The sequence below is a fragment of the Zea mays genome, chromosome 1 (assembly GCF_902167145.1).
Source record: "Zea mays cultivar B73 chromosome 1, Zm-B73-REFERENCE-NAM-5.0, whole genome shotgun sequence".
NCBI lineage: Eukaryota > Viridiplantae > Streptophyta > Magnoliopsida > Poales > Poaceae > Zea > Zea mays.
Window position 1 is genome coordinate 13003738 of NC_050096.1, and position 70650 is coordinate 13074387.

General features: G+C 50.1%; 4 protein-coding genes across 5 annotated transcripts in view; all 4 read left to right on the plus strand.

Annotated features, from left to right (window-relative positions):
* Positions 1-27871: 27871 nt before the first annotated feature.
* On the plus strand, positions 27872-31168 carry LOC103631752 (3-ketoacyl-CoA synthase 19-like). The gene is made up of 2 exons (NM_001323348.1): positions 27872-28765; positions 30137-31168. Exons 1-2 carry the CDS (start codon positions 27998-28000, stop codon positions 30956-30958), a joined length of 1590 nt encoding a protein of 529 aa, NP_001310277.1. The 5' UTR covers positions 27872-27997; the 3' UTR covers positions 30959-31168.
* A 2113-nt stretch (positions 31169-33281) lies between these two features.
* LOC103631753 (pentatricopeptide repeat-containing protein At3g23020) lies at positions 33282-37016 on the plus strand. Its single transcript, XM_008653050.4, has 2 exons — positions 33282-33827; positions 33997-37016. The coding sequence occupies exon 2, from the start codon at positions 34018-34020 to the stop codon at positions 36382-36384; it is 2367 nt and encodes a 788-aa protein (XP_008651272.1). The 5' UTR covers positions 33282-33827; positions 33997-34017; the 3' UTR covers positions 36385-37016.
* Positions 37017-57825: 20809 nt separating this feature from the next.
* Positions 57826-67139, plus strand: LOC103631754 (putative ion channel POLLUX-like 2). Of its 2 annotated transcripts, none has more exons than XM_008653068.4 (24): positions 57826-58150; positions 58247-58344; positions 58450-58541; positions 59171-59436; positions 59622-59693; positions 59824-59899; positions 60046-60144; positions 60234-60388; positions 60508-60612; positions 60793-60879; positions 62508-62592; positions 62670-62817; positions 63768-63844; positions 63933-64013; positions 64638-64832; positions 64915-65028; positions 65161-65253; positions 65334-65460; positions 65573-65652; positions 65963-66010; positions 66097-66166; positions 66232-66305; positions 66395-66505; positions 66713-67139. In XM_008653068.4, exons 1-24 carry the CDS (start codon positions 58068-58070, stop codon positions 66830-66832), a joined length of 2556 nt encoding a protein of 851 aa, XP_008651290.1. In that variant the 5' UTR covers positions 57826-58067; the 3' UTR covers positions 66833-67139. The 2 variants fall into 2 exon arrangements, with proteins under 2 accessions (XP_008651290.1, XP_008651295.1); XM_008653073.4 differs by having other exon boundaries at positions 65576-65652; positions 66713-67134.
* Positions 67140-68195: 1056 nt separating this feature from the next.
* The window catches only part of LOC541986 (glutathione reductase 1), a 6350-nt gene continuing 3895 nt past the window's right edge, over positions 68196-70650 (plus strand). Inside the window, exons 1-4 of the mRNA NM_001305818.1 lie at positions 68196-68685; positions 69908-70133; positions 70241-70519; positions 70615-70650. The exon at positions 70615-70650 is cut by the window's right edge and continues 141 nt beyond it. Coding sequence (NP_001292747.1) covers positions 68327-68685; positions 69908-70133; positions 70241-70519; positions 70615-70650 — 900 coding nt within the window. The 5' untranslated portion in view covers positions 68196-68326. The remainder of the gene's footprint in view (positions 68686-69907; positions 70134-70240; positions 70520-70614) is intronic.

Genomic DNA, 70650 nt, shown 5'->3' on the forward strand with positions numbered 1-70650 from the left:
TATAGCCTTTAGCCACAAGCCTAGCCTTGTACTTTTCAATTGTACCATCAGGCTTGAGCTTCTTTTTAAACACCCACTTACAACCCACAGGTTTGCATCCATAGGGTCGATCAGTGACTTCCCACGTACCATTTGAAAGAATGGAGTCCATCTCAATATGAACTGCTTCTTTCCAATCATCTGCATCTAGAGATGCAAATGCTTCTGCAATGGTAGTAGGAGTATCGTCCACAAGGTACACAATGAAATCATCACCAAAGGATTTTCAACCCTTTGTCTCTTGCTCCTTTTAGGAGCATCATTGTCATCCTCCTCTAGGACAATTTCATGTGGCTGTTCAAAACTCTCAATAGGTGTATTATGTTCAGGAGTTATCTCAGAAGAGTATCTAGATGTCGGCGTTTCGAACCCGGGGGGTCCCTGGACCGACGAGTAAATTGTCGCCGCGTGCCCCAGCCCAGATGGGTCGGCGCGAGACGGAGCGCGAAGGGGGGAAGAAGCCGGAGGGAGGCAGGCGTAAAAGGGGAAACCCGCGGCCTTCGTGTTTGTCCCGCGCCCAGGTCGGGTGCGCTTGCAGTAGGGGGTTACAAGCGTCCACGCGGGAGGGAGCGAGCGGCTTACGCGAGCGCCGTCCCATCCTTCCCCGCGCGACCAACCTTCTGTAAGAGGGCCCTAGACCTTCCTTTTATAGGCGTAAGGAGAGGATTTAGGTGTACAATGGGAGGTGTAGCAGTGTGCTAACGTGTCTAGCGAAGAAGAGCTAGTGCCCTAAGTACATGCCATCGTGGCAGCCGGAGAGGTTTTGGCACCCGGTTCGTGTGGTGTCGTGGCCGTCGGAGGAGCGCTGGAGCCTGGCGGAAGGACAACTGTCGGGGATGTCGAGTCCTTGATGACGTCTCCTTGCTTCCGTAAGGGGGCTGAGAGCCGCCGTCGTCATAGAGCATGCAGGGCGCCATCATTACTTGTTTACCGGGGCGAGCTAGATGGGACGCCGGTCTTGTTCCCTGTAGCCTGAGTTAGCTTGGGGTAGGGTAATGATGGTGCCTCCTATGACGTGGTCGGTCCGAGCCCTGGGTTGGGCGAGGTGGAGGCTCCTCCGAGGTCGAGTCTGTCTTCCGAGGCCGAGGTCGAGTCCGAGCCCGTGGGTCGGGCGAGGCGGAGACCGTCGGCTGAGACCAGGGCTGAGTCCGAGCCCTGGGTTCGGGCGAAGCGGAGTTCATCGTCTTCTGGGTCTGAGCCCGGGTCTGAGCCCTGGGGTCGGGCGAAGCGGAGTTCGTCGTCTTCCAGGGCTGAGCCCGAGTCCGAGCCCTGGGGTCGGGCGAAGCGGAGTTCGTCGTCTTCCGGGGCTGAGCCCGAGTCCGAGCCCTGGGGTCGGGCGAAGCGGAGTTCGTTGTCTTCCGGGGCTGAGCCCGAGTCCGAGCCCTGGGGTCGGGCGAAGCGGAGTTCGTCGTCTTCCAGGGCTGAGCCCGAGTCCGAGCCCTGCGGGCGGTGCGGAGTTTCCTATGGCGCTTGAGGCCGGACTTGGCTGCTGTCAGCCTCACTCTGTCGAGTGGCACAGCAGTCGGAGCGGCGCAGGCGACACTGTCCTCTTGTCAGGCCGGTGAGTGGAGCCGCGAAGTGACTGCGGTCACTTCGGCTCTGTCGACTGGAGGGCGCGCGTCAGGATAAGGTGTCAGGCCACCTTTGCATTAAATGCTCCTGCGATACAGTCGGTCGACGTGGCGACTTGGCCAAGGTTGCTTCTTGGCGAAGACTGGGCCTCGGGCGAGCTGAAGGTGTGTCCGTTGCTGGAGGGGGTCCTCGGGCGAGACGTAAATCCTCCGGGGTCGGCTGCCCTTGCCCGAGGCTGGGCTCGGGCGAGGCGAGATCGTATCCCTTGAGTGGACCGATCCTTGACTTAATCGCACCCATCAGGCCTTTGCAGCTTTGTGCTGATGGGAGTTACCAGCTGAGATTAGGAGTCTTGAGGGTACCCCTAATTATGGTCCCCGACAGTAGCCCCCGAGCCTCGAAGGGAGTGTTAATACTCGCTTGGAGGCTTTTGTCGCACTTTTTTGCAAGGGGACCGGCCTTTCTCGGTTGCGTTTTGTTCCGGTGGGTGCGCGCGAGCGCACCCGCCGGGTGTAGCCCCCGAGGCCTCGGAGGAGTGGTTTGACTCCTTCGAGGTCTTAATGTGTTTTGCGATGCTTCGGTCGGTCTGGTTGTTCCCTCATGCGAGTTGGCCGTAGCCCGGGTGCACGGTCGGGTCCCAAGTTCTCGGGCTGGTATGTTGACGCTGTCAATGGTTTGTCCGGAGCCGGGTTTGCGAGAGTAGCCCCCGAGCCTCCGCACAGAGCGAGAGGACGGTCAAGGACAAACTCGACTTTTTCACATACGCCCTTGCGTCGCCTTTCCGCAAGGAGGAGGGGGGGAAAAGCGCCATGTTGCCCTTGGAGGGCGCCGAACATGGTGTCTTTAGTGAGCTGCTAACGGGTAATCCGAGTGGACGCTCGTGCCCCATTTGTTAGGGGTCGGCTAGAGGCCCGGAGGCGCGCTCCAAAAGTACCTGCGGGTGATCTGCCGGACCCGGTCCCCTTTTGACGGGGTCTGAGGGCTCGATGCTTCCCTCTGATGGGATTCCGTTACAAGATCTTTCCCGCTTGTCTCGGAAATGTCCTAGGGTACCTCGGGAGCGTAGCCCGAGCCTTGGTTATGTATCGAACGTACCCTGGGTCATCCCTCGCTCTGCGTCTGAGGCGGCTGTGAACCCTTCGAGGGCCAGCCTACGAACCCCTGATCAGTAGTGGGCGCGGAGCCCGAGTGGCCTGAGGCGGTCGTTGAACCCTTTTGAGGGGCCGGCCTTTGAACCTCTTACCAGTAGTGGGCGCGGAGCCCGAGCGCTCTGAGGCGGCTGTTGAACCCCTCCGAGGGGTCAGCCTTCGAACCTCTGATCAGTAGGGGGGCTCGGGGCCCGTTTCCTTCGCGGAGAAGGATCCTTTTCGGGGTATCCCCCTTTCTTGGTCCCTGTTGTAAGAGAGAGAAAGAGGAAAAGGATACGAAATCGAATGACGTGACGCACCTTTTTTGACGTGGTCATTATGGCGAAGGCGAAGCGTCGCCCGCTTCTCTTGACAAAGGTGCCGCCTGTCCCGCCGCAGAGTTAATGCGACGGGACGAGTGGTTCACGGGGCAGCCGTTGCGCGCGTGCGAGCCGTTCGAGGAACGGAACACGGGCGCGCCGTCTTCATGCCGTGAGAGAGGGTTCCCTTGCTGTCCCTGCATGGGACGTGAGCTTGGCTGACGACGTGACCGCTGCTTCCGCCCGCCTGCCACCGCCATTACTGCTGTCCCATTTTTGGCCGTATTGACCGTCGCGCCTTCTCCCGCAGCTGACTGACCCGTGACTGATGCGCCTGGCTGGCACTGTTGGGTCATACGCAGGGTTGCCTCGAGTCGCGGTACCGGTTCCGCAGTCGAGGAGGTGCGGTAGTGGCGCGAGTGGCGGTGCAGTTGCTCGCACGTAGCAACCGGAGCGCCGGTTGCATGACGTGTGGGCCTGGGCCTCCATGCTGGGCGCGTTGGAGTCGAAGGGGTGCGCCCACTTGGCGTGGTTGCATGCCGCCTGCATGGCTGTCCGCCCTTTCACCCGCTGGTCTGGGCGAAAGTGGAGGAATGCTTGTAACCGTTGGGCAGTCGCGTGTGAAAGTCGCCTAGAGGGGGGGTGAATAGGGCGAAACTGAAATTCTCAAAAATAATCACAACTACAAGCCGGGTTAGCGTTAGAAATATAATCGAGTCCGCGAGAGAGGGTGCAAAACAAATCGCAAGCGAATAAGGAGTGAGACACGTGGATTTGTTTTACCGAGGTTCGGTTCTCGCAAACCTACTCCCCATTGAGGAGGCCACAAAGGCCGGGTCTTTTACAACCCCTTCCCTCTCTCAAACGGTCCCTCGGACCGAGTGAGCTTTCTCTTCTTAATCACTTGGAACACAAAGTTCCTACAAGGACCACCACAAGATTGGTGTCTCTTGCCTCAATTACAAGTGAGTTTGATCGCAAGAAAGAATCAAGAAAGAAGAAAGCAATCCAAGCGCAAGAGCTCGAAAGAACACAAGCAAATCTCTCTCACTAGTCACTAAAACTTTGTGTGGAATTTGGGAGAGGATTTGATCTCTTGAGTGTGTCTAGAATTGAATGCCTAGCTCTTGTAAGTGGTTGGAAGTGTAAAAACTTGGATACAATGAATGGTGGGTGGTTGGGGGTATTTATAGCCCCAACCACCAAACTAGCCGTTTGGTGGGGCTGACTGTCGTATGGTGCACCGGACAGTCCGGTGCACACCGGACATGTCCGGTGCGCCAGCCACGTCACCAAAGCCGTTGGGTTCCGACCGTTGGAGCTCTGTCTTCTGGGCCCACCTGGATGTCCGGTGGCGCACCGGACATGTACTGTAGAGTGTCCGGTGCGCCAGTATGGGCGTGCCTGACCTCTGCGTGCGCTGGCGCGCACTCAATGCGCTGCAGGTAATCGTTGGCGCCGAAGTATCCGTTGCTTCAATGGCGCACCGGACAGTCCGGTGTACACCGGACATGTCCGGTGAATTATAGAGGACTAGCCGTTGCGAATTCCCGAAGCTGGCAAGTTCCAGAGCCGCTCTTCCTTAGAGCACCGGAAGTTCGGTGAATTATAGCGGAGCGCCTCTGGATTTTCCCGAAGGTGACGAGTTCGACTTGGAGTCCTCTGGTGCACCGGACACTGTCCGGTGGCACACCGGACAGTCCGGTGCGCCAAACCAGAGGTGCCTTCGGTTATCTCTTTGCTCTTTTGTTGAACCCAATACTTGGTCTTTTTATTGGCTAAGTGTGAACCTTTGACACCTGTATAACTTATACACTAGAGCAAACTAGTTAGTCCAATTTTTGTGTTGGGCAATTCAACCACCAAAATCAATTAGGAAAATAGGTGTAAGCCTAATTCCCTTTCAGCGTGCACCGCGCGTGGCGGTTTGGCTTCTTCTGCCCTGGGCCAGCTTGCATGACGCATGGGACCCAGCCCTCGGGTCGTAGGGGGAGGACCTTGGAGCCTTATCGCCCCGCGGGTCCTCCAATGTGGGGGGTTGTTCGTACCCGCGGAGGTTGAACCGGAGTTCCGTTTGTAATGGCACCTTGAGTGCCGGTGTCTTGTTCATTGTGGCTGTCGGGGCCTGAACATGTATGTGTCTTCGGCACAGAGCCGTGTTTTTTCCTCATTTCGAGCACTAAGACTCGCCTGTCGGCTATCTGAACTGCTTCACCAAGCGTGAGTTGCCTCGTGCGAAGGTGACGAGTGAGGTATCCGTATCCCGGAGGCGTAGGAGTCCCTCGGCTCGGTCGACCTTGCTGTCCGAGGCTTCTCTTGCTTAGTTAAAGGAACCCTCGGTCGCTCTTCGATGAGCCGAAGTCCGAGGTAGCGGTGTCAGCACGGACAGAGGCAGAGTTGGCTCGAAAAGAAGACTTCGTCGGCCGGAGCCTGGCCGGGCCATCCACTGGCGGGACCGACGCCGGAGTCGAGTTGCCGAGGCCGCGAGCCTGGCTGATGTCCTCGGGGGACAGCTGGCTGAGGCTTCGGGGTGGCCGGCCGAGGTGTCTGCTCGAGCCAGATTCCTGGAGAAGACCCCGCCGGCGATGGTCCGGGCGTGGTGCTGATGTCGTCCTTCGGGGTAGAGATCCTCCGACCGCGTCGCCGTCCGAGGCTAGGCCGGACTTTGCCGAAGGTGTAGTTGACGCCAAGGGTGCTGCTGCTCCCTTCAACTGTCAATGTCCGATCCTACAGGATCGAGTTATCTTGTAGTTTGTGTATGTTTTCTGCGGCCGCCGAGGCCCAAACACACTATCGTCGTGTTGTAAAGCTACGTTTCTTTTCCTCTTGTTTCGAGTATCTGGACATATTTGTCGGTAACATAATTGTTTGTCCGAGCGAGAGTTACTTTTCACGGAAGGTGATGAGTGAGGTATCTGTATCCCGGAGGCGTAGGAGTCCCTCGGCTCGGTCGGCCTTGCCGCTTACGTGTACTCTTACTCGTCTGTAGGGTTCTGCCATCGATATAGTCGAGAAGGCCCGAAAAATCGTTTCGGCAGAAGAGTTTTCGAGCGTGAAGACTTGTTCGGTCCGCGGAATCACCTATCCGAGCGTGAGTTACTTATCGCAGAAGGTGATGAGTGAGGTATCCGTATCCCGGAGGCGTAGGAGTCCCTCGGCCCGGTCATCCTTGGCTGCATACGTGTACTCTGTCGTTTTTAGGATCCCACTTTTGAAGTAGTCGAGAAGCACGAAAGACATTCTGGCAGAAAAGATCTTTTTCCAAGGAAAATTTTGACGCAGAGGGGGTTCCCCCCTTCTAGCCCCGAGGGAGGGTCGGGCTTTGCCGAGGCAAGGCTGACCCTTCCTTGATGACTAGACTTTGTGTGTGAGCGAGGTGTATGAACGACTTGAAAGCATCTTAAGGGTAGAAGCGACGTAGCTGTCGGATGTTCCAAGCGTTGCCGTAGACCTCGCCTTGACTGTTGGCCAGCTTGTATGTTTCGGGCTTCAGAACCTTGGCGATGACGAATGGCCCATCCCAGGGAGGCGTGAGCTTGTGCCGCCCTCGGGCGTCTTGTCGCAGCCGAAGCACCAGGTCGCCCACCTGGAGGTCTCGGGACCGAACCCCTCGAGCGTGGTAGCGTCGCAGGGACTGCTGGTACCGCGCCGAGTGTAGTAAGGCCATGTCCCGAGCCTCTTCCAGCTGGTCCAGCGAGTCTTCTCGGTTAGCTCGATTGCTTTGGCCGTCGTAGGCCTTCGTCCTCGGGGAACCGTATTCTAAGTCTGTGGGCAAGATAGCCTCGGCCCCATAGACTAGAAAGAACGGTGTGAAGCCCGTGGCTCGGCTCGGCATTGTCCTCAGACTCCAGACCACTAAGGGGAGCTCCTTCATCCATCGCTTGCCAAACTTGTTGAGGTCGTTGTAGATCCGCGGCTTGAGCCCTTGCAGGATCATGCCGTTGGCACGCTCTACTTGCCCATTCGTCATGGGGTGAGCCACGGCGGCCTTGTCCACCCGGATGTGGTGATCCTCGCAGAAGTCCAGGAACTTTCTGCCGGTGAACTGGGTGCTGTTGTCGGTGATGATGGAGTTCGGGACCCCAAAGCGATGGATGATGTTGGTGAAGAACGCCACCGCCTGTTCGGACTTGATGCTGTTTAGGGGTCGGACCTCGATCCACTTGGAGAATTTGTCGATGGCGACCAGCAGGTGCGTGTAGCCCCCGGGTGCCTTCTGCAAGGGGCCGACAAGGTCCAGACCCCACACAGCAAACAGCCAGGTGATGGGTATGGTCTGCAGAGCCTGAGCGGGCAGGTGGGTCTTGAAAGGGAATTAGGCTTACACCTAGTTCCTAAATAATTTTGGTGGTTGAATTGCCCAACACAAACCCTTGGACTAACTAGTTTGCCCAAGTGTATAGATTATACAGGTGTAAAAGGTTCACACTCAGCCAATAAAAAGACCAAGTTTTGGATTCAACAAAGGAGCAAAGGGGCAACCGAAGGCACCCCTGGTCTGGCGCACCGGACTGTCCGGTGTGCCACCGGACATGTCCGGTGCACCAGGGGGACTCAGACTCAAACTCTCCACCTTCGGGAATTCCCAGAGGCGACTCGGCTATAATTCACCGGACTGTCCGGTGTACACCGGACAGTGTCCGGTGCGCCAAGGAAGGTCGGCCTCAGGAACTCGCCAGCTTCGGGAAACTCCAACGGCTAGTCCACTATAATTCACCGGACTGTCCGGTGTGCACCGGACTGTCCGGTGCGACTCCGGTGCAACGGCTATCTCCGCGCCAACGGCTCTCTGCCGCGCATTTAATGCGCGCTCTGCGCGCGCAGGAGTCAGAATCGCCCATGCTGGCACACCGGACAGCAAACAGTACTTGTCCGGTGTGCACCGGACACCCAGGCGGGCCCACAAGTCAGAAGCTCCAACGGTCAGAATCAAACGGCAGTGATGACGTGGCAGGGGCACCGGACTGTCCGGTGTGCACCGGACTGTCCGGTGCGCCATCGAACAGACAACCTTCCAACGGCCACTTTTGGTGGTTGGGGCTATAAATACCCCAACCACCCCACCATTCATTGTATCCAAGTTTTCCACTTCTCAACTACTACAAGAGCTCTAGCATTCAATTCTAGACACACTAAAGAGATCAAATCCTCTCCAATTCCACACAAAGCCCTAGTGACTAGTGAGAGTGATTTGCCGTGTTCATTTGAGCTCTTGCGCTTGGATTGCTTCTTTTCTTTCTCACTTGTTCTTGAGATCACAACTCCATTGTAATCAAGGCAAGAGGCACCAATTGTGTGGTGACCCTTGCGGGGAAGTTTTGTTCCCGGCTTTGATTTGAGAAGAGAAGCTCACTCGGTCCAAGGGACCGTTTGAGAGAGGGAAGGGTTGAAAGAGACCCGGCCTTTGTGGCCTCCTCAACGGGGAGTAGGTTTGCAAGAACCGAACCTCGGTAAAACAAATCTCCGTGTCTCACTTGCTTATTCGCTTGGGATTTGTTTTGCGCCCTCTCTCTCGGACTCGTTTCTTATTACTTACGCTAACCCCGGCTTGTAGTTGTGTTTATATTTGTAAATTTCAGTTTCGCCCTATTCACCCCCCCCCCCCTCTAGGCGACTATCAATTGGTATCAAAGCCCGGTTCTTCATTACAGCCTAACCGCTCGAAGTGATGTCGGGAGATCACGCCAAGAAGGAGATGGAGACCGGCGAAAAGCCCACTACAAGCCAAGGGAGCACTTCATCGGAAGAGTCCCGCACCAAGAGGAAGGAGAAGAAGAAGATCTCCTCCAACAAAGGGAAGGAGAAGAAATCTTCTTCTCATCACAAAGAGAAGAAGGAAAAATCTTCTTCCCACAAGCCGCATCGGAGCGGTGACAAGCACAAGAGGATGAGGAAGGTGGTCTACTACGAGACCGACACTTCATCACCTTCCACCTCCGGCTCCGACGCGGCATCCGTCACTTCTAAGCGCCAAGAGCGCAAGAAGTATAGTAAGATTCCCCTACGCTACCCTCGCATTTCAAAGCATACACCTTTACTTTCCGTCCCATTAGGCAAACCACCAACTTTTGATGGTGAAGATTATGCTAGGTGGAGCGATTTAATGCGATTTCATCTAACCTCGCTCCACAAAGGTATATGGGATGTTGTTGAGTTTGGTGCGCAGGTACCGTCAGTAGGGGATCAAGACTATGATGAGGATGAGGTGGCCCAAATCGAGCACTTCAACTCACAAGCCACAACAATACTCCTCGCCTCACTAAGTAGAGAGGAATATAACAAAGTACAAGGGTTGAAGAACGCCAAGGAGGTTTGGGATGTACTCAAAACCGCGCACGAGGGAGACGAGCTCACCAAGATCACCAAGCGGGAAACGATCGAGGGGGAGCTCGGTCGGTTCCGGCTTCACAAAGGGGAGGAGCCACAACACATGTACAACCGGCTCAAGACTTTGGTGAACCAAGTGCGCAACCTCGAGAGCAAGAAGTGGGACGATCATGAAGTGGTAAATGTTATTTTAAGATCTCTCATTTTTCTCAATCCCACTCAAGTTCAATTAATTCGTGGTAATCCTAGATATACTAAAATGACCCCCGAGGAAGTTATCGGGCATTTTGTAAGTTTTGAGTGCATGATAGAAGGCTCGAGGAAAATCAACGAGCTTGGCGACTCATCCGAAGCCCAACCCGTTGCATTCAAGGCAACGGAGGAGAAGAAGGAGGAGTCTACACCAAGTCGACAACCAATAGACGCCTCCAAGCTTGACAATGAGGAGATGGCGCTCGTCATCAAGAGCTTCCGCCAAATCCTCAAACAAAGGAGGGGGAAAGACTACAAGTCCCGCTCCAAGAAGGTTTGCTACAAATGTGGTAAGCCCGGTCATTTTATTGCTAAATGTCCTATATCTAGTGACAGTGATCGAGGCGACGACAAGAAGGGGAGAAGAAAGGAGAAGAAAAGGTACTACAAGAAGAAGGGCGGCGATGCCCATGTTTGTCGGGAATGGGATTCCGACGAGAGCTCAAGCGACTCCTCCGACGACGAGGACGCCGCCAACATCGCCGTCACCAAGGGACTTCTCTTTCCCAACGTCGGCCACAAGTGCCTCATGGCAAAGGACGGCAAAAAGAAGAAGGTTAAATCCAACTCCTCCACTAAATATGAATCGTCTAGTGATGATAATGCTAGTGATGAGGAGGATAATTTGCGTATTCTCTTTGCCAATCTTAACATGGAGCAAAAAGAAAAACTAAATGAATTGATTAGTGCTATTCATGAAAAGGATGACCTTTTGGACTCCCAAGAGGATTGTCTAATTAAAGAAAACAAGAAACATGTTAAGGTTAAAAAGGCTTATGCTCTAGAAGTAGAAAAATGTGAAAAATTGTCTAGTGAGCTAAGCACATGCCGTGAGATTATTGACAACCTTAGGAATGAAAATGCTAGTTTAAATGCTAAGGTTGATTCTCATGTTTGTAATGTTTCAATTCCCAATCCTAGAGATAATAATGATGATTTGCTTGCTAGGATTGAAGAATTAAACATTTCTCTTGCTAGCCTTAGATTAGAGAATGAAAATTTGATTGCTAAGGCTAAAGATTTTGATGTTTGCAAAGTTACAATCGCCGATCTTAGAGATAAAAATGATATTCTTCATGCTAAGATTGTTGAACTTAATTCTTGCAAACCCTCTACATCTATTATTGAGCATGTATCTATTTGTACTAGATGTAGAGATGTTGATATTAATGCTATTCATGATCATATGGCTTTAATTAAACAACAAAATGATCATATAGCAAAACTAGATGCTAAAATTGCCGAGCATAACTTGGAAAATGAAAAATTTAAATTTGCTCGTAGCATGCTTTATAATGGGAGACGCCCGGGCATTAAGGATGGCATTGGCTTCCAAAGGGGAGACAATGTCAAAATTAGTGCCCCTCCTAAGAGATTGTCCAACTTTGTTAAGGGCAAGGCTCCCATGCCTCAGGATAACGAGGGTTACATTTTATACCCTGCCGGTTATCCCGAGAACAAAATTAGGAAAATTCATTTTAGGAAGTCTCACTCTGGCCCTAATCATGCTTTTATGTATAAGGGTGAGACATCTAGCTCTAGGCAACCAACCCGTGCCAAGTTGCCTAGAAAGAAAACTCCTAGTGCATCAAACGATCATAACATTTCATTTAAAACTTTTGATGCATCTTATGTTTTAACTAACAAATCCGGCAAGGTAGTTGCCAAATATGTTGGGGGCAAGCACAAGGGCTTCAAGACTTGTGTTTGGATACCCAAAGTTCTTGTGTCTAATGCCAAAGGACCCAAAACCGTTTGGGTACCTAAAGTCAAGAACTAAAATTGTTTTGTAGGTTTATGCATCCGGGGGCTCAAGTTGGATACTCGACAGCGGGTGCACAAACCACATGACCGGGGAGAAAAGGATGTTCTCCTCATATGAGAAAAACAAAGATCCCCAACGAGCTATCACATTCGGGGATGGAAATCAAGGTTTGGTCAAAGGACTTGGTAAAATTGCTATATCTCCTGACCATTCTATTTCCAATGTTTTTCTTGTAGATTCTTTAGATTACAACTTGCTTTCTGTTTCCCAATTATGTCAAATGGGCTACAACTGTCTTTTTACTGATGTAGGTGTCACTGTCTTTAGAAGAAGTGATGATTCAATAGCATTTAAAGGTGTGTTAGAGGGTCAGCTATACTTGGTAGATTTTGATAGAGCTGAACTCGACACATGCTTAATTGCTAAGACTAACTTGGGTTGGCTCTGGCACCGCCGACTAGCCCATGTTGGGATGAAGAATCTTCATAAGCTTCTAAAGGGAGAACACATTTTAGGATTAACAAATGTTCATTTTGAGAAAGACAGGATTTGTAGCGCATGCCAGGCGGGGAAGCAGGTTGGAGTCCATCATCCACACAAGAACATTATGACGACCGACAGGCCGCTTGAGCTTCTCCACATGGATCTATTCGGCCCGATTGCTTACATAAGCATCGGCGGGAGTAAGTATTGTCTTGTAATAGTGGATGATTATTCTCGCTTCACTTGGGTATTCTTTTTACAGGAAAAATCTCAAACCCAAGAGACCTTAAAGGGATTCTTGAGACGGGCTCAAAATGAGTTCGGCTTAAGGATCAAGAAAATAAGAAGCGACAACGGGACGGAGTTCAAGAACTCTCAAATTGAAGGCTTCCTTGAGGAGGAGGGCATCAAGCATGAGTTCTCTTCTCCCTACACACCTCAACAAAATGGTGTAGTGGAGAGGAAGAATCGAACTCTATTGGACATGGCAAGAACCATGCTTGATGAGTACAAGACACCGGACCGGTTTTGGGCCGAAGCGGTCAACACCGCCTGCTACGCCATCAACCGGTTATATCTTCACCGAATCCTCAAGAAGACATCATATGAACTCCTAACCGGTAAAAAGCCCAACATTTCATACTTTAGAGTTTTTGGTAGCAAATGCTTTATTCTTGTTAAAAGAGGTAGAAAATCTAAATTTGCTCCTAAAACTGTAGAAGGCTTTTTACTTGGTTATGACTCAAACACAAGGGCATATAGGGTCTTTAACAAGTCCACTGGACTAGTTGAAGTCTCATGTGACGTTGTGTTTGACGAAACTAACGGCTCTCAAGTAGAGCAAGTTGATCTTGATGAGATAGGTAATGAAGAGGCTCCATGCATAGCGCTAAGGAACATGTCCATTGGGGACGTGTGTCCTAAGGAATCCGAAGAGCCTTCAAGAGCACAAGATCAACCATCCTCCTCCATGCAAGCATCTCCACCAACTCAAAATGAGGATGAAGCTCAAGTTGATGAAGGGCAAAATCAAGAAGATGAGCCACCTCAAGATGATGGCAATGATCAAGGGGGAGATGCAATTGATCAAGAAAAGGAGGATGAGGAAGAACCAAGGCCGCCACACCCAAGAGTCCACCAAGCAATACAAAGAGATCACCCCGTCGACACCATCCTCGGCGACATTCATAAGGGGGTAACTACTCGATCTCGGGTTGCACATTTCTGTGAGCATTACTCTTTTGTTTCCTCTATTGAGCCACACAGGGTAGAGGAAGCTCTCCAAGATTCGGATTGGGTGGTGGCGATGCAAGAGGAGCTCAACAACTTCACTAGAAATGAGGTATGGCATTTAGTTCCACGATCTAACCAAAATGTTGTAGGAACCAAATGGGTCTTCCGCAACAAGCAAGATGAGCATGGTGTGGTGACAAGGAACAAAGCTCGACTCGTGGCCAAAGGGTATTCACAAGTCGAAGGTTTGGATTTCGGTGAAACCTATGCACCCGTAGCTAGGCTTGAGTCAATTCGCATATTATTGGCCTATGCTACTTACCATGGCTTTAAGCTCTATCAAATGGACGTGAAAAGTGCCTTCCTCAACGGACCAATCAAGGAAGAAGTCTATGTCGAGCAACCTCCCGGCTTTGAAGACAGTGAGTACCCTAACCATGTCTATAGGCTCTCTAAGGCGCTTTATGGGCTCAAGCAAGCCCCAAGAGCATGGTATGAATGCCTTAGAGATTTTCTTATTGCAAATGGATTCAAAGTCGGTAAAGCCGATCCTACACTCTTTACTAAAACTCTTGAAAGTGACTTGTTTGTATGTCAAATTTATGTTGATGATATTATATTTGGGTCTACTAATGAGTCTACATGTGAAGAGTTTAGTAGGATCATGACACAGAAGTTTGAGATGTCTATGATGGGGGAGTTGAAGTATTTTCTAGGATTCCAAGTGAAGCAACTCCAAGAGGGCACCTTCATTAGCCAAACGAAATACACTCAGGATATCTTAACCAAGTTTGGAATGAAGGATGCCAAGCCCATCAAGACACCCATGGGAACCAATGGGCATCTCGACCTCGACACGGGAGGTAAGTCCGTGGATCAAAAGGTATACCGGTCGATGATAGGTTCATTACTCTATCTTTGTGCATCTCGACCGGATATTATGCTTTCCGTTTGCATGTGTGCAAGATTTCAATCCGACCCTAAGGAATCCCACCTTACGGCCGTAAAACGAATCTTGAGATATTTAGCTTATACTCCTAAGTTTGGGCTTTGGTACCCTCGGGGATCCACATTTGATTTGATTGGTTATTCAGATGCCGATTGGGCGGGGTGCAAAATCAATAGGAAGAGCACATCGGGGACTTGCCAGTTCTTGGGAAGATCCTTGGTGTCTTGGGCTTCAAAGAAGCAAAATTCGGTCGCTCTTTCCACCGCCGAAGCCGAGTACATTGCCGCAGGCCATTGTTGCGCGCAATTACTTTGGATGAGGCAAACCCTGTGGGACTACGGTTACAAATTAACCAAAGTTCCTTTACTATGTGATAATGAGAGTGCAATCAAAATGGCCGACAACCCCGTCGAGCACAGCCGCACTAAGCACATAGCCATTCGGTATCATTTTCTAAGGGATCACCAACAAAAGGGAGATATCGAGATTTCTTACATTAACACTAAAGATCAATTAGCCGATATCTTTACCAAGCCTCTTGATGAACAATCTTTTACCAGACTTAGGCATGAGCTCAATATTCTTGATTCTAGAAATTTCTTTTGCTAGCCTGCACACATAGCTCATTTGAATACCTTTGATTATATCTCTTTTATATGCTATGACTAATGTGTTTTCAAGTCTATTTCAAACCAAGTCATAGGTATATTGAAAGGGAATTGGAGTCTTCGGCAAAGACAAAGGCTTCCACTCCGTAACTCATACTTCGCCATCACTCCAAGCATCTCTCTATTCTTTGGGGAGAAATGAGAATTCAAAGCAAAAGGACTTCGTCTTTGGTATAATCTTAACTCATTTACTTATGACCAAAAGGCTCTAATGATTCCGTTTTTGGCGATTCATGCCAAAAAGGGGGAGAAATGAGCCCAAAGCAAAAGGACCGCACCACCACCAATTTCAAAAACTTAGTGCTTTCCAAGAGTATTTATCAAATAAGTATCCTATTATGTTCAAGAAGGGGGAGAAAGTAGTATTTCAAAATGATATATCAAAACCCTCTTGAACACTAAGAGGTGGATCTCTTTTAGGGGGAGTTTTGTTTAGTCAAAGGAAAAGCATTTGAAACAGGGGGAGAAAATTTCAAATCTTGAAAATGCTTTGCAAACTCCTATTCATTTACCTTTGACTATTTGCAAAAGATCTTTGAAAAGGATTTACAAAAGAATTTGCAAAAACAAAACATGTGGTGCAAATGTGGTCCAAAATGTCAAATAAGAAAGAAACATTCCATGCATATCTTGTAAGTAGTTTTATTGGCTCAATTCCAAGCAACCTTTACACTTACATTATGCAAACTAGTTCAATTATGCACTTCTATATTTGCTTTGGTTTGTGTTGGCATCAATCACCAAAAAGGGGGAGATTGAAAGGGAATTAGGCTTACACCTAGTTCCTAAATAATTTTGGTGGTTGAATTGCCCAACACAAACCCTTGGACTAACTAGTTTGCCCAAGTGTATAGATTATACAGGTGTAAAAGGTTCACACTCAGCCAATAAAAAGACCAAGTTTTGGATTCAACAAAGGAGCAAAGGGGCAACCGAAGGCACCCCTGGTCTGGCGCACCGGACTGTCCGGTGTGCCACCGGACATGTCCGGTGCACCAGGGGGACTCAGACTCAAACTCTCCACCTTCGGGAATTCCCAGAGGCGACTCGGCTATAATTCACCGGACTGTCCGGTGTACACCGGACAGTGTCCGGTGCGCCAAGGGAGGTCGGCCTCAGGAACTCGCCAGCTTCGGGAAACTCCAACGGCTAGTCCACTATAATTCACCGGACTGTCCGGTGTGCACCGGACTGTCCGGTGCGACTCCGGTGCAACGGCTATCTCCGCGCCAACGGCTCTCTGCCGCGCATTTAATGCGCGCTCTGCGCGCGCAGGAGTCAGAATCGCCCATGCTGGCACACCGGACAGCAAACAGTACTTGTCCGGTGTGCACCGGACACCCAGGCGGGCCCACAAGTCAGAAGCTCCAACGGTCAGAATCAAACGGCAGTGATGACGTGGCAGGGGCACCGGACTGTCCGGTGTGCACCGGACTGTCCGGTGCGCCATCGAACAGACAACCTTCCAACGGCCACTTTTGGTGGTTGGGGCTATAAATACCCCAACCACCCCACCATTCATTGTATCCAAGTTTTCCACTTCTCAACTACTACAAGAGCTCTAGCATTCAATTCTAGACACACTAAAGAGATCAAATCCTCTCCAATTCCACACAAAGCCCTAGTGACTAGTGAGAGTGATTTGCCGTGTTCATTTGAGCTCTTGCGCTTGGATTGCTTCTTTTCTTTCTCACTTGTTCTTGAGATCACAACTCCATTGTAATCAAGGCAAGAGGCACCAATTGTGTGGTGACCCTTGCGGGGAAGTTTTGTTCCCGGCTTTGATTTGAGAAGAGAAGCTCACTCGGTCCAAGGGACCGTTTGAGAGAGGGAAGGGTTGAAAGAGACCCGGCCTTTGTGGCCTCCTCAACGGGGAGTAGGTTTGCAAGAACCGAACCTCGGTAAAACAAATCTCCGTGTCTCACTTGCTTATTCGCTTGGGATTTGTTTTGCGCCCTCTCTCTCGGACTCGTTTCTTATTACTTACGCTAACCCCGGCTTGTAGTTGTGTTTATATTTGTAAATTTCAGTTTCGCCCTATTCACCCCCCCTCTAGGCGACTATCAGGTCTGCCTTGCATAGAATTGACACCCTTCGCAGGTGCAGACAATTCTAGTGGCGTCGGCCACCGCGGTCGGCCAGTAGAAGCCTTGTCGGAAGGCGTTTCCAACAAGGGCTCGAGTGTATCTCTTGTAAGAGCTCCTGGCCTTCGGCGATGGAAATACATCGCTGGAGGATGCCCGAGGGGCTGCGGTGGTAGAGCTCCTTCCCGTCTCCCAGCAAGACGAACGACTTGGCGCGCCGCGCCAACCGCCGAGCTTCGGCTCGGTCGAGGGGTAGCTCTCCTTGGCGGAGATATTGCAGGTACGGGGTCTGCCAGTTTCGATTAGGCGTGACCCCGCTCCGCTCCTCCTCGACGCGCAGTGCCTCACCCTTGGGGGCCGAGGGTACCTCGGGCCGAGCCGAGGGTGCCTCGGGCCGAGCCGAGGGTGCCTCAGGCTGGGCCGAGTCCTTCTCGGGCTCGGGCGTGTCGTCGGTCTTGACAGAGGGCTGATGCAGGTCTCGGGAGAAGATGTCCGGGGAACCGTTGTTCGCCTCGAGGCTATTTTTGCCAGCTCGTCTGCAGTCTCGTTGTAGCGTCGGGCGATGTGGTTGAGCTCGAGCCCGTAGAACTTGTCTTCCAGGCGCCGAACCTCATCGCAGTAGGCTTCCATCTTCGGGTCGCGGCAGTGGGAGTTCTTCATGACTTGGTCGATGACGAGCTGCGAGTCACCGCGAGCGTCGAGGCGTCGGACCCCTAGCTCGATGGCGATGCGCAACCCGTTGACCAGAGCCTCGTACTCGGCCACATTGTTGGACGCCGGGAAATGGAGGCGTAGCACGTAGCGTAGGTGCTTCCCGAGGGGCGAGATGAAGAGCAGGCCCGCGCCTGCTCCTGTCTTCATCAGCGACCCATCGAAAAACATGGCCCAGAGTTCCGGTTGGATCGGAGCTGTTGGGAGCAGGGTGTCGACCCATTCAGCCACAAAGTTCGCCAAGACCTGGGACTTGATGGCCTTCCGAGGGGCGAACGAGATTGTCTCGCCCATGATTTCCACCGCCCACTTTGCAATCCTACCCGAGGCCTCTCAGCACTGGATGATCTCCCCCAGGGGGAAGGATGACACCACAGTTACCGGATGAGACTCGAAGTAGTGTCGCAACTTCCGCCGCGTCAGGATCACCGCGTACAACAGCTTCTGAATTTGTGGGTAGCGGATCTTGGTCTCGGACAGTACCTCACTGATGAAGTAGACTGGCCGCTGGACGGGCAACGCATGCCCCTCTTTTCGTCTCTCAACCACGATCGCGGCGCTAACCACCTGAGTGGTAGCGGCGACGTAGATCAAGAGGGCTTCTCCGGCAGCGGGGGGGGGGGCACCAAGATGGGCGCGTTCGTGAGGAGCGCCTTCAGGTTCCCGAGGGCTTCCTCGGCCTCAGGGGTCCAAGTGAAGCACTCGGCCTTTCTTAAGAGGCGGTACAGATGCAGGCCTCTTTCGCCGAGGCGCGAGATGAAACGGCTCAGAGCCGCAAGGCATCCCGTGACCCTCTGTACGCCTTTCAAGTCCTTGATGGCCCCCATGCTGGTGATGGTCGCGATTTTCTCCGGGTTGGCCTCGATGCCCCGCTCGGAGACGATGAACCTCAAGGGCATGCCTCGGGGGACCCCGAAGACACACTTCTCGGGATTGAGCTTTACGCCTTTCGCCTTGAGACACCGGAATGTCGTTTTAAGGTCAGAAAGGAGGTCGGAGGCTTTCCTCGTCTTGACTACGATGTCATCGACGTAGGCCTCGACCGTTCGACCAATGTGTTCGCCGAACACGTGGTTCATGCACCTTTGGTATGTCGCACTCGCATTCCTCAAACCGAACGGCATGGTAACATAGCAGTACATGCCGAAAGGTGTGATGAAAGAAGTCACGAGCTGGTCGGACTCTTTCATCCTGATTTGGTGATACCCTGAGTAGGCATCGAGGAAAGGCAGGGTTTCGCACCCAGAAGTGGAATCCACGATTTGATCGATGCGAGGCAGAGGGTAGGGAACTTTCGGACATGCTTTGTTTAGACCAGTGTAGTCTACACACATCCGCCATTTCCCTCCTTTCTTTCTCACAAGCACAGGGTTGCCAAGCCATTCGGGATGGAATACCTCTTTGATGAACCCTGCCGCCATTAGCTTGTGGATCTCCTCGCCTATGGCTCTGCGCTTTTCTTCGTCGAATCGGCGCAGAGGCTGCTTCACGGGTCGGGCTCCAGCTCGGATATCCAATGAGTGCTCGACGACATCCCTCGGTATGTCGGGCATGTCCGAGGGACTCCACGCGAAAACGTCGGCGTTTGCGTAGAGAAAGTCGACGAGCACTGCTTCCTATTTGGGATCGAGCTCGGAGCCAATCCGGATCTGCTTGGAGGCGTCGTTGCTGGGGTCGAGAGGGACAGACTTAACCGTCTCCGCTGGCTCGACGTTGCCGGCATGGCGCTTCACATCTGGTGCCTCCTTGGAGAGGCTCTCCAGGTCGGCGATGAGGGCCTCGGATTCGGCGAGGGCCTCGGTGTACTCCACGCACTCCACGTCGCATTCATACGCGTGTCGGTACGTGGGGCCGACGGTGATGACCCCATTGGGGCCCAGCATCTTGAGCTTGAGGTAGGTGTAGTTGGGGACGGCCATGAACTTGGCGTAGCATGGCCTCCCCAGCACTATGCGGTAGGTTGCTCGAAACCCGACCACCTCGAACGTGAGGGTTTCCCTTCGGAAGTTGGAGGGTGTCCCAAAGCAGACGGGTAGATCGAGTTGTCCAAGGGGCTGGATGCGTTTCCCGGGGATGATCCTGTGAAAAGGCGCAGCGCCTGCCCGGACCGAGGACAGATCGATCTGCAGGAGCCCGAGGGTCTCGGCGTAGATGATGTTGAGGCTGCTGCCTCCGTCCATGAGGACCTTGGTGAGCCTGGCGTTGCCGATGACAGGGTCGACAACGAGCGGATATTTCACCGGGCTTGGCACGTGGTCGGGATGGTCGCCCTGGTCGAAGGTGATGGGCTTGGTAGACTGGCGCCGCCACCTTTACCGAGCAGACCTCCCGACGCTCTTGCTTGCGGTGCCGAGCCAAGGCGTTCGCCACTTGCCCACCGTAGATCATGAAGCAGTCGTGGACCTCGGGGAACTCTCCTGCCTTGTGATCCTCCTTATCATCGTCGCGGGCCCTGCCACCTTCCGTAGGTGGCCCGGCCTTGTGAAAGTGGCGCCGAAGCATGGCGCACTCCTCAAGGGTGTGCTTGACGGGCCCCTGATGATAGGGGCACGACTCCTTGAGCATCTTGTCGAAGAGATTGGCACCTCCGGGAGGTTTCCGAGGGTTCTTGTACTCGGCGGCGGCGACAAGGTCCGCGTCGGCGGCGTCGCGTTTCGCTTGCGACTTTTTCTTGCCTTTCTTCTTGGTGCCGCGCTGAGTTGACGCCTTGGGGACATCTTCCGGTGGGCGACCCTAGGGCTGCTTGTCCTTCCGTAAGATGGCCTCAACCGCCTCCTGGCCAGAGGCGAACTTGGTGGCGATGTCCATCAGCTTGCTCGCCCTGGTGGGGGTCTTGCGACCCAGCTTGCTCACCAGGTCGCAGCAGGTGGTGCCGGCGAGGAACGCGCCGATGACATCTGAATCGGTGACGTTGGGTAGCTCGGTGCGCTGCTTCGAGAATCGCCAGATGTAGGCCCGGAGAGACTCCCCTGGCTGCTGGCGGCAGCTTCGGAGATCCCATGAGTTCCCAGGGCGCACGTACGTGCCATGGAAGTTGTCGGTGAAGGCTTGGACCAGGTCATCCCAGTTGGAGATCTGCCCCGGAGGCAGGTGCTCCAGCCAGGCCCGACCGGTATCGGAGAGGAACAGGGGGAGGTTGCGGATGATGAGGTTGTCATCGTCCGTTCCACCCAGGTGGCAGGCCAGCCGATAGTCCGCGAGCCATAGTTCTGGCCTCGTCTCCCCCGAGTACTTTGTGATAGTAGTCGGGGTTCGGAACCGGGTCGGGAACGGCGCCCGTCGTATGGCCCGGCTGAAAGCCTGCGGACCAGGTGGTTTGGGTGAGGGACTCCGATCCTCCCCGCTGTCGTAGCGTCCCCCACGCCTAGGGTGGTAGCCTCGGCGCACCTTCTCGTCGAGGTGGGCTCGACGGTTGCGGTGATGGTGCTCGTTGCCGAGGCGACCCGGGGCCGCAGGCGCTGTGTTGCGCGTGCGCCCGGTGTGGACCGAGGCTTCCCGCATGAATCGGGAAGTCGCGGCGCGATGTTCCGAGGGGTACCCCTGCCTTCGGGAGGCAGAGCTTTCAGCCCGTCGGATCGCGACATCCTCCAGGAGATTCTTGAGCTCTCCCTGGATACGCTGCCCCTCGGTGGTTGATGGCTCCGTCATCGCGCGGAGAAGTATTGCCGCTGCAGCCAGGTTCTGGCCGACCCCACTAGAAACCGGTGGTGGCCTTGCCCTGGCATCATCGGCGATGCGGTGCTGGGTGCCCTGGGGTAGATGACGCGCTTCCCCGGCCAGAGGTTGGCCCGCCCATTCCTGCCCGATGTCCCGGCGGAACGACTCAAGTGTTCCTGCTCCCTCGTCGAGCCTGGCCTGCATCTCGCGGATTTGCTCGAGCTGTGGGTCATGACCCCCCGTCGGGACGGGGACCACAACTAGCTACCGAAGGATGTCAACGCGAGGCACAGGCCTAGGGGATCACCGTTTTCCGGTATACCAAGATGGTTGCCTTCGTCAAGACCCCCTAGATCGACGTGGAAACATTCACGACTTGGACCGCAGTCCTCGTCGCCGAGGCTGCGGCTGCCGTCGGAACAGTCGGAAAGGCAGTAGTCGCATGCGGTCATGAAGTCCTGCATGGCACTGGGGTTACCAAGTCCAGAGAAATCCCAACAGAAGTCGGGCTCGTCATCTTCCTCGGAACCCGAGGGCCCGTAGGTCGAGACGACCGTCAGCCGGTCCCAGGGTGACCGCATATGATACCCCAGAGGGTTTGGACTCGCCTCAATGAGAGTGTCCACCGAAGCGAAGTCGCTTGGTGGGTCGAGGCTGAATCCAAAAGGCACGAGATGGGAATCGGTCGGTACCTCTTGGTCGACGGGCGGTGACGAAGTCACGTCAGGGGCAGACTGCACCGTCGTCTCAGGTACGAGGGTGACGCCCAGCAAGTCCTTTGCGAGCGTGCTGGCGTCGTCCGTTTGCTTGGAGTTGGCGTGTCGCGGGGAGACAGCGCTCGTCTTCGTCTCAGACGCGAGGTCGATGCCCGACGTGCCCCCCGTTGGGGCGCCGGCGCCGTCAACTCGCTCGACAGCCGACGAGGTGCCGCCTCCTGCTTGGCCTTGGTTGCCCCGCCTCCTCCTCCATCGGTGGGGGAGGGGACGGGACAAGCCCGAATGTTGCTCTTCCACCACATGGGGAAGATGTCGTCGATTCCGCCGCCGGCGGACGGGTTGTTGACCGCCATTGTCGCTGTCACGCGGCGGAGGAAGGAGTATCATGTCGTAGCTGCCGTCGAGGGACATGAACTCGAGACTCCCGAAACGGAGCACTGTCCCGGGCTGGAAAGGTTGCTGGAGACTGCCCATCTGGAGCTTGACGGGAAGCTGTTCGTCAACACGCAGCAGACCCCTACCTGGCGCGCCAACTGTCGGCGTTTCGAACCCGGGGGGTCCCTGGACCGACGAGTAAATTGTCGCCGCGTGCCCCAGCCCAGATGGGTCGGCGTGAGACGGAGCGTGAAGGGGGAAGAAGCCGGAGGGAGACAGGCGTAAAAGGGGAAACCCGCGGCCTTCGTGTTTGTCCCGCGCCCAGGTCGGGTGCGCTTGCAGTAGGGGGTTACAAGCGTCCACGCGGGAGGGAGCGAGCGGCTTACGCGAGCGCCGTCCCGTCCTTCCCTGCGCGACCAACCTTCTGTAAGAGGGCCCTAGACCTTCCTTTTATAGGCGTAAGGAGAGGATCCAGATGTACAATGGAAGGTGTAGCAGTGTGCTAACGTGTCTAGCGGAGAAGAGCTAGTGCCCTAAGTACATGCCATCGTGACATCCGGAGAGGTTTTGGCACCCGGTTTGTGTGGTGTCGTGGTCGTCGGAGGAGCGCTGGAGCCTGGCGGAAGGACAGCTGTCAGGGCTGTCGAGTCCTTGCTGACGTCTCCTTGCTTTCGTAAGGGGGCTGAGAGCCACCATCGTCATAGAGCATGCAGGGCGACATCATTACTTGTTTACCGGGGCGAGCCAGATGGGACGCCGGTCTTGTTCCCCGTAGCCTGAGTTAGCTTGGGGTAGGGTAACGATGGTGCCTCCTGTGATGTAGTCGGTCCGAGCCCTTGGTTGGGCGAGGTGGAGGCTCCTCTGAGGTCGAGGTCGAGTCTGTCTTCCAAGGCCGAGGTCGAGTCTGAGCCCCTGGGTCGGGCGAGGCGGAGACCGTCGGCTGAGGCCAGGGCTGAGTCTGAGCCCTGGGGTTGGGCGAAGCGGAGTTCATCGTCTTCCGGGGCTGAGCCCGAGTCCGAGCCCTGGGGTCGGGCAAAGCGGAGTTCGTCGTCTTCCGGGGCTGAGCCCGAGTCCGAGCCCTGGGGTCGGGCGAAGCGGAGTTCGTCGTCTTCCGGGGCTGAGCCCAAGTCCGAGCCCTGGGGTCGGGCGAAGCGGAGTTCGTCATCTTCCGGGGCTGAGCCCGAGTCCGAGTCCTGGGGTCAGGCGAAGCGGAGTTCGTCGTCTTCCGGGGCTGAGCCCGAGTCCGAGCCTGGGGTCGGGCGAAGCGGAGTTCGTCGTCTTCCGGGGCTGAGCCCGAGTCCAAGCCCTGCGGGCGGTGCGGAGTTTCCTATGGCGCCTGAGGCCGGACTTGGCTGCTGTCAGCCTCACTCTATTGAGTGGCATAGCAGTCGGAGCGGCGCAGGCGGCGCTGTCCTCTTGTCAGGCCGGTCAGTGGAGCGGCGAAGTGACTGCGGTCACTTCGGCTCTATCGACTGGAGGGCGCGCGTCAGGATAAGGTGTCAGGCCACCTTTGCATTAAATGCTCCTGCGATACGGTCGGTCGGCGTGGCGACTTGGCCAAGGTTGCTTCTTGGCGAAGACTGGGCCTCGGGCGAGCCGAAGGTGTGTCCGTTGCTGGAGGGGGTCCTCGGGCGAGATGTAAATCCTCCAGGGTCGGCTGCCCTTGCCCGAGGCTGGACTCGGGCGAGGCGAGATCGTATCCCTTGAGTGGACCGATCCTTGACTTAATCGCACCCATCAGGCCTTTGCAGCTTTGTGCTGATGGGGGTTACTAGCTGAGATTAGGAGTCTTGAGGGTACCACTAATTATGGTCCCCGACACTAGAATTGATATGAATGTCTTTCATTGGAAATATATGTTCAAAGAAAGTAGCATCACGTGATTCCATAATAGTATCAACATACACATCAGGAACTTCAGATTTAACTACTAAAAATCTATATGCTATGCTACACGAAGCATATCCAAGAAAGACACAATCCACTGTCCTTGGACCAAGCTTGCGCTTTTTATTAATTGGTACATTGACTTTCGCCATGCACCCCCAAGTGCGCAAGTATGAAAGTGATGGTTTTCTCCCAACCCACTTCTCATAAGGGGTTTTCTCTTCTTTGCCCATAGGAATTCTATTCAGAACATGACATGAAATCAGGACTGCCTCCCCCCACCATGCCTTAGATAAACGACAAGTGTCTAACATGGCATTCACCAGGTCAGTCAACGTACGGTTTTTCCTTTCAGCAATCCCGTTTGACTCGGGTGAATAGGGAGGAGTCCTCTCATGAATAATGCCATGTTCTGCACAGAAATCATCAAAGACTTTGGGAAAGAACTCGCCACCACGATCTGATCTAAGACGTTTGATCTTTCTCTCTAGTTGGTTTTCAACTTCAGCCTTATAGATTTTAAAGTAGTCTAAAGCCTCATCTTTAGTTTTTAGCAAGTATACATGGCAAAATCTAGACGCATCATCAATCAATGTCATGAAGTATCTCTTACCACCTTTTGTCAACACACCATTCATCTCACAAAGATTAGAATGTATGAGTTCTAGCGGTGCCAGGTGTCTCTCCTCAGCAGCCTTATGAGGCTTTCGAGGTTGCTTCGACTGCACACAACTATGGCACTTAGAACCTTTGACTATGGTGATATTCGGAATTAAACTCATGGTTGCAAGCCGAGACATAGAGCCAAAATTAATATGACACAAACGAGAATGCCAAATACTCGCAAGATCATCAACATTAGCACAAATATGGTTCACAGACCTATTATTGAAATCTAACAAAGAAAAGCGAAACAAGCCTCCGCAATCATAGCCTTTACCAATAAATTGTCCAGACTTGGACACAACTAATTTATTGGACTCCAAAACTACCTTGAACCCATCTCTACATAGAAGGGTTCCGCTAACGAGATTCTTGTGTATAGAAGGGACATGATGCACGTTCTTCAGCTGCACGATCTTTCCCGAAGTAAACTTCAGATCCACCGTGCCAGTGCCATGAACAGAAGCATGTGACCCATTCCCCATTAGCACGGAAGAATCCCGGGCGCCCTGATAAGAAGAGAACAAGTTAATGTCAGAACACACATGAACATTAGCAACAGTATCAAGCCACCAGCTAGGTGATTGAAATACTGAGAAGATGAAAGGTAAATTACCATACCCTTTGTCTTCCTCATTGCTAGCGACCACTGTGTTGACATTGCCCTTTTTGCCACGGCGATCCGCTCGATCGGGACAATCCTTGGCAAAATGACCCGCCTCGCCACATGCGAAACATGTCGATTCAGCCTTGTTCTTCTTCTTCTTGAAGTTGGTAGTTTTGTTGGGCTTGTTAGATTTTGGCTTTCCTTTCCCCTTGTTGTGGTTCCTTTGAACCATGTTGGCGCTGGAGTGGCCCTCGCCTCCTTTAGATCCCGTGTCCTTAGCCCGAGCTTTCTCCTCAACATCCAGAGACGCTATCAGATTTTCAACTGATATCTCCTGTCTCTTATGTTTCAGAGATGTGGCAAAGTTCCTCCATGTAGAAGGCAACTTTGCAATAATGCATCCAACCACAAATCGGTCAGGAAGGACTATCTTAAGGTGGTCGAGCTTCTTGGCTATACACTGTATTTCATGAGCTTGCTCTACAATAGAGCGATTATCAACCATCTTATCTTATATAATCATGAAAGCTCTCCATGATATACAGGTCACTGTCAGCATCTGATGCACCATACTTAGTAGTAAGTGCATCCCACAACTCTTTTCCGTCTGTGTACTGAATATTCGCATCAACCAGACGGTCAACAAGGGCGCTAAGAACGGCTCCCGTAAATATAGTATTGGCATGGTCGTACTCTTTCTCCTGTTCAGGAGTCAGTGGACCCTCAGGTCTGCCTTTACTAACATGGAAGACATTCATAGCAGTAAGCCAGAGCGTGACCTTGACTTGCCATCTCTTAAAGTGCATACCATTAAACTTTTCTGGCTTCAGCGTGTCGGCAAAAGCAGCCATAGAAAAACTAGGAAATTGTCTACAATAAGGTTTTTGGATTGTTGAATAATTAGACAAATTCTAAATTAAATTCCGAATATAAATCATGACCAAATCAGAAGAACTGAAATAAAAAGCCAAATCAGATGATGCGTACTGATTAGACTTACTGATAGATGACGCGCGCCGGAATCAGCAGGGTCGACGATGTCGAAGTAGCGAAATCAGCAGGGTCGACGAGGTCAGAAGATCACGAGAAGTCGCGTGAAGACGCTTCCCAAAAACCTTATTCGCCCTCTCCCGGTGCAGGATCTAGAAGACGAAGGGTTCCGGAGACCTGCTCTCCTGATCGCAGATGCACCTCTGCGGTCGGGACGAAGGGAACTAAAAGGCGGCTCAACTATGAAGAGAGGCGAAAGCGAAACTGGGATGATTTGGAGGCTGGCTGCCGAGCTCCTTATATAGGGCCGAGTCCGCGACCCCCAATCTTATCCGCCCACAAAAATCTCGCGATCAGTTAGGATAAACGTAACAGCCAAGAAACCAAAAAAATCAAACGGCAAAAGGTAGTCGCGCCCCCGCAAGGCGAGGGGCCGGATTTCGGCGGACCATTCACGCGCCGGCCCCCGCCCGCCCCGGCAAGGCGAGCGAGCGCGCGCGTGTGGCTCTCCACACTCTCTCCTCTCATCCATGACTTGGTGAGTGAGTGTGGCTTCCATATTTAAGCTAGCTCTACTCCACTAGAACTAGCAATATGGTGCTATTGGTTCCACCAATTTCCTAGACATCTACTTGTATGGGTTTTTGAGATTTTTCTGGGATTTATTAGAATTTCTTAACTGGGCCAAGCCCATAAATCCTAACACATGAGTTGGTTTACTCCCTCCACTCTAAAGTTATAACTTATAAGGTGATCACCAAATATAACGTAAATAGCAATTGTAATGATTTACACTTGATTACCAACAATAACAAGTTTAAATACCCTAGTAATAATTGTTAATGTAGTATCTGATTACAGTTAAATTTAAACAAACATAATTTAACTCATTACGATTACAAATATGTAAACGATACATAATCCCTTCACCCGTCCGAAAGGCGTACGTCATAGATGCATTTTAATCGTGGATCCGGCACTGGATAAAAACCTCCGTCGTTAACCAGCAGGTTGCCTCACATCACATGCACATGCACAGCAGCAGTGCACCAACCATCAACCGGAACAAGCGCGTACAATAATTCCTTCACCCGTCCGTAAGACTGAGCACGATGAGCGCGGCTGGCCGGCTAGCTCTGGCAGTCTAGACTAGCGCCTCCAGACCACGGTCCGCCGTCCGCGGCTTCCAATTCGGTAAACCCGGACCCGGCCGACCACAGGTGAGGTCGTAAAGGAACGACATGCCATGGGGCGCACATTAACCGCTACCTCCGCAACAGCTAGCTGCTGCAGCAGCAGCTTCTTCGTCTTCGCGCCATTACTCACCTCGACCCGTGGTCCCGGATCCCCGGCCCCGGCCGGCTCTCCCTACTCACGTCTTCTCCATCGTCCCGCGCCTATAAATCCGCCGTCCTGCACCGCGACTTCCCACACACCTTAGCTCTTGCTCAGTGTTCAGCTAGCTCACACACTATACTCTGCTCTCGTTCCTTCTCTAGCAGCACGTACACGTTGTGGTGTAGCTGGATCGATCAACAAGAACCCCAGCCACGAATCCACGATAGCATTCCCATGGCGTCGTTGAATCAGCATCGGTCCATGGCCACGGACCGAGAGCTGTTCCGGACGGTGCGGCAGGCGGCACTGAACCACGCGAGGCAGCTGTACCACCGGCTGGTGAGGCGCCTGCCGCACCTCCTGGCCGTGACGCTGGTCGTGGGCGCGGTCCAGCTCGTGCCGCCGTCGTCCGCGCCGCTGCCGCCGCTCGGGGCGCTGCTGCGCGAGGCGGCGGCGCGCGCGCGCGCCGACGCGGGGCTCGTGGCCGCGGCGGCCGCGGGGCTGGCGGCGGCGGCGTGCGCGTACGCGGCGTCGCGCCCGCGGCCCGTGTACCTGGTGGAGCTGGCGGCGTACCGGCCGGGCCCCGCGCACCGGGCCACCCGCGCCGAGTCCGTGCGGCACTTCGCGCGGGCGGGGCGGTTCACGGACGAGAGCGTGGCGTTCCAGACGCGGATGCTGGAGCGCGCGGGCGTCGGGGATGCCACCCACTTCCCGGCCTCCATCCTCGCGTTCCCCGTGGACATGAGCCTCCGCGCCGCCAGGGAGGAGTCCGAGGCCGTCGTGTTCGGCGTGGTCGACGGCGTCCTGGCCGCCGCCGCCGTGCGCGCGGCGGACATCGGCGTGGTCATCGTCAACTCCAGCCTCTTCAGCCCCACGCCGTCCTTCACGTCGCTGCTCGTCAGCCGCTACGGACTCCGGCACGACGTCGTCACCCACAACCTCAGCGGCATGGGCTGCAGCGCCAGCATCATCGCCATTGACCTCGCCAAGCACCTGCTTCAGGTAACAGCTATATATATATATATATATATATATATATATATATATATATATATATATATATATATATATATATATATATATATATATATATATATATATATATATATATATATATATATATATATAATACTTGTCTGACCTACAGCTACAGCGCCTACGCTATTTTTATTTGGTGCAACTTTACACGCCCTCGTCGCGCTGGTGCTACTGACGAGAGTGACGAGCACGAGACAAACACGTACCGTTTCACCAAGAACATGGTGGAGAGAGTACTATGTGTCATTGCCATTGGACACGACACATGCATGCTTGCCACCAATTAAGATCAACACCACCACCACCACCACCACCACCACCACCACCTTATTACCTTTCTTCACCATCTCCATGGTGAGGTGAGTAGGGCGTGTTAAGGTAGATACGTGCATTCATGGCGCTTACCATGGCAACTGCCAAAGGATATATATTATACCTGTCCGGACGGAACCGTCCGTCGTAGACATACTTGCTCACCTGTGCATGGCATAAATAAATAAGGCCTTTTGTGTGGAATTGCACTCGAAATCGTTGTAACTAATCAAAGTTTATATAAATTATAAAAGCAATCCGGTTAGAAATCATTTCGACCTATCAATCCCAGATAACGGAACCGCACCTCATTTCGACCAATCAATCCCAGATAACCGAACCGCACCTAAGTAAAAAGCAAGCCGATCATCCGTACCGGAACAGGTCCAGAGCCCAGTGTGCAGATCGATGAGCGAGCTGCTTGATCCGGCAGCTAGTAGCTAGGAGGACCATGCGTACGTGCATGTGGTTCCAGTTCCACTTCCGCTGTTCCTTCCACACGGATGGATGGACCAGGTAAGGATGCATGCATGGAGCTGAAGCTCTGAACCTAAAAAAAATGCAACAGTCTCCAGGGGGTGCAAATGCACTAAAAATACTAAATCTTTAGATTTAGTTAAAAGTTCACCATATTTGCACCCTTACAACAAATGTTTATACATCACGAAGTCAAGTGCACACCTCTCAAATTTGCTCTATACCACTGCACGACGCTCATCTCGGGACAGGCAACAACGCATCATCTCCCAGCAGCACAAACAGTGTCAACAGAACGGAACAGCCCAACTGCTGTTCGCCCTCCCGGCCCCTGCCCCTGCCCAGTGATCTGCTGCCCCCGAGCCAGCCAGTACTGATCCGGAATCCGAATCCTCCAGTGCCCCCCAGCCGATAGTAATTGTGGTTGGGTGGCGGTTTGTTAGGGTAGGCACGCTGCTGTGCTGTGTCGCCTGCTCTGCAGTCTGCACGGCGTTATTGAGCTGCAGGAGAGTGGCGCATCTGACTGACCCCCTTCCATTCACACAGGTGCACCCGGAGACGTACGCGCTGGTGGTGAGCACGGAGAACATCACGCTCAACGCCTACCTGGGCAACCACCGCCCGATGCTGGTGACCAACACGCTGTTCCGGATGGGCGGCGCCGCGGTGCTCCTCTCCAACCGCCGCGCCGACCGGGCCCGCGCCAGGTACCGGCTGGTGCACACGGTGCGGACGCACCGGGGCGGCGCCAGCGACGAGAGCTACGCGTGCGTCACGCAGGAGGAGGACGCCGAGGGCAACGTCGGCGTCTCGCTCTCCAGGGGCCTCATGTCCGTGGCCGGCGACGCGCTGCGCTCCAACATCACGGCGCTGGGCCCGCTCGTCCTCCCGCTGTCGGAGCAGCTGCGCTTCCTGGCCGCCGCGCTGCTCCGCCGCGTCGCCGCGGTCAAGCCCTACGTGCCGGACTTCAAGCTCGCGCTGGAGCACTTCTGCATCCACGCCGGCGGCCGCGGCGTGCTGGACGAGCTGGAGCGCAGCCTCGGCCTCAGCGCCTGGCACATGGAGCCGTCGAGGATGACGCTCTACCGCTTCGGCAACACCTCCAGCAGCTCGCTCTGGTACGAGCTCGCCTACTGCGAGGCCAAGGGCCGGATCAAGAGAGGGGACCGCGTCTGGCAGATCGCCTTTGGGTCGGGCTTCAAGTGCAACAGCGCCGTCTGGAAGGCGCTACGGACGGTGGACGACGCCGGCCGCCGGGACACCAACCCCTGGGCCGACGACATCCACGACCTGCCGGTGCACGTGCCCAAGGTGTCGCCCTTCGCTTCTTCCGACCAGGCGCCGCCCACCAACGCCCAGCATGCCTAGCTATAGCCAACGTTGCCCGTGCTACGCCAATCTTGCTTCTGCTGCTACTACCTACGTATACTGTATGCCCCAAGCAAAGAACCGGAGCATGTGCCTGCACTTCTGCTTATTGGCCGCCATTGTTATCATCATTGTTGTTACTAATTATACAGGGCATTATTGCTCAGTTTGTACTGCTACGAATTACAATTACTAGTAGTGTGTAAATCGCAATGGACTGTCTGAATTAGAATTATAATAATAATTGTTTTTTGTTGAAAATAGGAGACATTAATTTCAAGTTCATACAGCCAGTTGCAAGTTCTTGAAAACACATCTTCAAGCCTATGTTCCGTAGTAACACACAACCAACACTACAAACCCAAACATAAAACCAGATACAAACTAGCGGCTATCAATTCTTATACTAGACCGTCACCCATGTTCCCAGAAGAAATCCACGACCACTCGGGTCAAGTGAAGTGAGGACTCCATAGCAAGCTCCTGTGAATCAACCCGTTGAAGGATAGCCTAGGACCGAACCCAATAGATAGCTATAAAGATAACCTGTATAGAACAAGCACAAACTTTGTTTTGAAACACAATGTTATTTCTACAGAGCCAAATAGACCAACATAAGGCTATTGCCCCCGAGCAACGCAATGGACCGCATAGCTCCAAGGATCCCTGGAGCCACTGTCCAAGCATGTGTGCAACGTTAGTGGGCTTAGGTATACTCGAATCGCAATGGAAGAAAGACCAAACAGATCTAGCAAACTGGCAATAGAAGAAAAGATGATTGATAGTATTTTTATGATGATAGAGCAGCACTTCGTATCACATATCCAATTCCGTCAAGCTAAATTATCTTTAGTGAGTAGAACACCTTTGCAAAGATACCAAAGGAAGATCCATATGGAGTAACTCAAGCGACCTCTCGGTCGTCATGATGTTCTCGTGTAGATGCTAAACTCCAACCCTCTTTCCTGTCTGACATACGCTATAAATCTTGTCTTTCTCAAATTAAACATTGGTTAATCCTAAAATATGTTCTCCTTTTAAAAGCTTGTGAAAATTCTTTATCGCAACATGGGCACTCGCGAAGCCAAAGCCAACCGGCGCGCGGACGCGCGGTGGTGACCGCGCGGGTGGTCGACACTAGGTCTACGCACGCGAGAGAGCACGTGAAAGAGAAAGAGAGAAGGATCACGCGTGGTTACATGATTCAGATAAGAACGTAGGCCAAACAGGTTCGACGTTCTAAACTCAAGGTACATCGGCCAAAGCTACAACCGACGTTCTTAGACTTAAGGATGCCGGACATTAGAAATCGACGTTCTTGGTTGATTTAATAGCCCGACATTCTTAATCTGGCCAACATTTTTTTCGGGTTTCCTGTAGCGAACTAGGGGCCTAGATGCTTTCACTTGCAAACATGATGAGAGATCTAGACTGCCGAATTAGCTCTTGCACGCCCACGCCGTGACGGCGGCCTCGACTCCTATGTGGCTTGTTATGAATGAAAACGAGTATATACCTGTCGAGTAGCACCATTTTATACTCATATACATCAACAAAAGTTATATTTGTCGGGTTACCCACATTCGCTCGCGGGTATAAAATCTTACTTATACCATACCCGCTAAGAAGATCTCAAATTCTAATATACCAATCACTCAAAATGTCAAATAAACACAAAAAGTTCTCTTAAAAATATAACAAAGCATATGATTACATGAATTTGATAGTTAAATAAATAATATCCATAGAATGATTTCTTTTTAGCTAAGGTGTGCTTTACTATTAATAATAGTGGTATGATGCAGCTATATTTTACTCACGGATATACGGGCATGGTTAGTCCACGGGTACACGGGTATGGTTAGTACCACCCATACCAATACCTGTCTACTGGACGGGTAGATTTTTACCCACTACTATATAAGTGGATAGAGAAATCATTTTATACTTATTTTTTATATCGACATCGAGTAAGGGTGTGTTTGGTTTGGCTTTTGGCTTTGGCTTTTACCCCCTAAAAGCCAAAAGCCAAACCAAAGGGTTGGATCTAGAAAGCAGCTTTTTCTAAAAGCCGACTTTCTTGCAGTGCAAAACTGAAAGCACCTCTGGACCTGCTTTTAGCGGCTTTTGGATGGAACTGTGAAAATATATATGGAAAAACTTTTAGCGACTTTTAGTGGTTTTCACCAAACACTTTTTAGATTTTTAACAGCTCGCAGCCCACAGCAGCTTTTCTCACAGCTCACAGCCCACAGCAGCTTTTTTCACAGCCACAGCCCAACCAAACAGACCCTAAAACCCATCGGTTTTTCAGGTTTTGGATAACCATTTTCGGGCTTAATGCGCCGCGCCGCTGGGTTCCTAATGGGCTGCCATTACGGGATTAGTTGCCAAGAAGTAACCACGAGCCTAGCCCGTCTTATCAAGCCTTTACCATTGTAAACCCAGCCCACGACCACGAGCAAAATGCTTTGCTTGTTTATCTTCATCTTCCTCCTCAGTCCCTCACCCGGCACGAATTTCTCTCTCTCCCAGCAATGGCGGGCTGGCCGCCGCCGCCCTAGGCGTGCTAGCCTACTGTATGGTGCAGAATATAGGTGGCAGGGCTCCTTTGCTGGCTTCGGGCGACGCCCAGTATTTGCTCCGCGCCTGCTCCTGCTCCTGCTCCAGCCAGGTCTGCCCATCAGCCCTCATCAAACCCGGCTCCTACCCCGTCCCGCGGGGGCCTGGCTGCCTTCACCACCGAAGCCGAAGCGGTAGCCGCGCCTCCTAGGATCCGCCACCTGCTAGCGGTGAAAGAGACCCGGCGGTCCGAGCTCCTCGCCACCGCCAGCACGTCGTGTCGGGCGTGAACCTGCGCCGACAACCGGTGAGTTCAAAGTTTAGGATAGGAATCGAGTATTTTGAGTCGAAACTTTAGGTTTGACATTGGAGATTTCACACCCTTAGGTTTCTATTTCGAATTGAAGGGTGGAAATTATTACATTTGTTCCCAAATGCTTAAGGTCTCTGTGGCTACACTCCTTTTTTTTTTGCAGGGTGGATAACAGCAGGGTGACATGCTGACCCCGTGCGATTGCTTTCTCCATGTCCCCGCCCATCCACGGCCGAGTCTTAAAGCTCCGGCGCCCTGGAGAGACAATGTTCTCAGCTTCCAGATAAACACAGTCTCTGCGCCAGATAGGACTGTTGAAATTTGCCCAGATTTGGTAGTTCCATGCACGGTTTCCAAACGGGCTGTCAGAGGGAGGAAGAAGAAAGGCAACTGGGTCCATTACGGTGGGTTGCTTCCGGCAATGCTGGAGACACTAGAGGATGTTCGGGATGTTGGGGAAGCGCTCTGGGCGTGGAAGGACACCCTGAGCAACAGGGAGAAGACTATCATCCTCAAGGAGCAGAAAGATTGGCGACGGGCAGTCGAAATCTTTGACTGGTTTCGCAGGGAGCAAGGCCATGAGCTTAATGTGATTCACTACAATGTCGTGCTCAATACAGTTGGGAAGGCAAGGAGGTGGGACCTCGTTCTTAGGCTGTGGTATGAGATGCATTCCTTTGGCGTGGCTCCGGACAACTCAACATATGGTACGCTGATCAATGTCTGTTGTCAAGGCGGAAGAGAATGGACGGCTTTGCTTTGGCTTGGGGACATGTGCAAGCGTGGTCTGATGCCTGATGAGGTCACTATGAGTATTGTGATGCAGGCACATAAGAAGGCTGGAGAGTATGAAACAGCTGAGATTTTCTTTGAAAGGTGGTCCTCAGATTCAATCAGAAGGATGGAGGGACGTTCTCACTACAACCTATATACTTACAACACCTTGATTGATACTTATGGAAAGGCTGGTCATCTTGAGAAAGTATCAGATACATTCAACCAAATGTTGAGCGAAGGTGTTGCACCAAGCGTTGTTACATTTAACTCAATGATTCATGCTTGGGGTAAGCACCACCGAATGGAGAAAGTTGCTTCTTTGGTTCGAATGATGGAGGAATTCCAGTGCTTTCCTGACACCAGGACTTACAATATACTGATCGCACTTTACAGAGAAAGCGATGATATTGATATTGCAGAGTACTACTACTGGAAGATGAAAACAGAAAACTTGGTACCAGATGTTGTGAGCTGCCGCACGCTCTTATATGGATACTCTATCAGGGGCATGGTCACTAAAGCGGAAGCCCTTCTGAAGGAAATGGATGAGAGGGGCTTCATGGTAGATGAATACACACAATCAGCTTTGACAAGGATGTATGTAAATGTTGGGATGCTTGAACAAGCTTGGCGTTGGTTTGACAGGTTCCACCACCATATGAATTCTGAATGCTTTTCTGCAAATATTGATGCTTTTGGAGAGAAAGGATACATAGTTCTTGCAGAGAAGGCTTTTGTATGTTGCCTAAAGAAGAAGATGATCAGTGTTTCTGCATGCAATGTTATGATCAAAGCATATGGGTTGGTAGGGATGCTTGATGAGGCATGCGAGATAGCTAATGGCATGGAGAGGTATGACATTTTGCCTGATTATGTGACATACACTTCTCTCATTCAACTTCTGTCAACTGCTAAACTGCCAAAGAAGGCTATTTACTACTTAGAAAAAATGAAAGTTGTGAAATTGCTGTCAGATTGTATCCCATACTCTGTGGTAATTAGTAGCTTTGCTAAGAATGGTGATCTACGAATGTCCGAATACCTATTTAGAGAAATGATCATGTCAGGGGTCCGTCCTGATATTTTTGTCTACTCTATCTTAATTGATGCATACGCTGAAGTTGGAAATGTCCAACAAGCTTCAGCATATTTTGGTTTAATGAAAAAGGATGGTTTATATGAGAATGTTACAATCTACAATTCTTTGATAAAGCTCTACACAAAAGTAGGGTATGTGCCAGAGGCCCGAGGAGCATATAAGTTACTCAAATCATTGGATACCAATGCCATCCTTTATGCATCTAATTGCATGATTGATCTCTATAGTGATCATTGTATGGTGAAGGAAGCATGTGAGGTTTTTGACAGTTTGAAAGTTAGGGGAATTGCCAATGAATTCTCACATGCAATGATGGTGTGTATGTACAAGAAAGTTGGTCGCTATGATGTGGCTCACAGGGTTTGCAAGGAAATGCAAGCTTTAGGACTTCTAACTCAGTTACTAAGCTACAATTCTGTAATCCAAATGTATGTGTCTGGTGGAAGAACGGAGGAGGCTCTTAAAATATTCAAGAAGATGTTGGCATCGAACACACCACCAAATGATGCAACATTCCAGGCACTAAAGGTTATTCTAGTAAGAAGTGGAGTCACAAAGAATGAGACAAGAAAGTTAGAATTGTTAAGAAGAAATAACAGTCATGATTGCTTGCATCAGTGGTACAGGGCAATATCTTCAGCTGTAAGATCAAATGCAAATTCTTTTCAAACATAATGGTGCCTGGAATGTTTGAAAAGAAACATAATGGCACCACCATTCCAGGCACTACAGGGTTATTGATCGATCTGCTACAAGGGCACATCCTTTTGACATTAATAATTGTAGGAGTAGAAAAGGAAGTACACAAAAGCAAGTAACTTCCTAACTGATAATGGTTGAAACTTAGATGTAGATACACTTTAATGATGTTCCATCTACTGAACTGTACACAGAATGGGGTGAACCATCTTTGAGAAAAAGAATGTTGACAGTTGATTGGCTGTCTGGCTGATGCACGGTGAATTCATAGGAATCATTTTCACATGGGTGTGGATCCTGCTGAAATCTTCTGCAGGTGAATTTTGTTACTTTCGCAATCCATGCTTCTACTAAAAATTGAACTGCTTTATCTGACCTCAACAAAAGATTCAGTACTGATATCTCCAACTTTGCATTATCTTTTTTAGTTCTGCCTGTTGTGGATTTATTTAATTTTTGCATTACATCTTACTTGCCGGCATAAATTTTCTATGATGACAACCACCTTTTTGCAGTCCCTTATTCTATTATTGGCAATTTCTTCCTGAAAAATATGCAGTACGGAATTGCTAAACATTAGTTGGCTTATCAACTTTGTAATTCCAGTCGATTTTGTGTCCTAACGACCGATTCCATGATTTTCATTGTTGTTCTCCCAATGCACTCATTTCTTTCTTGGCCTTTATTTTTGTTGTTGTTGGGCTGATTCTTCCATCGGTTTGTTTGTGTCATGTGGGGACAAGTCTACACTAGGAGGCGCAGGGCCAGGGACGTACGTCGAGCAGAGGAACGTGCGGCCAGGGGGGACGCGCGCACAGCTGGCTCGAGCTGATCGAGTAGATAAGGTAGATGGATATTATTAGTTTTCCCTTAGGAGTTATCAGTTCCATAATTTCAGGAGTTTGTTACTCCAGTTAGTTGGGCTATGGCCCTATATATTCTTGTAACCAGGACCATTAAGGCAAGCAGATTATTAGCCTCATCTCTCTCTTATTTTCTAAAAGCCTACGGTAGAGGGGAATAACCTCACCGGAGAAGACGGCCGACGGCTACGAGCTCCGTAGCCGCGGTCCAGCCAGCCAAGGGTTTTGTGAGAGAGTTGGAAGCGTGTGTTTGTATATTGATAATGATAGACAGCACATGTACAGGAATATATAGGGGAGGAAGGTGAGAGGTAAAAGGAAGCCTTCTACACCTAAGGAAAGATCTAGAGTACAATCAGATCCTCAATCATAGTGATTGAGATCCTCAATCAGATCCTCAATCATAGTGATTGAGATCCTCCCCTAATCCTCTCTATCTATATCAGACAATACTTCCATATAGGGCGGCCGGCATATCTGCCAGGCGACAGCCAGGATACAGTTTCTAACACCCCCCCGCAGTGTTAGCGTCCGTGGAGCGAACGGTAAGACTGGTCCGAAATTCAGTGAAGACTGCTGATGGTAAGCCTTTGGTGAAGATGTCGGCGTACTGAGAAGTCGTCGGGACATGTAGCACGCGAACAACACCGAGGGCGACCTTGTCACGGACGAAGTGAAGATCAATTTCCACATGCTTGGTGCGCTGATGCTGAACAGGATTGGAGGACATATAAACAGCACTGATGTTGTCACAGTAGACCAATGAGGACTTGGGGAGAGGAACATGCAGTTCTGTCAACAACTGTCGTAACCAGGATACTTCAGCGACTGCATTGGCAACAGCGCGGTACTCGGCTTCGGCACTGGAGCGGGAGACCGTGTTCTGGCGCTTGGAAGACCATGAGACGAGGTTAGCACCGAGGAAAACATCATAACCGGAAGTAGATCTCCTGGTGTCTGGACAGCCAGCCCAATCAGCATCAGAGTAAACCACAAGTTCCATTTGCGGAGAGGAACTGAGGTGAAGGCCCATCTGAAGAGTGCCTCGGATATAGCGCAGGATACGCTTGAGAGCAGCCAAATGAGGTTCCCGAGGGTCGTGCATATGGAGACAGACTTGCTGAACAGCATATGCAATATCCGGACGGGTGAAGGTGAGGTATTGTAGTGCGCCGGCAAGACTGCGGAATTCCGTGGGATCGGAGACAGGGTCACCGTCGGCTGAAAGTTTGGGGTTGATATCAACAGGAGTTGTACAGGGTTTGCAGTTACTCATACCAGCTCGCTCAAGTATCTCAATCATATACTGGCGCTGAGAAAGAGTGATGCCAGAAGCAGATTGTTGAACATGCATGCCCAGGAAGTGATGAAGGGGGCCAAGATCCTTCAGTGAAAATTCCTGTTGGAGAGCAGTAATAGTCCGCCGGAGAAGATTCATGGACGAAGCAGTTAGCACAATATCATCCACGTAAAGAAGAAGGTAAATCATATCTGTGCCCTTGTGGTAGACGAATAATGAAGTGTCAGACTTGGCCTCAACGAATCCAATTTGAATCAAGTGAGAAGCAAATCTACTGTACCAGGCACGAGGGGCCTGTTTGAGGCCATAAAGTGACCGATTGAGACGGCACACATAATCAGGATGAGTGGAATCTTCAAAACCGGTGGGCTGAACACAGTAAACAGTTTCTGACAGGGTCCCCTGAAGAAAAGCATTGTTGACATCAAGCTGGTGAATCGGCCATTTGTGTGAGAGAGCCAGGGAAAGAACGGTCCGGACTGTAGCTGGCTTGACCACTGGACTGAAAGTTTCTGAAAAATCAATACCAGGGCGTTGAGTGAAACCCCGAAGAACCCATCTTGCCTTGTAGCGCTCAAGAGAACCATCAGCTTTGAACTTGTGTTTGAAAACCCACTTGCCAGTCACAACATTGCAATTCGGCGGTCGAGGCAGAAGATCCCAAGTGTGATTACCAATAAGAGCAGAATATTCCTGTTCCATAGCGGAGCGCCAATTTGAATCAGTAAGGGCTACGCGATATGTCCTCGGAATGGGGGACAGTGCGGCGGCTTCAAAAAGAGCAGGAAACCGAAGACCACTCTTGCCGCGGGTTGTCATCCTGTGGTGGTTGACCACTGGATCGACAGGAACTGCACCAGCAGGAATAGGTGGTGCAGTGGCGGTCGTCGGAGAAGGTGCTGGAGCAGTAGCGGTGGGCGGGCGTCGAGAGTAGACCCGTCCGCAGAAACGATCAGCAGGAGCTGTCGTTCTATGGACGTCGGGTACGGTAGTAGACCCAGGCGGCAGTATTGTTGGTGCCGATGCGCCTGGGAGACCAGCCATCCGGGCAGGAGACTGGGACACCGGGGCAGGCCCAGCTGGCGCGGCAGGTGGCTGAAATGCCACCTCTGAGGAGACGAGGGGCACAGCCGGCGAAGGGGCCACCGGTGGGGGTGGTGGTGGCATACGAGTACCTGAAAAAGAAGACACGGGCGACAGTCCAAAAGGAGCTGCAACCGGGTTAGTGTAATTGTCAAGGAAATCGAAGGCCGCTGGTGGGGGTGGATGGGAAGCCTCAGAAAAGGGAAACGAGGTTTCATCAAAAACCACATGACGGGAGATAATGGTGCGATTGGAGTGGCGATCAAAGCATAGGTAGCCTTTGTGGTGGGGGGAATAGCCAAGGAAGACACAAAGGGTTGAGCGAGGGGATAATTTATGTGGAGTGGTGGCAGAAAGGTTGGGGTAGCATTTGCAGCCAAAAACGCGAAGGTGGTCATAGGATGGGTTGTGACCGAAGAGAGCAAAATGCGGTGTAGAGAGTGCGAGTGTTTTTGTGGGTAGGATGTTGAGAAGGTATGTTGCAGTCCCAAGAGCCGCAGCCCAAAAATTGGGGGGAACACTGGATTGAACGAGGAGGGTGCGGATGATATTGTTGATGGAACGGATGACACGTTCAGCCTTACCATTTTGAGCTGAAGTGTAGGGGCAAGACATGCGCAGATGGACTCCATGGGAGGAGAAAAAATTGCGGGCTTGAAGGTTGTCAAATTCGCGGCCATTGTCGCACTGGATGCTCTGGATAGGGACACCAAACTGCGTACGAACGTAGGCAAAGAAATTGGTTAAGGTGGAAAGGGTGTCAGATTTGAGACGTAAGGGAAATGTCCATAAATAGTGAGAGCAGTCATCCAAAATAACAAGATAATATTTGTGGCCAGACACACTGGTGATGGGTGATGTCCAGAGGTCACAGTGAATTAACTGAAAATTACAAGTGGCGCGGGAGGAAGAAACAGGAAATGGTAGACGGACATGTCGTCCGAGTTGACAAGCATGACAAGGATGAGTACTAGTGTTTTTATTACAGGAAATTGCGGATGACTGCGCTAAATGTGATAAAACGGCGTGACCGGGATGTCCAAGTCGTTGGTGCCATAGGGTAGATGCAAGAAGAGCAGAGGCCGGGAACCGCAGGGGGTATAGTGGACCAGAGTTGTTACATCTGAAGATCTCGCGCCGAGTGGGAAGATCCTTCACAGAGCAGCCAAAAGGATCAAATTCAACAGAGCAATTATTATCAGTGGTAAATTGACGGACATAAATCAGATCCTTAATGAGCGAGGGGGAAACTAGAACATTATGAAGAGAAAGGTTATAGGGAAGACGAGTGGTGCCAGTGGAGGTAACAGGGATAAGATGTCCGTTGCCAACGACAATATGGGTAGGAAGATGCTGGGAAGAGGGGGGATGAGATATTATACCAGCGTCAGATGTCATGTGACTGGAGGCACCAGTGTCAAAGTGCCACTCTTGTTGGGGTGGCTGCTGAAGAGTGACAGTTTGGAAGTTGGCAGCGAGGGTGTGTTGATCCCAGACGGGTGCAGGCGTAGAAGGATCGGCGTAGGCAGGGGGCGGCCCATATGCTGCAGCAGGGACAGCCCACTGACCAGGAGTGCCGGCGACGAAGGCATGTGGTGGTGGGGGCGAGGCAGCAGGCGGACGAGGAGTCGAAGGTGGACGTTGGCCAGGCCACATGTAGATGGCCCCCGTCCAAGGGTTGTAGTAGTTGTAGTTGGAGGAGGGTGCAGGGCCAATGATGCCGCTGCTGCTGTTGCTGGAGGTTCTACCACCGCGCTTGCCTCGCTTGCCGCGTTGTCCGGAGGAGGAGCCATGACCGGAACCGCCCCCGGAATGGTGGGAGGGCGGGCGCTGATGTGAAGAACGCCCAGCGGGAGTGGTGGGTGTAGATGACTTGGAGCTGCTGTTCTCGCCAGGTGGTGTAGTAACAGCAGCGAGAGCTGCTGCAGGAGCAGCATTAGTCATGGTGAGTTCCTCCAGAGTGAGATCATCGCGGACCTGCAAAAAAGTGGGGAGAGGGGAGGTGCGACGGAGGTGAAGGCCGAGCGCTTGAAAGCGTTCGTTGAGGCCGCGAATGATGTTGAGGACAAGGGTCTTGTCGGAGACCGGCTCGCCAAGATCGCGAAGATCTTCGGCAAGCTTTTTGTAGCGGCGGCAGTAATCAGCTGCGGAGAGGTCGCCCTGAGTGAAGGAGCGGAAAGCTTGGTCGGCGTATAGAGTGCGCGTCGTGCGGTTCCCAAGAAATTGGGACTCGATGGCGAGCCACAGGACGCGAGCAGATGCACCGCGCTCGGAGATCGTATCGGCGAGGTTGTCGGTGATGGAGCCGTTGATCCAAGACAGAACAACGGCGTTCATGCGAGTCCAGTCGGGCGAGTGGTGGACAGCATCAGACAGCACGTGGCAATCCAGAGAGAATTTGGTGAGGGTTAGGAGGAAGGACTCACGCCACCGAGAGTAGAAGGTGGAGTTGACGTCGAGGAGGAGTGGAACGAGGGCCCGGATGTTCTGCACGGCGACGGCTTGAGCGTGCAGATTGAGAAGTGCAGCCGCTTCGTGTTGGAGAAGAGCGGCAGAAAGCTGGGCGACGGAGTCAGCACCAGTGCCGTCGGAGGTGAGGTCGTTGATGGGGGGAGAGAGGGCCGCCGCCGCGCGCTCGTGAGCTGCACGGGCGAGGGCCGCACGGATGCGGGCGTCGGCGGCGTCGCGCTCGCGCTGGGCGAGGGCGGCGTCCTGCTCTGCAGCGGCGGCGCGAGCCAAAGCAGCCTCACGGGCAGCCAGGGCCGCGCGCTCAGAATCAGCAGAGACGTCGCCGTCAAGATCGGTGATGGCCGGAGAGGTTGGCTGGAGGTCGGCCATGGGGAGAAGCAGCGCCGTAGGGGAGGCGCGCGGGGGGTGGAGGGCAGGAATCAGGACCTAGGCGGCTGATACCATGTGAGAGAGTTGGAAGCGTGTGTTTGTATATTGATAATGATAGACAGCACATGTACAGGAATATATAGGGGAGGAAGGTGAGAGGTAAAAGGAAGCCTTCTACACCTAAGGAAAGATCTAGAGTACAATCAGATCCTCAATCATAGTGATTGAGATCCTCAATCAGATCCTCAATCATAGTGATTGAGATCCTCCCCTAATCCTCTCTATCTATATCAGACAATACTTCCATATAGGGCGGCCGGCATATCTGCCAGGCGACAGCCAGGATACAGTTTCTAACAGGTTTAACGCCCTTGACAACCTGGTATCGCGATCTAGACGATCCTCACCATCCCAACTCAACACCTCTTCCGCAGCCTCCATCAGCCGCCAATTTCAGCCGCCGCCATCACCACAATCTTCCACTGCCTCCTCAACAGCACCAGCCACCATGACCGAACCTACCCTCGCCGACGTGCTTGCATCGCTGAAATCCCTCACCTCGGAGCTCCAATACATGAAGGCAGAGGTGACCGCCTTGAAGGAAAAATCCGACTCAACGTCGGATAACGACGGCAGACGACGGTCGGATGGAATGCGTGATCCGGACCCGCCACCGCAACACAAAAAGTGGGATTTTCCCCGCTTTGACGGCACGACAGATCCAATGCTCTTCCTCAACAAGTGCGAGGCCTACTTTCTCCAGCATCGCACTATGGCGGAGGAACGCGTGGGACGAGCTTCGTACCATATGGACGACATCGCGCAGCTGTGGTACACCCAACTACAAGAGGACGAGGGCACACCAACGTGGGGGCGATTCAAGGAGCTCCTGAACCTGCGATTTGGGCCTCCCCTCCGTTCAGCCCCAATGTTCGAACTCGCCGAATGCCGGCGTTCGAGCACAGTCGAGGAGTACGCCAATCGTTTCCAAGCCCTCCTGCCTCGCGCGGGTCGCCTTGACGAGGCTCAACGCGTACAACTCTTCACGGGGGGTCTTCTTCCACCACTCAGCCACGTCGTCCGCATTCACGGACCAGAGACGCTCGTGGCAGCCATGAGTTTAGCGCGGCAGGTGGAACTAATGGAGTCTGAGCGGCCGGCGCAGCAACCTCCTCGGGCGCCATCGCGCGGTCAGCCATCCGCATACAACCCTCGGGCCGCACTACCTGCGACTCCGCCACTGATGGCACATTCCGCCCCTCCGGTGGTCGCCCAGCAGGGCCGCGGCGAAGGGAACCAGCGACGCCTCACTCCGGACGAGATGGCAGAGCGGCGCCGCCAAAACCTGTGCTTCAACTGCAATGAACGGTATACTCGGGGCCACAACAGGTTCTGCAAGCGCCTTTTCTTCATCGAGGGCGTGGAGATCGACGACGCTATAGACAGCAGCGCTGCTGCAGCAGCCGACACAGGGGAGACGGACGCGCCCATCTTTTCCCTCCATGCAGTGGCGGGCGTGTCCATGGGAAAGACCATGCAGATCCGCGTCGTGGTGGGCGCGACAACTCTCATCGCCCTCCTCGATACTGGCTCCACCCACAACTTCATTGCCGAAGAGGCGGCACGACGATCCGGGCTGCCCATCCTACCCCGACCGCGACTCACGGCAACGGTGGCTAACGGCGACAAGGTGCCATGTCCGGGGGTCATCCGACATGCCCCAATCACCATCAACGATTTCAGTTTCGCCGTCGACCTGTTCGTTCTACCGCTTGCAGGGTATGACTTGGTGCTCGGCACCCAGTGGATGGAGAACCTCGGGCGTTTGACGTGGGACTTCACCGCGGGCACAGTGTCATTTGTGCGCCATGGCCGCACGATCTGCTGGGCAGGGGTGCCGTTTCCGGAGGCGGTGGAGTCCTGTGCGGCCGCGACATCGGCGCCTTTGCTCGATGAGCTCCTTGTCGGTTTCGGGGATGTCTTCAGGGAGCCGCAAGGACTGCCACCCACGCGCAACTGTGACCATGCCATCACCCTCAAGCCCGATGCACAACCGGTGGCGGTTCGCCCCTATCGCTATCCGGCTGCACACAAGGACGAGATGGAGCGGCAATGCGCCGCAATGATCACACAGGGCATTGTCCGGCGTAGCGTCTCGGCGTTCTCATCGCCAGTACTCCTCGTCAAGAAGGCGGACGGCGCATGGCGTTTTTGCGTCGACTACCGGGCCCTGAACGCACTCACCATCAAGGACGCGTTCCCGATTCCCGTTGTCGATGAGCTGCTCGACGAACTTCACGGTGCCCGTTTCTTCACCAAACTCGACCTACGGTCGGGATATCACCAAGTTCGCATGCGGCCTGATGACATCCACAAGACGGCGTTTCGAACTCACGACGGCCTCTACGAATTTTTGGTGATGCCATTCGGATTGTGCAACGCCCCGGCAACATTTCAGGCACTCATGAACGACGTCTTACGGCCATTTCTGCGGCGCTTCGTACTTGTCTTTTTCGATGACATTCTTATCTACAGCCAGACATGGGCGGAGCACCTGCGCCATCTTCGCGTCGTGCTCACTGAGCTCCGGAGACACCAACTCTTCGTCAAGCACAGCAAGTGCGCGTTCGGCGAGCAGTCGGTCTCCTACCTGGGCCACAACATCTCGGCATCCGGCGTCGCCATGGACCCGACCAAGGTGCAGGCCATCCGCGACTGGTCTGTACCTCGGTCCGCTCCACGGTTTACAAAACCGTTTAGCCTACAAAAACCGCTACCCACCGGTAACGGTTTACCGTCGGTAAACCGGTGAAAACCGGTAAAAACCGACCGGTTTGACCAATTCAAATCAATTTGAATTCGAAACGGTTTACCGGTGAAAAACCGGTGAAAAACCGGCGAGAAATCGCTCTAAACCGTCGGTTAACCGTGAAACAAACCGGTTTTTGCTGTTTTTTACAGAAAAAATGAAATTTTTTGACAAGATTTATTTGTAGCTTGCTCAATTCACATTGCACAGTAAATATTAATTGATCTACACGACATATGTTCACCAAAATAACATACAACATACATATGCAACCACAAACTCCAGTTCTCATGCAACAAACAACCAGCGAACTTCGCAATACTCAAATACAAGTTCTTTTATAACTCTCCAACAAGGCAATTACACATAGGTCAACTTATTTCACAATACTCATATGTTCAGCTCGAGTCATAGTGATAGTACTTAGGCATATTGGAAGTATCGTGATATTGTTCCAATCCGTCATAGTGATAGTGATAGGTCTATAGATGTGAGATACATTATCGAGAAAACAAGAACGGCAAACAAATACTTATCCACAAAGCAAAAAATATATCGGTATGTGTGTTTGGTGTTTGTGTATTGCATGTGCACCTCACCAAGTGTTGAACGTTTCTTCTGATCAGCAAATCTTAGGAACACATACATAAGAACTGGAGCTAAGGGTTCTAGATTGAGTTTTGTCCAGACGGATACTTATTAGAAGAACTAAAGCTACTTGATCCACGGAATCCATCTTGGACAGGAAATGAAACCAAATTTAACCACTAAATGCCTAAACTTGACTTGAGCTACGGGATTCATTTTCATATATAGCATATAACATCTTCGCATATAGCTTATAACATTAAACAAGACTAATATATACCTAAATTGATCATTAAATACTTAATAGTGGCATTAAATCCGGTTTCCCGGCAGAAAATATCGGTTTACCGGTCTAAAATAACGGTTTACCGGTCCCAAAAACGGTTTATCAGCGGTTTTCGGTTTTTATGAAATTTTTCAAATTTTTTAAATTTGGAACGAATTTGAAAAAAAAACCGGTGGTTAACCGAAACCGCACCCCGGCGATTTCGGTAAACCGACCGGTTTACCGCCGGTTTTTACCGGTTTTGTAAACCTTGGTCCGCTCGGGCTGTGCGCGGCTTCCTCGGCTTGGCGGGCTACTACCGCAAATTTGTCCACAACTACGGCACGGTCGCCGCTCCGCTGACCGCTCTCCTAAAAAAGGAGGGGTTCTCCTGGAACGACGCTGCGGCCGCGGCTTTTGAAGACCTCAAGTCTGCAGTCACTTCAGCGCCCGTCCTCGCCATGCCAGATTTCGCCAAGTCCTTCACCGTTGAGTGCGACGCTTCCTCTTTTGGTTTTGGCGCGGTCCTCATCCAGGGAGGCCACCCGATCGCTTTCTTCAGCAGGCCGATCACTCCTCGTCATCGCGCACTCGCTGCCTACGAGCGTGAGCTCATCGGCCTTGTTCACGCCGTGCGGCACTGGAGGCCGTACTTGTGGGGACGCCGTTTTTTGGTGAAGACAGATCACTACAGCCTCAAATACTTGCTGGACCAGAGGCTCTCGACGACGCACCAGCACCGTTGGGTGGGGAAGCTTCTCGGCTTCGATTTCGCCGTCGAGTACAAATCCGGAGCAACGAACGTGGTCGCCGACGCGCTCTCACGCCGCGACACGGAGGACGGCGAGGAAGGAGCCACGCTAGCGCTCTCGGCTCCACGCTTCGACTTCATCACTCGACTCCGACAGCACCAAGGCTCGGACCCGACACTCGTAGCGTTGCGCCAAGAGATCACCAGCGGCGCACGGGGCACACCCTGGTCCCTGGTTGACGGCATGATCCAATACAAGGACCGGCTCTACATACCGCCTGCCGCCACTCTGATCCAGGAAATAGTCCAGGCGGTGCACGAGGACAACCACGAGGGCGTTCAGAGGACGCTGCACCGACTCCGCCGAGATTTCCATTTCCCTAACATGAAACAATTGGTGCAGGATTTCGTTCGGGAGTGCAGCGTTTGCCAGCGTTACAAGTCGGAACACATGAATCCGGCGGGACTTCTCATACCTCTGCCTGTGCCGAACAGTGTCTGGACCGACATAGCGCTGGATTTCATCGAGGCGCTGCCCAAAGTGCGCGGCAAGTCCGTCATTTTGACAGTGGTGGACCGTTTCAGCAAGTACTGTCACTTTATACCACTGGCGCACCCGTACTCAGCAGAGTCTGTCGCAGAAGCTTTCTTCATCAACATTGTTCGTCTGCATGGCGTACCACAGTCGATGGTGTCGGATCGCGATCCGGTCTTCACATCAATATTCTGGCGCGAGCTCATGCGCCTGACAGGGACCAAGCTCCACATGACTACAACATTTCACCCTCAGTCGGATGGACAGTCCGAGGCGGCTAACCGGGTCATCATTATGTATCTCCGCTGCCTTACAGAGGACAGGCCGCGACAATGGCTGCGTTGGATTCCGTGGGCGGAGTTCATCTTCAATACGGCGTACCAAACATCCCTGCACGACACGCCATTCCGTGTCGTCTACGGTCGCGATCCACCGTCACTCCGATCGTACGAGCCAGGCGACACGAGGGTCGCTGCCGTCGCCCGGAGCATAGCAGAGCGCGACGAGTTCCTCGCCGACATTCGCTCTCGGCTAGAGCAGGCGCAGCAGGTTCAGAAGCGCTACTACGACGCCGGACATCGCCAGGTGGTCTACCAAGTAGGCGACTGGGTCCTCCTCCGCCTGCGTCAGCGTGCAGCCTCCTCGCTTCCTCAGGCCTCGACGGGAAAGCTAAAGCCCCGCTATTTCGGGCCCTACTGCATCACCGAGATGATCAACGACGTCGCCGTCCGTCTCGACTTACCAACCGGAGCCCGCCTGCATGACGTGTTCCATGTCGGACTTCTCAAGAAATTCCATGGGACTCCGCCAGCAGCACCTCCACCTCTGCCGACAATTCACCATGGCGCGGTTGTCCCAGAGCCGGAACACGCGGTGCGCTACCGACTTGCACGTGGTGTGCGCCAAGTGCTGATTCAGTGGAAAGGTCAATCAGCTGCATCGGCCACCTGGGAGGACATCGACACATTCCGTGCCAAGCATCCAGCGTTCCAGCTCGGGGACGAGCTGGGTCTCGACGGAGGGGGAGATGTCATGTGGGGACAAGTCTACACTAGGAGGCGCAGGGCCAGGGACGTACGTCGAGCAGAGGAACGTGCGGCCAGGGGGGACGCGCGCACAGCTGGCTCGAGCTGATCGAGTAGATAAGGCAGATGGATATTATTAGTTTTCCCTTAGGAGTTATCAGTTCCATAATTTCAGGAGTTTGTTACTCCAGTTAGTTGGGCTATGGCCCTATATATTCTTGTAACCAGGACCATTAAGGCAAGCAGATTATTAGCCTCATCTCTCTCTTATTTTCTAAAAGCCTACGGTAGAGGGGAATAACCTCACCGGAGAAGACGGCCGACGGCTACGAGCTCCGTAGCCGCGGTCCAGCCAGCCAAGGGTTTAACGCCCTTGACAGTTTGTTTGTGGGCCTTTTGCTCTTTTCCTTTCAGTTCAGGTTGTTGTTTTTTCCTCTTTTTTCAACAGTTTTCTGGCTTTTCTGCCGTGGGTAATCTGGTTTGGGAAGGCCAGCAAGCACTGAAGCACTCAAACTTTATTTTGAGCATTGCCCTTTCAGTGTCTTTTTGACTCCTGTGGTATTTGTTTGTTCAGGAAATATGTTTTGTATATTTGGTTTTCAAGCCCTGTGGTAATGTGACATTCTTAGAGATACCATGGCTATTTGGTTTCAGATGTGGTATTCTCATTTCATAGGTGCTGAGTTTGTATTGGAGTACTTTGTTAGGTTCCATGCCTTCGTAAGATGTCTTATTCTGTCAGGTTTCTTGCAAATACAAACTCTCCCCCCCCCTCTGTGATGTAGTATGCTGAAGACAGAGGCCTTGTGTATTTTCTGTAATTGGTAAAAGTAATTGGGATTGTTGGTGAGATCTGAAAACCCAGTTGAAATGCTTTTAGGAAGTATAGTTATTTTTATGTACACAATGACATGCCAGTTATCTATTAGTCCAGAATCTGAGTGAAACCCAAAACAAAACTAGCTGAATATGAGGTTGTAACCAGTCCCTTTTTATGGCTTACCTATATACAATAAATTGTAAAGTCACAAGTGAATGAGGTAACATGAAAATGACTAATTCATGGCTAAAATGCATCGGTTTCACTTGCTATATTCAAGGAGTTAGTGTTATGAATCTGATCAATCAGAGCTTGAAAGTTGTTTTCAAGTCTCTAAATCACCAACAATTTTAGCATGTCCTTCTACTCTAAGTGGAAGGCGACCTGGCCATATACTTGTTTTTTCCGGTTGGCCAATGCGGCGAAAGTTGATATCTGATGTAGGTGTGCAATCTGGAGAGTTGGTGGGCATTGATGCTTTTATGTTTCTGGTTGCTAGCAGTAATTCATAGGCTCTGCCTTATTTATCTAATGTATTTGTTGCTTTACACTGTAAATCTTCTTTCCCGTGGAATTATCTTATTTGGTTCAGAGATATACTGCTAACTATCTTATTGTCAGTTGCTAGACATAAGACTGTGTTCAGCGGTTCTCCCCCTATATCCCACTCACGTGCCACGTCAGCGTTCTCTTCCCCCCTATATCTCCACGCTCTACAGCGGTTCCCCCTATATCAAACCTCCACATCCATAAAATATTATTTCCTATACCAATTTATCATCCATTATAATTTTTTCTCTACTAACTATTGTTGTCTAACTATTGTTGTCGGCACAAAACCCAAGATTAGCACAGCGTATGAGGAGGCCGGTTGCCGCACCCAAAATGTGACGGTTCACTTCTCCTCCCGTTAGCACTGTAGCTCGTAGAGGGAGTGCAAGTGGCAGCGATGCACGCCAAAATGTGTCTCTATTGCCGCTATTTGAGGGAAGGGGAGAGATGTGAACCGTTGAAGAGAGTCTAACATCATCCATTGTGTACTGGTGTTGACTTCCGCGCATGGTGTGAAGATTCACTTTTGTATATTTCGTTCCTTACAAAGGGGAGAGCTGCGTATCATTATTAATAAGAAGAAACACCATTGTATTCAATTAGCACCTGTTTTTTTAATTTAAACTAAAACTCTTGTTATTGGAACCAGGATTTTTTTCCTGATATTATGTTTCTGCATTTAGGGCATTTACTTCCCATATGGTGATATTTCCCCATATATGAGCATGATTCGTATGTTAGAACCAATTTGGAATATATGAAAAACAATGAATAAATATGATAGTTTATGTATTCTGTTAATATTGTAGATACTGAGGGCTGAATTTAAAAAGATGTTGTTGAAGATGAGAAGATATAAAAGACAAAATCTTTTAGAGGGTGTTTGGTTCGAAGAATTAATCCATACTAGATGAGGTGATGTATCATGAGTCTATTGAACAAATTTGTTGGAATGTGTTGGAATGAGTTCATTTCTCAGATTATTATTAATTATTAACTTATGAGAATTGAAATAATGATGGATTAACTCATTCTACTCCATAAACGAAACGAAAAAGTGAAAAGCGAGAAGATGATGAACTATTTCATTTCTCAGACCAAATACTCCCTTAGAGGATGATGTAAAAGACAGATAATATTGTTTTAGGAGGCAGAATCTAGGGTACGTTGATGGAGACAAGTCTCAGGTCCTGTTTTGTTTCTTAGGCACAGACTAAACTTTAAAGTACCATATTTGGTTCCAGCGACTAACATGACTAAAGAGCATTAATTAGTATGAATAATGACTATATTACCTCTATTAATTAGTGGATGTCTGCTGCACGTAGAAAGAGAAGAGGGTAAATAAGTAAAAATACTACTTTAGTTCTTGTAGTCACCCATTTAGTGACTAAATAACTAAAGTTTAGTCATCCTATTTGTTTTTAAGAGACTAAAAGTATAATCACTAAATTTTAGTCCCAAAATCAAATGCAGCCTTAGGTGCCGTTTGGGAAGGCTGCTGGGTGGCTCCGGTTTTGGCTCCTTGCCGAAGCCCTCCCAAATGTGGCTCACAAAAACGGCTCCAGAGAAGGAGCAGGAGTCACTACAGGTTTAGGAGCCGAAGCCTAAAATTTTGGCTCCACACAGCTCCTCCGGGCGTGCCTCCGTTTGCTGTTGCTGTTCGGTATGTCCTTCCTCATTCGTCTGTCTCCCACGTCAGTATGTCCTTCCTCATTCATCTGTCTCCCACGTCAGTCCACAGTCGTGCCGCCGTCTCTCTTCTCTTTCTCATGCCTATCCACTGTCATGCCACTATATTCGGACAACAAGGACCAAGTAGTAGCAAACAGTACACTTGACACCAAGCAAGTACTCCCTCCGTTTCGTTTTAGTTGTCGCTGGATAGTGCAAAATTGAACTATTAGCGACAACTAAAAAGAAATGGAGGGAGTAGCAGCAAGCGACAAGTACCAGCAAGCAGTTTGGTTTTGTTGAATGCAGTTTCAGTAAGTAAGTAGGAAGCAGTTTCAGCAAGCAGCAAGTAGGAAATATCGATTTGCTGAATGCAGAAAGTAGCAATTTTGTTGAATGCAACAAGTAGAAAGTAGGATAATTGAGAAATAACCGTTTTACCAAACGATTTTAAAAAATACACTGACTTTTGTGGAGGAGCTGTTCCTTCAAAGAAGCCGAAGCTAAAGCTGTTTTAGAGGAGCCGAAGCCTTGACAAACAGTACCTTAGTAGTACATGCCAGCGAGGCGCCACTTGCTGCTGCTTCACAAGGCAGGGAAAAAAGCAAGCGCACGGCATCATGGCTAGTCTGCCTGGCCTCGCGATCCCCGTATTCCCGTCAGGGTGCATGCACTGGCTCAGCCTTCAGGCTCATCATCCATGCCGCCCAGCGCCCACATCCGCATGCTTCTGCGGTTCTGCTCCTTTGGCTTTTGCTCGCTACGCATCGTTGCCTCCCTCCTCTGCTGCTCCGCCTGCCGGCTGTCGCTGGCATGGCAGCGCCAGCTTGCTCTTCTAGCCCACGTCAGCCTGAGCCGGGCCGGGCTCAGCTCCTCCACGCAAACAACAGTCACAGCTCACACATCGTCTCCAGTCGCTGACAAGACACCCCCGCCGCCTCGATCCCAGCGCCTCCTCCGTATCCGTGTCTGTGTAGTTCAGCGCTCATCACTTCACCCGGCCGGACACCCGGGCGGCGCCACTCGCCGGCGGACAGCCGTCCCTCGCCGTCCGTCTCAGCACCGTCCCGTCCCCGTTGGCGTGTCCTGCACTGCCCAACTGCCCCCTGGGCCACCACTAGCAGCCCAGCAGAGCAGAGCAGAGCACATCACTCGGGCTCGGGTTGGGGCCCCATCGGTTTCTTCTGGGCGGGCGGGGGCGTGGGGACACAACTGCACAAGTGTACAAACAGAAGCAAGGTCGCCGGCTGCCGAGACGGCGGTTGGAAGTTACCCTCCTGCCCTCCCCCGCTCGGAGGCTCCCATGTCGCCTTGCGCCGGGGCAGGAAGGTAAAACCATCGCGCCGCGCTCGCGCGGGAAATCCGGAGGGGCGGCTGGTACATGTGTAGCGTAGGAGGGGCTGTATGCCTGTATCACGCAGTTCTCAGTTTCGTCTCGGCACTGCTCTGCCTCTTCCCTTGCCTTGCCCTGCCCTTTTCCCCCTTCTCCCCCGCGGGCGCGGGGCGGGCCTGCGGCCGCCTTCGGGGCTAGGGTTTCGTGCTCGCCTCGCCCAGTCGGTATCTTGCGCGTCGTCGTCCGGGATCGATCCGAGCGCGCCCCCTACCGCTCCGTGCCCCGTTTTTCCGGCCCGCTCGGCTCGATCGTGCTCTCCCCGACGGCATCGGTTTGAAGGTGCGCGCATCCATCGCTCCTCTCCTCATTCGTCCTACCACGTCCCGTGACGGCCTTGTAATCGAATGTTTGCGCGTTAGGCTTGCATTTTGGGGGGGGGGGGGTATGTTTCCCCTATCTCAATCTCGTTCTGTGGGATTTTTTTTCTGTCTAGTTTGATTGATGCAAAAAATTGGTGCGGCGAGTTGCGGTATTGGACTATTCGTACATTTTTTTAGGGTGTGGAGCGAGGCTACCAAACTTGATAGAATGCTGGAGCCCTCAGATTTTACTGCTCCAATTGAGTTTTCTGTTTTGTGGGTGTTATGTTTTGGATACGTGGCTAATGAACGTGGACAAAAAACTGATAAGTTTTGAGTGGCGTTGTTCAATACTCTGTTGTTATTCCAAAAATATATATTCTTCTATAAGAAACCACCTGGTTATTCTGCTTCCATGTATAAAGTGGCTGTTGGATTCTATACTTCTTTAAGAGTAAAAAATATACAGGTTCCAGCCAGACTCTAGAATCATAGATCCACACTCCACAGCGGCACAGCCACTGAACTGCTGAGCCACAGCCCACAGCCGACAGGTACTACCTAATTACCTACTACTACTAATGTTTTGAGTAGTAGACGACTACAAGATACAAAAGTGCAAGGCATTAAGCCTGCTGCTGTGCTGCCTGCCAGAGTGCCAATGACAGCCACCAAGTATCCAAGTGCCATTGCATCACAAGAACAAATTACAGTTCAGACTTCAGGCTTCAAAGTCCAAATTCTCCAAAGACTGCAGCAGTCAGCAATCCAGTTCTCCATAGACCACAACATGTCGACCGTAGTCCAAACTGTGCAATAAAAATTCATGGATCAATGCAAATCTGTTATCTAGGCAAAACAGCAATGCAACATATTGAAAAACACATTGAAAAGTACACAGATGGCTCATGGCTGCTCATTACTTTACTGACTGCCAGGTGTTTGTGACTGAAAATTTCAAGTATTGTGTGGAGCTGTAGTCCTTCAATCTCCAGTAGCCGGCAGCTGTTAAGTGCAGCACTAGTAACATGTGACCTGATGGGGGCAGCGGACGCCGGACAGCGGCGTTAACCTTGGCACTCCGTCTACGGGTGAGGTGAGTGAGGACTGCTCGAGGTCGCTCCGGCGGTCCGGGCCCCGAGCAGACGAGCACCGTCGCACCGAGGACTTGAGGAGAGTGTCACCTGTGGCGGCTAGGTTATGGTATGGAGGGAGGACTAGGGAGTTGGATTTGGGAGGGCACGTCCGCACGTCGCACGGGCCAGTCTTGATGCCTCTTGATGGGCCGCCAGCTGTGTGGCCACGTCTGCGTGACCGCGTGTGATGTACAGAGACACTATTCCGTGTAGTTCGCGTACCGGGTACTGCTATCTGAATCACCCGATCTAAATTCAGGTAATAGCATTTACTATCCAAACTAGACTTTGGGTATTGTGGATTCGGGTGATTCGGTTTCGAGTCCGGGTTTTTCGGGTTCGGGTAGCGGGTAATATGCCCAGTCTTAGGTAGGGGAGCGCTAGTGTACCAAGCGACACTTTTCGCTCCGATGACCCAATTGTTAGCATTCGCCAGAGGTGAGGCCTTCGCCATAGGGAGTCGCATCACGTTCGTCACCATTGACTTCTTAGCCATCGCCACCGACGAGCTCAGCCTAGCCGCCCCCGACGTGCCAGACATCGTGGGCGCACGACCCGCGCGCTCCACCAGGAGCAAGGCGGAGAAGCGACGTCTGAAAAGGCGCGCCACTACCTTAAAGTGGCGCCTCAATAGGCACGTCAGAAGCAAGGCGGCAGGACCCCTGACTTCAACTATGGTGGCCGTCATTGGTCACCAATCGACATCTGTCCTCGACTTGCTCGAGGATGATTCGAGCCGCGGCTCGATCGGGGCTAACTCTGATGCTGAAGAAGTGCAGAAAATGCCTTCTTCGTGGTGCCGCCGTCGCCGAATGAAAATGGCGGAGGGGACAAGGAGGCCCCCAATCAAGAAGAGTACCAGCGGCAAGCACACATTCTTGCTCGCAAGGCCTCCCTCCGCCAGTAGCAGGAAGAGTTCGACGCCCTCGTGCAAAAATAGCTGCTGACGGAGGGAGGCCTCGCGAGCAAGAATGACGGGAGCCAGCTTCGTCAGTCTGGGTTTCTTCCTCGCAGGCTCAGTTGGTGGGAACTCGGTCGTTCGCTCCGCCTTGCGGACTTACTCGACAGGGGCTAGTCGTCCGCTCTGCCTCGTAGACTTGCTCGACGGGGACTTGGTCGTTTGCTCCGCTTCGCAGACTTGCTCAGCGGGACTTGTTCGTCCGCCTCGCCTCGCAGACTTGCTCGGTGGGGACTAGGTCATCCGCCTCGCTTTGCAGACTTGCTCGGTGGGGACTTGGTCCTTTGCCCTGCCTCACAGATTTGCTTGGCGGGGACTTGGTCGCCTGCTCCGCCTCACGGACTTGCTCGGCAAATGGGCCGAAAAGAGGTTATGGGTCTTACCTTGGCTACCCGTTCCTAGGTACCCGACATAATGATTCGACGACTTGAAACTCTATAATCCGTTTGTGTGCTTATAGCCGTGGTAGCGCCCTGATCTGGTAAGCCTCCTGCATATCCTGCATACACACCTCACTCTTATCCTAAACTTATTTTTTGGGGGTATCGCGTTGTCGTTACGCGATGACACTATAAATTGGTTCAATTAAAATCTTGCATTCATACTAGAGCCACGATGATTGAGTCTCAATATAATCAAAAGGCAAGGATTATTCGAATATAAGAACTGCTTGATTATCATTTATTGAAAGAGAAAATAGTTCTCTTTTGGACAAACAAAATTGGAGGGGAGACATTCTTTTTTATTAAGAACTACTTGAATTTTTTAATTCTGGTTGTGATGTCTAAATAGCGAGTATGGATCATAATTCTTTTTTGGTCCACTCTATGTATTTCGTGTTCTAAGATTATAGAATATCAAGGGCTTGTTTCTATCCTTTTGGCTGGGACTGCCAGATTAGTCAGCCGATGCCCAATATCGAGGTGCTACTTTTTTTTGTCTGCTAAAATGTTTGAATCAATGTTTTATATCATTTTGTCATAGGGGTATCTCATATCTGTATTTTTATGTGATTTCTAGAGTAAAGTCAGCTAGTGATACAACAATATTTGAAATTCATAGATACGCATATGATCAGTACTATACCAATTTAAAATGTGTGATGCAGTCCCGCGTCAGAGGGTTATTCAAGATAGTTTTCAATAGTTTGAGGACAAAATACCTGGTTTTATAGTTGAGGGGGTTAAGTAGACTTTTTTTTTTCTTTTAAATTTGAGTGAGGAAAGGGTTAAAGAACTGCACTGATTGTCTACCTTCCAAAATGAATTGTAATGGTGGTTGGTGGTTTCCATTGCATAACTATGTGGTACTCCTTGTTTTATTTGTCCTAGGACATTGATTGCTACTTAAGTTCCCGGTTGAAAGGACCAGCATGAAATTGAGTAGTGACCCAGTGTGTGCAGGCTATTATTTTTCTCCTGGGCCCTTTTTCCTTAAGAATTTTGGTACTCATCTACTGTAGGAAAATTTATTTTTTGCAGTGAGCTGCCTGGTGTTTGTCTGTATAGTTAATTAGCTGGGCCCCACTGTCTGCAGAAGTGGCATATCCTGGATTCAATTCTGAGCAAAGTCGTTCCATGTTTCTTGCGGATCATTTGTGATCTACTGATGGTTTCTTGTTTGCCCGCATTGATTCTCCTGTATGCTGGCCGCATATAACATGTAATGGCTGCAAATAACATCATTGGTTGCGTTTCTCAACTATACGGATTGCTGCAGTGCAGTCTTTTATCAGAGCACTTAGTCAGTAACAAGACAATGGTTCTCGTTTGCAGGGTGAGGCCATGGGGAGTGGAGCGAAAGCTGGTGATGGTAGGGAATGGCAACTTGAGGCCCCGGAGGAATTCCTTGTACATACCGCTCTCTACTTGGTCTTGGAGAAGATAACCTGAGACCCCGCTCAGGTGAAAGCCCCAACGCAGCTGACCCCTCGCAAGAGGAGTTACTCGTCTGCACGTGCCCATCAACTACTCCTGCAACTATTCTCCACACTAACACTGATGAGCTCATCCCGGTGGTTCTCCATCAAGTTGAGGTCTAGTGATAGCTAACTATATAGTACGCTACTACCACCCTTGGTTTCTCATTTCTTCAAGCTTGACAGCGCGCTTTATTTTGTTTGTGGTCGACCCCTAAAGTGAGCTAGTGTTGCGCGCTCAACTCAAGATGGACCTTCAAAGCGTCGTGTCGTGTGTTTTAGGCGTGAGTGTATTGTAGACTGGGGATTGGTGGACTGGATGCTTATATATATTATTATTATACTAAATTTGCAATGCAATTGTAATCCTGATCCTGAATAATCGCGTCACCCGTGTTATACAGTTCTGACGTGGTTATCTTAAAAGGGCAAGGCTCAATTTGTGCCAGTGCCACATGATCTCCGTCTCCGCGGGTGGCTGCAACGTGCGATTTGCCTTCTGCTGTAGGAAAATGAAGGCATGCCAACAGCGCAGATAAGACAGGCTCCAGATTACGATGCACTGTTCGTTTCTGGCCGGAATATCCGAAAAGACCAGCGTGCCGAGAGTACAGGGACATACAAGAGTCGGTACAAGAGAGTCCACAGCCACCCCATCCGGCGCCCTCATCCTGTTTTGCTTGCCCGCATCCCCGTCAGTCATTTTGGTGAAAACCGAAAAGCGCCTCCCCTCCTGCTCTGCTCCTGCCTCTCTCGTCACTCGTCATTGCGGCCGGGCACTGGGCCACTGGCATCGTAACAACTGCCGATACGCCCGAGACAGCGCGGGCGGAGCCAGCGAGAGGGAAGGCCATGAGGTCGCAGCTCAACGCGTCCTTCTCGCCGCCGCCCTCGCTCCGGCGAGCTCTCCCCTCTGCCACGCCCCGCGCCCTCAGGTACGGCGAGCGCACCGCTTCGATCGGCTCCGCGTTTCTGCTCCGCAGAGCGACGGAGGCTGGCAGGCTGCTGAACACAGCTCTCCCTGGTTCCAGGTTCCACGCGTTCCCGTGGCGGTTCCGCGCTCCTCAGCACCACGGCCGCGGCGCTGGAGCTCGCTGCGCTACCAATCTGCCCGCGCCCGGCAGCCATGGTACGGTGAACGGTTGCTCTGCCACGGCCTGGTTTGTTTGCTTTTGTCAGTTTACCCCGTCTGCTCCATTATATATAATATAATTTAATATAATGAACTGATCAGGAGTCGGAGTGCTCGCCTCCGAGAGGAGGGCCGACGATGGCGACACTACCGTGAAAAATGCAGATGCGCCTAGCACTTCAACGGCGACGCAGGTGACTTTTCTTCGCTCCTGTTGTGAGTCAACTACTACGTATTGAAATAGATGCCACAGGCTGGCTGCCATGTGGTCTGAAGGAATCGGATGTATAAACTGCAAGTGCAAGGCACATGGCCGCATGATTCGAGATGTATGCTTGTTTTCTATGGCAACGTTTGCTCAACGAGAGATGTATGCTTCATGTGCGGCGAGGATACCCTACTCCGGACTCCGGAGCTGCATAGATGGGAATATGAATCAGTGCATCCTAAATTCCGTGGAACGTTTTCTCTACCAAACTGGTCACCAAATAAAAATGCAGTCTGTCTATGCCTTCTGCAGTAACGGTTTGATTGTGGTCACGTCTACACTTGGACGTGTTTCCATTGGACACATATGATACTATCTACGTTCTCGAATATTTATCGCCCGCTAGTTCATTTTTGAACTAAAACGTGACAAATAAAAAAAGCAGAGGGAGTACTATACTTGAGATTAGATGTTATGCTCTTATGCTTTGCTTAGTGTATACTGAAGGATACACTCACGCAAGGCCCTCTGTTTATTCAGAGCACTCTGCAGTGAATTCTCCATTTAATTCACATTAAGTTTGCTCCATGTTTTTTTTTGGTTCCATTTCCCCAGGGAAACCTCAACATGGCTGCCATTGTTAGCATAGCATTCTGCTTTCTACACAGAATTGTTTCTGGACGGATGCAGTCGATGATGAATTTGTTCCCTTGGATGTCAAACGGCATTGCAAGCTTGCCATTTGCTTGCATATCTGATCCTACCAGAAAACCCATGCCTCTTAAGCTAGATTTGACTCTTCCACCACTGCCTGATTTCGGATGGAATTTTTCGCGACTGTACTATCGGTTCAATTCTCAGCTTGATCGGAACATTGCCTTGTAAGTGTGCTTCTGCCATGTTTCTAACTTTGTACTATCTGTATGTTATCGTTTCATGCTTCTTTTGTCAATGAGCTGTCACTTCTTTGCACATTACAAAAAAGTTTCAACTCATTTGTTACACCTAATAACTGAGCTTTATGAAAATTTATTAAATTCACATTTTATCCTGATTATATTTACAGGTCTATCATTACCTTGCTCATCACTTGCTTTTCATTTGTCATTGTTGGAGGATTACTGTTTCATAAGTTCAGGTCAGTTAGTTATTCTTTAAATATGCATGCTTCTTTTTCTTGTTCCCTGTTTTATCAGAGGACATACTATAGCCTTGGCAGTTAATTTTGATGTGAAAATGATGAAGTATATTGATTTATAATAATTCAGGAAGCAACAACAATCCCTGGAGGACTGCTTTTGGGAAGCTTGGGCATGTCTATGTTCATCATCTACCCATCTAAGGGTAAGTAGGGACTAGGGGGAGTACTGACAGTTTCTGTAAGGCTTAATAACTGATATGTTTTTCCCCAGCTATTTTCCTATCCGTTTCTTTAAATTCTTTTCCTTTAACAATCATTTTCTAATATGTCGTTTTGCTTGCTCGAACAGCAAAAGACACGTGTTGAGCGTGTCATTGGGTTCTTTCTTGCTATCTGGGGTATATTATTCTATTCTCGATTATTAAGTGCAATGACAGAACAATTTAGAGTGAGTTATTTCATAATTATCTGAAACTGAGATAAAAATTTTCTATATTGATGCACCTTTTTGACATATACTCACCTGGTTGTCCACAGAACCAGATGCATAAAGTAAGGGAAGGGGCACAGGTGCAGGTTATTGAGGATGATCATATCATTATTTGTGGAGTCAATAGTCATCTGATGTCTATATTGAACCAATTGAATAAGTACCATGAATCATCAATTCGCTTAGGTTTAGCTACAGCAAGGTAATGAAGGATGGCGTATCATTTTGGTTATGTTAATTCACCCTTTTACTTTTAAGGGTTGCTAAGATCTATGTATCCTATCTAGTGCCTCTGATTGTTTTCTTATGAACAATGTCAAGGAAGCAGAAAATCCTTCTTCTCTCCGATCTTCCAAGGAAGCAGATTGATAAACTTGCAGATAGCTTGGCCAAAGATTTAAACCATATTGATGTATTCACCAAGAGGTAAAGAAATTTACTATTCATGGTGTTTTTTGTCTGAATAACTGGCAGGTTTATTTAATCTATCTACCTTTATCCCAGTTTCACTTTTGCGGAGAACACATGCACATCCCATAAGCACAAATATTTGCTTTGATATGTTAATACCGAAAACTGATTGTGCCTTCTCATTTTAACTTGCAGTTGTAGTCTTAGCATGTCAACGTCATTTGAGAGAGCAGCAGCACACAAAGCAAAATCTATAATTATCTTGCCAGCACAGCATGAACGGTAAGTATGTATCATGAACCTTGGACTTTGCTCATGTTAGCATGTTTCTTTGACGAACTGCCAATTTTCTCAAAGGCTCAGGCTAGCATGTGTTACATGATGTTTCCTGTACCAGAGTTATTTGAGAGAGGGGCAGCTTGTTCTATTTCTCATAACATTCCTTTATATTGGTGGATCAAGATTTTGCTGTCAATTAGCAAGAATTGTAACATCAGATCATCTGGTTCTTGTGAAATATGGTTTATATTCATTTGATTAAACATTGGGTGGCAGTAACTGTTAACTTGAATTTTCAAATGAATGGCTTGAAACAATCACCTCGTTTCTAATTGCCAAATAACATATCGAGACAAGTGTCGAGGATATGATACCCGGTCCCTGGGGCCCATCGGTCAGCGACCACACTAGGGAAAGACCTCTAACAATTGGGGCTCGCTAGTCAGTCGGAGGAGGTAGGTAACGTCTACCCTGCAAGAACTCGTCCCTGGACAAACCTCGTGGCACCGAGCCTGGGGTCGGGCGTGGCGGAACCGGACATGGGGTGGCATGCCGAAGGAAAACCACTCGAGTGGATCTCGCGCCTGGCCCGATACCGACCCATCATAAATGACCGGCCGCATTAATTGTGCCTGGCGCTGAGCCACAACGGAGGCGCCGGTCTGCCTTCCACTCATGACCTACGAACCCCTCGGGCCATAGAGCACTCATGACCTACGAGCCCCTCGTACTGCGGCGCATTTGTGGCCCACACGTCCCCTGGCCGGTGGCGCACTCATGATCTATCGGGGCTAGGCCTGAGCGCACAGGCCGCTAGCAGGGCGCAACACGACGAGCCGCGCCGAGTCCTAGGCTACGAAGGCCAAGGGTTGGCATAGCCCAAATGATAGCGCTCGAGCCCACATTGCCTGCGCCGTCCATAATAAAAAATACGGGACAGTCAGGCGACCGCAAGCACGCGTGGCTTTACCCCATGGTAAGACGCCCAATTTTACCATCACCCGGTGGCTTCTTCCAAAGGAAGCCGCCACTGGCCGACCCCCATCCTTAGCCTATAAAAGGAGGAGGCCGGCCCCCGGACACAAGGGAGACCCCTTTTTGGAGGATCAGAGGTTCCTTCCTCTTGGACGGATGACGCAAGGACGGACCCTAGACGAGATGATACCCAGAAGACCGACGAACAGGATGACCCGGAGGCCGGAGCCCCACCGTCAAGTCAAGACTTAGCTAGGACTCCACCTTGTAAACACCTCCACCACGAATAAGAGATTTGGGAGTCTCTCCTCCCTCTCTCGCCTGCTTGTAACCTCTACTACGAGCTTTGATCATCAATGGTGCCAGTAGCGCAAGCCGTCGATGACTGGATGTAGGGACGTTCTGCCCAAACCAGTATAAATCTTGCGCTCACCGCGCACACCGTCTGGAGCCTAGAACGCGTACAATAAATTTACTTGTCGGAGCGAGGTTCGAAACATCGACAACAAGTTATTTACATTTTGCAAACTTTAGCACCACTTATTTAATGTTTGTGTTATGTTTATCTGTATTGGCTGCTCCTTTACAAACCTTCTTTTGTTGATAGTTGACTGCTTGATATTTATTTTTCTATATACCCCCATGAACCTGATCAGATATGAAGTGGATACAGATGCATTTGTCTCTCTATTGGCTCTACAACCCTGTAAACAAATTGCACCTGTTCCTATCATTGTCGAGGTATATGTACGTCAACAATCTATAACATGGATTTTATCAACATTTAGGCCTTATGCTTATATTTTATACCAATGTAGGCTTCCAATGCAACCACTTGTGAACTTCTGAAATCAATCACTGGCTTAAATGTGCAACCTGTGGAGATGGTTGCTTCTAAGTTATTTGTGCAGTGCTCTAGGCAAAAGGACCTTCTGAAAATCTACAAGCACTTGCTTAATCAGCACAGTAATGTTCTTATTTTCTGCCATGATATTTATGAAAAAACAATTTCTATATTGGTGCATTTCCGAGCAAAACTGTGTTACCCAGGTCTTTCACGCTTGAATTTTTTTGCCATCCTTTAGTTCATGATTTCTACTGCAATCACCTAAAAATGACCATACTCATACATAAAAGTTGAATGTACTTAGCCGTGCATTATATGACATTGTCTTGCTCTTGCCAGATTTGTTGCCAGTTTTATTACATCTATATGCCAAACATGACCTACTTTATCATTCTTCAGAACTTCTGAATCAGCATTCACTAATATAGTACAAATGTACCATAGAACATATTTCTACGTATGCAAATTGTTCTGATATTCCCATGTTTCTGTACTTTTGTCATTCTACATTTCTGCTTTGCTGGCGTTGTTAAATTTCATCAGCAGCACTGTGATTACTTTAGTCTTTAGGCAGGCCCGGGCGGGGGCATGTGCGACCGGTGCACAAGAACAGGGCCCCCTCCCTCCAATGGCCCCTAAAATAATAGTCAACGATAGTTTAATCAATACAAATTTTAGTAATGATTAGATGGTCTAGCTAAGTCAGCTCGACAAGAATAAAACATAGTGTTTGTCGTAACAACCGAGTACCAATCTCTCATGCAACTCATTTTGGCTATATGGCGAAGTGCAGCTAGCACATACTGGCATAACATCCAAGCTAGCACATACTGGCATAACATTCAAACGTTAAGATCACTCGTTACCGTTATTATGCCATTTCCTACATTAATAATTCAATCACTGTTAATAAATGAGATTAATCTATATCATCTATTCTTAACAAAGAAAAAAAGAAAAAAAATCGATACAGGGCCTTGAATTATGTCGGCCCGGCCGTGACTTTAGGTTCTAGATATAGAGGTAGCTATGCTACTTTGTTTGTTACATGCGTTGTTTTGTCCTGCAGAAAATGTTTTCAACCTTTTCAGGCGGCCTGAATTAGAGGGCATGAAGTATATGGATGTGAGACGTAAAATCCATGATGTAATGTTCTTTCCATATCATTAATTCAACCACGCTGTATTCTCCATTGCCTTTTGCTATCACATTTCCTCTTTATGTTCATGGTCAGGCAGTCGTTTGTGGTATCTTCCGGTCTGGAAAAATTCATTTTCACCCAAGCGAGGAAGAACTACTGAAAGAAACAGACAAAGTATGTATCTTTCTGGATGCTGGTTATTATATAGAGTTCAACTACTAGAAAATTATTTCCCTTGATATAGGAGTTCATGATAGCAGCGTGATTGTTGAAAGCTTCAAGCCCTTGTCAGTAGTTATCCTGAATGGTTGAATCATCCATCAGAGTGAGGTAATGGAATACTGTCATGGTCCTAAAGCAGCGGCTGGCCCAGCTGCTAATATCCAACCAAGGGGATGGTGGCCAGCAACCACTATCTCCTTCCCCCAAGACAGCTTCATCAACTTGGAAGCCAAGTTATCTTAGTTAGCAATGTATCTATTGTAAGGTTTGGAAGGATAGGTTCATGTCTATAAGATCCCATTTACAGTTTACTTAAGGTGAACTCTTCTATATAAAGAGAGGGTATACATCATGGTTCATTAAGCAACCAAAGGGAAGCAACTCAGTTTTTTCTCTAATGAGTGAAAACTAATTTCATTGCAAAATAAAGAGTAGTATATGTAAAAAGACAGCTTCATCAACTTGAAAACCAATTTTTTAGCATCAATCATGAGTAGATGCCTGACATTTTATATTCAGAATGATGACTTGATGTGCTCTTGATTTTCTTTCTTTCTTTCTTTTCCCGCTTCACAGTTGCTTCTTATTGCTCCTGTTCGTGGGATGAAAAGACCACAATATAGAGCATTAAGTGTACGGAAAGAAACACAAACATTGAGTCGTAACTCAGAGCCAAGAGAGGGTCAAGGATCATTTAATATGGCTACTACCATGGATAATGAAACACGGCTAAATAACATTGTAAAGCGCCCCTTGAAATCTCTTTCTAAGGTAAAGTTTGGTATAAGGATGCATCTATGGTAATTCATTGCTTTCCAAATTATTGGGTTCATCTGCGGTTAATTTTATGCAGAGCAGTGATTATATGCTTGGACCCAAGGAATGTGTACTTATTGTTGGTTGGCGGCCAAAAGTTACCGAAATGATACGGGAGTACGATAATTACCTTGGACCTGGTAGTACAGTGGTATGTAGGCACAGTGACAAAAATAAACAAATTGTGCTACTCACATTTTAATCATGGTTCATATGGTTATACCTGTACTCCCATACAAAAGTTAGGGTATAATTTTACTAATGAAGTTAGTTAAATGTGCAGGAAATCTTGTCGGAAACCCCTATTAAAGAGAGGAGCAGTATCATCAACCCCCTTTTGCAGAGCCAGCTTAAAAATGTTAAAGTTACTCACCGGGTATCTCTCAGTCTCTAACTTTGTTAGTGTTCATGGACAGACAAAAAGTTTCAATTTTATCTCAAAACATACCAATACAGGTGGGGTGTCCTTTGAACTACGATACTCTGAAGGAAACAATAATTAACGTACGAGAATCTGCCAAGTCAGATAAAGAGGTTCCACTGTCAATAGTTGTGATATCTGACAGAGACTGGTTTGTTGGAGGTACCAGTAAATTAACGAGGATGTTTATCTGTTATCATCATCGGTGATGGTATTTTTTATCATCATATGATAATTATTATAAGTGAAGTTTTATTTGTAACTTTGGTTCCAGCAGATGCTGCACAGGCTGATAAACAGTTGGCATACACCCTTCTTCTTGCTGAAAACATTTGCCAGAAACATGGCGTTATGGTCAGCTCCTAACTAACACTTCAGTAATAATGTTTATAATGCAATAACTGAACCTGCACGTTCGCATCAAAGTATCTATTAATCTCAAATGTGACCAAGAATAAACAAGCCATTTAGTGAGATACAATCGGTTCCATGATGCTACTTTATTCTTTGTTCTCCCTTGACAGCATAACTTAAATTGGATCCTGATGTGGTTCAATTAGCCATTATCCAATGTTTTTTTCTTATAAATATAAATATTCCTACTCTAAGTCCAAAAAGACACCATTTTTTTTGTCATCTGATTTTCATTTGAAATGCTTTTTAGGTTGAGAATCTTGTATCAGAAATCGTTGACATGGGACTAGGAAAACAAGTAAGAATTTTCTAATATATTAAATTGCTCAAGCCGTGGAAATATTTAAATTTGGAAAAAAATCTTGACTTCTTCATTTTATATAGATATCTAAAATAAGACCATCCCTTTCATTTATTGGAGCAGAGGAAATAATGAGTCGTGTGACAGCACAAGGTTGGTTATCTGTTTTGTTTCATTTTCTTTCAAGTTCTTTTCCTAATGATAACAATGGAATGTAGTTGCGGAAAGTAGTGAGCTGAATGAAGTATGGAAGGATATCCTGAACGCTGAAGGCGATGAGATCTATATTAAGGTACTATTGCTATAGTTGGTGTTCCCAGCACATTATAGCCTGCCTGTGGTCCTTAAAGCATGTACACTGCTGCGTTTATTTCATTTTAGGAAATTGGGCTGTACATGAAGGAAGGAGAGAAAATATCATTCTTGGAGCTCTCTGAAAGAGCAGTTTTACGCCGTGAAGTTGCGATTGGTTACATCAAGGACGGCAAGCAGGTAATTTGTTTTCTTTGTTATTTGTCAGTTTGTGTGGAAATTATGTTCTAAGTACACAAGGTCTTGTTAAGATCATCTTTTTGTTCAGATGCCATTAAAATTCTATTGACCTGATTTGCTTAGACATGAGGTTCTTGGTCATTTTGAATGTGAGCAGCTATAATCTGCTAGGTGCTGATAACGAATATTTACTTTGTCCCATGGCAGCATATTAATCCTATCAACAAATCGGAGCCGCTGTCCCTTGAAATGAATGATTCGCTCATTGTGATATCGGAGTTTGAAGGTGAACAACCAATTATGATGGGCGGAGAAACTTCAGGATGAAATTTTCAGCTTTATATCTCTTCACAGAAACTCTAACAACTCTTGCTACCATGAAGAGATGACATATAACCTGTTTATAATCCTTTTCTTTTTGTACAAAGGGAAAGCAAAATATAGTTTAAAGGCCACAAATCAAGTTTTGTTCCTCCCATAGCCGTAGAACTTCTTTGATGCAAATATTTTACTGCACAGTTTAACCGCAGAATCTTTTCTATTTATCTGTAAACATAGTGAATAACACAGGCAACTTGTATGGTACAGATGTCTGAATAAAGGAAGGATGAAGGAAAATTGATTGACTATGTTCCTTGTTGTTTCCTTCTGACTAATGAATACAATGTTTCCATTTTTTTAGTCCTGAGCTAGACAAAATCAGCTAGGTATGGCCTTGCTGTTCTCTTTGGGAGATAAATTCGTCGCCTCTAGCATTTGGCACAAGAAAAGTTTGTTTTACACTTTGCTTCATTAACCAAGCCACTGCTTCAGCCTTTTGGGATCTAAGAGGTCTGTTAAATATTCTTCTTCTCTTGCTTGTCCATTTCTTTTACCTACAGGCTGCATCTCCGCATATATACATGCCATCATGAGATGCTCCCAAACCTATACTGACGCACAACGATCGACAGAAAGCCATTCAGGCTGCTATATCTGAGCCAGTTACTGAGAGACGAGGACATCATTTTGATGCTTCTGCTTGATGGATGCTTCGTTGACAACATCTTATCGTGGCATGATCGGAAGGAATGACACATACTGCCCAAAGTTGGATGCTAGATGTCTGGACGAGGAACATGGAACTCCAGCGGGAAATGCCTTTGGAGTGAAGCTTGGTGGCCAATTGGCCATGATCATGAAGTATCTCCCAGCTGGAACGCACACCTTTTTCTTAATTTAATAAAAAGAAAGAAGGGATAAGTAAAAATACTGGAATGCGCAAGACTCCGCTGCAGCAATGCACGCTGCCTGAAATTGAAATCCGGACCTAAACTGATGGATGGAGCCACTGCCAATTCTACCAGCATCTGCTTCGGATTCTACAAAGAAACTCGAGACTGACGGCGGTATTAGTGTTCAGTATCAAGAACAAATGAGGCGGCGGAGTCGTTTTGAGGAGCTGTTCTGACTCCTGGACATCATTTTCAGCAGTGACGTGGTAAAAATCCCTCGGCAAATTCGTTTTGATCAGTGAAAGCATTGGGCTGGAGCCTGGAGGTCAGCAAGACAAACGTCGCAGTATCCGTGGATCCGCCTCGCAAATTCGTTTACGTAAACTCTCTCTTAGAGGATCGTAAACTACGCCTTCACAGTTGATTAGCGGGGGCCTTTAGACCGGAGGAAGACGCATTCCACAGTCCACACACACCACTACACCAGACGAACCGTCTATCTGGCCAGGCCTCGCCACGCCTATCCGCACCCTCCCCTCCCCTCCCCTCCCCTCCCCTACTCTCTCGGAAGCGGCGCCGCTGCCGCCGCAGCGGCGAGGAGCCAGCCATGGCGGCGCACGCGACGCTCCCCTTCTCCTGCTCCTCCACGCTGCAGACCCTGACCCGCACCCTCTCCTCGCGCGGGGCTCACCAGCTCCGCGGGGGCTTCCTCCGCCTCCCCTCCCTCGCGGCGCTCCCGAGGCTGGCCCACCCCTGCCGCCGCCACGTCTCGGCGTCCGCTGCGGCGGCGCCCAATGGCGCCTCCGTTGAGGGGGAGTACGACTACGACCTCTTCACCATCGGTGCCGGGAGCGGCGGCGTCCGCGCGTCGCGCTTCGCCTCCGCGCTCTACGGCTCGCGCGTCGCCATCTGCGAGATGCCCTTCGCCACGATCGCCTCGGACGAGCTCGGTGGCCTCGGCGGCACGTAAGTGGATGCCTCTCTTGTTCATCTACTGTATTTGGCATGTACTCCGTGTATTTTTGCTTGGCCTGATCGTGCCTTCGCCACATAGTTTGCTTCAGTTTTGCATCTGCCATTCACACGGTTGGCATGAACTTCTCATGCAGTGATAACAACTGGAGGGTGATTGCCTAGCAAACTGACTGGTGACTGCGCATTTAATTGACAGTGTTGTTTGGCGGCGAGATGTTTTTGTTGGGACTACACCTCTGTGTTACTACCATGTGCATTAATAGTTTTTTTGAACGCGTATTTGGACCGAGAACACTAAATGCAATCGCACATCAAATGGCATAATATTATTTTTATGATTTTTTTGGGTCTGATTATTGACTGATGATGTCACTTTTTGTGATGGAGATGTTGGCCTGATGTTACATCAGTGTTTGAGCTACATGATTTTCACTTGCACAATTTGTGGTCATTCCAACTTTTGTACAGTAGCAAATATGTGCTCATAAAACTCTGATTCTGCTAGAATGTTAATTGAAGTGTGAGACTTTTATCAAAAGTGTGTGCAACTTTTGATAAACGCTTGAAAATTTGCTGTTTCTACTAGAGTGTTAATTGATTATTTTTTTTGGATGTACAATAGGCTCACCTTCAGAAATTGCAAGCCCTTCTGTCTTGCCTGTGCCACTGTAATATAGCCTGTTTCAGCACTTAGAAACCAAGAACGTGGAACTTGGCCACATTCCTCGTTCTGGGAACAATCTCGTTCCCGTAGTGTTAGAACCCAGTTTTAGTAGAGTACAACATACCACATTCCCATTCCTCGAGCTCATCGATCCGGGAACCTGGTTACTAAGTTTCAGCATTTGCAGCTTAATAATTTTGGACAGAACTGGACCTCACATTTGATTTGATGACCCTATGCATATTACTAAATGTTGAGGAGATGCAAAATGCTTATGTGGTACAATGTAGTTGCAGAATATACCACATTACTACAATGTTCCTTTGTCTATCTAATTTCTAATCTGCCTATTCTTGGTAGGTTGTTAACCATTTATCGTAAGACATTTTTCTATGAATATCTTTTAGCCTGTCTATCCTGTGTTTGCGACCAAACTAATTTATATGAAATCTGCTTGGTACTTAGCAGTCAATTCTATATTGAGCCTTGAAATATGCTTTATTTGTTGACTTTTTATGTATATCACAATGCTTTTTTTTTGCATCACAGATGCGTGCTTCGTGGATGTGTTCCAAAGAAATTGCTAGTGTACGCATCCAAGTACTCTCACGAGTTTGAAGAGTCTCGTGGATTTGGATGGACATATGAGACTGATCCGAAGCATGATTGGAGCACTCTCATAGCCAATAAAAATACAGAGCTGCAGCGCCTGGTTGGCATTTACAGGAATATTTTAAACAATGCAGGAGTCACTCTGATCGAAGGTCGTGGAAAGGTTGGGTGATGTTTGTATATCAGGTTATATATTGGATAAGACTGTTCCCTGAAATGAATACTGTATAAAAAGGCGTGTTTGGTTATGTATTCTTTTTCTTAATGCAGATAGTCGATCCTCATACTGTCAGTGTGAATGGTAAGCTCTACACTGCTAAGCACATACTAGTTAGTGTTGGTGGCCGACCATCGATGCCAGATATCCCTGGTATAGAGCATGTTATAGATTCGGATGCTGCGCTGGATTTGCCTTCAAAACCTGAGAAAATTGCAATAGTGGGAGGTGGGTATATTGCTTTGGAGTTTGCTGGCATTTTCAATGGCTTAAAGAGTGAAGTCCATGTGTTTATTCGTCAGAAGAAAGTTTTAAGAGGATTTGATGAAGAGGTGAGCATATATTTAGAAGATCAAAGATATCGTTAATAACAGATAAACTGTATTGCTTCTGTGTTTATTTTTTGTTCTGCTTTTTTAATGCACAGGTTAGAGATTTTGTCGCTGAACAAATGTCTTTAAGG

Excerpts from the sequence above, each read along its gene's own strand:
- LOC103631752 (NM_001323348.1), top strand. The coding sequence starts at position 27,998 with ATGGCGTCGTTGAATCAGCATCGGTCCATGGCCACGGACCGAGAGCTG. Across the intron at positions 28,766-30,136 it reads TCGCCAAGCACCTGCTTCAG|GTGCACCCGGAGACGTACGC; the intron begins GTAACAGCTATA and ends CCATTCACACAG.
- LOC103631754 (XM_008653068.4), top strand. The coding sequence starts at position 58,068 with ATGAGGTCGCAGCTCAACGCGTCCTTCTCGCCGCCGCCCTCGCTCCGG. Across the intron at positions 59,437-59,621 it reads CTTGATCGGAACATTGCCTT|GTCTATCATTACCTTGCTCA; the intron begins GTAAGTGTGCTT and ends TTATATTTACAG. Across the intron at positions 62,818-63,767 it reads GCACTTGCTTAATCAGCACA|AAAATGTTTTCAACCTTTTC; the intron begins GTAATGTTCTTA and ends TTTGTCCTGCAG.
- LOC103631753 (XM_008653050.4), top strand. The coding sequence starts at position 34,018 with ATGCTGACCCCGTGCGATTGCTTTCTCCATGTCCCCGCCCATCCACGG.